The following is a 68,476-nucleotide window of genomic DNA, read 5'->3' as shown; positions in this document are numbered from 1 at the left end:
ACAAGGCAGCAGTGTGGGCACGGCCAGGTACCCACCTGCATGGAGTCCCTGGGCGCCGGGGCAGGGCTGGTGTAGACGTGCCAGAGGGCAGGTGGGCCGGGGGCATTACCAGAGCAAGGCACAGCGGGGTCCTTCAGACAAAGGCTTTGGCTGCCTGGTTCTATGTTCGGGTGCGTTGTGTGTGGTGGTGGTGACCTTATTCTGGGTGTTGGAGGAGGGATGTGGAATCTGTTTTTCCTTCTATTCTCAGCCCCTAGTGTGAGAAGACAGCGGGGAACGTGGCAGCTTCCCACGCAGACCAGGCTTCTCCACCTTGTGCTCCTGTTGCTCCACGTCCTGCTACCTGACCTGTGTGTTCCCCACTCGCGCTCCTCAGGCTCCACGGGGCTGGGCAGGGCCTGGGAGAGGTGGCCAGAGAGGAGCCGCGGGAGGGGAAGGGCTGGTGCCCGGCAGGGGCTGTTCCCTTCCATCTCCGGGTAGGGGAGAGATGACTCAGGCAATGCAGGAGAAGCCAGGGGCCTGGCCTAGGGAATGGGCCATGTTGCTGGATTTGAGGCCCAGAGCCTAGGCCTGGCAGGTGGGAAGGGAAGGTCTGGGGAGGGGCAGCCGGGGGCCATCCCAGGGAAGGAGGAGCGAGGGAGCAGGTTCCTGGCAGGGAGCGCTGGGCAGGGCCCGAGGTGGTGGCTGGGGCGACTCTGACAAAGGGAGCTCCCAGTGCAAAAGGGATCCTGGCGGCTCCGGTCAGCACTGCTGAATGGCCACTGACTGTCCAGTTGGCAGGCTCCCTGCCAGCCTCCAGCCCAATGCAGCTGAGTGGTCGCCCTGCAGAGCCCCTGGCACTGCCCAGCCCTCGCTCCCACCTGTCTGCTGCCTTTGCTCACCCCGTGCTTTAGGGCTCAAGCTATAGCTGCACTGAGCTCTCGGGGCAGGGCTAGTCTTGCCCCGGGGCAGGGCTAGTCTTGCCCCGGGGCACTGCCCAGCCCTGGGAGGCCCCAATCCCAGCAGAGACTGGCTCATGCAGCACAAGGGAGGGGGACAGGAGCTCTCCAGCAAAGTGGCTTTGCTCTAGCTCAGGCTGCCCAGCTGCTCCCGGCGGGTCCCTCCCAGGCCCGGGAGCGGGTCTGCAGAAGCGCAGCAGCGGGTCCCTCTCCGGCCTGGGAGCGGGTCTGCAGGAGCGCGGAGGTGGGTCCCTTCCTGCACTCTGGGCTGCAGTTTCTCCAAGGAGTCAGAATTTTTATATTTTTTTCGTGCAGAAAGCCCTCAGGGGTACGATATGGAAGGTGCAATTTTGTGTTGCTCTCCCAACATCTGCAAACATCTTTGGAACACTCCCTCTGACTCTACCCAAGCGAGGCGATTAATGAGAGAAGACTTGTTCCACCAAGATCCTTGTTGTGGCTAACACAGCAGTTGCCGTAAGGCGAACTGCTGTCACCTATTTGGAGAATGGATCAATAACAAGAAGATACTGATTTCTCCTGATCATAGTGGCTGGACCCATCTACATAAAGCAATATTCATCTATGGTTTTTATTTTGGGAGGTATTAATATGAAAAACTGGGTGAAGGTTTTTCCTTGATCAACATCTGGGCATGCCTGAGGATTCCCAGAAACAACAGGGCCCCAAGCACCAGAGAAAGGGTACATGGGAGTCACTGTTATATCTTCATCATGCAACAACCAAGTCCAATGTGCTAGTCGGGCTTTAGCCGCCCATCCATCCTCGATTCGATTAGAAAGTGAGAACTGGAGAGGGGTGTGTGTGGAATGTAGAGCTATTGGCTTTAATGCTTGGTTGTCCAGCTGGTGACTAATCAATATTTGAGTTCCACTCAGTTCATTCTCCTAGAGCGGGGGCGGGCAAATGTTTTGGCCTGAGAGTCACATGGGGGTTCCACAACTGGATGGAGGGCCGGGTAGGGAAGGCTGTGCCTCCCCAAACAGCCTGGCCCCTGCCCCCTATCCACTGCCTCCCACTTCCCGCCCCTGACTGACCCCCTGACCCATCCAATGATCCCTGCTCCTTGTCCCCTGACTGCCCCCTCCTGGGAACCCCTGCCCCTAACTGCCCCCCTTAGATCCCACCCCCCATCCAACCACTCCCTGTCCCCTGACTGCTCCCCGGGACCCCCTGCGCCTTATCCAACCCTCCCGCTCCCCTCCCCCTTACCATGCCACTCAGAGGACCAAGACTGACAGCTGCACCGCCCGGCCGGAGCCAGCCACACCGCAGCACAGTCTAGAGCACCGGGGCAGGCTGGCTGGTCTCGTGGTGCTGCGCAGTGAGCTGAGGTTGCAGGGGAGAGGTGGGGGGCGAGCTTCCCTGGCTGGGAGCTCAAGGGCCGGCAGGACAGTCCCGTGGGCCGTAGTTTGCCCACCTCTGCCCTACAGCATAGGTTACTGGCCTACATTTTCCATGCCCCTCTAGTAGCTACTGTTGCACTCAGAGAAGCCTCTAAGTGAGACGTTTGCTGGGAGCTGGAGCGATCGGCACAGGTGCTTGCATTGCTGCCTGCTTCAATTTTACAAATGCACTCGCAGGCCCGTCTGCCCTGGCTCAAGCAATCCCTTTTTTCAGACGTTTATACAGTGGACCTGCAATGGAAGCAAAGTTAGGATTGAAGTCTCGATGGTGTCCTGCCAACAGGGCCGGCTGTAGGCTGATTCGCCCAATTCCCCGGAATCAGGCCCCGCACCAGCACCTTTTTAATTTTTACACACCCGGTGGCGCTCCGGGGGGTCTTCGGCAGCAGGTCCTTGAGTGCCACCGAAGACCCGGCGCGCCGCCAGGTGAGTACAAATTGGGCCCCGCACTTGCTAAAGCCGGCCCTGCCTGCCAATCCTAGAAAAGATCATAAAGAAGTTATGTCAGTAGCATGGACAATTCACGGATTGCATCTGCCTTGTGGTCAGGCTGATCTTTGACCTTCTCAAGACAAGGTAATACCTAAAAAAACATGTAAAAGCAGCAAAGAATCCCGTGGCACCTTATAGACTAACAGACGTTTTGGGGTATGAGCTTTCGTGGGTGAATACCCACTTCGTCAGATGCATGCATCTGACGAAGTGGGTATTCACCCACGAAAGCTCATGCCTCAAAACGTCTGTTAGTCTATAAGGTGCCACGGGATTCTTTGCTGCTTTTACAGATCCAGACTAACACGGCTACCCCTCTGATACTAAAAAAACCTGTGGAGGAAAACTTCCTCCTGTGATTGCAGTAGTTACTGTCCTTTCATGCTCAAGTTTGTTTAGCAAAAGCATCTCCATGTTTAGTCACTACTGGCTGCACATTTGCCCTTCTCTTTGCAATGTTTTCCTTTGGGGACATAACTGCCCAGGGCCTGTTGGCTTCACGCTATCGGTCATTACGGGTCCTCATGCTCCCCCCACTTCCGGGCTTTGATCCTGCATAAGCAGAGCTTAAGTCCAGGATAATGTTCCAGTAGCTAACGCAATGGGCTGTGTTATGCAGACAAAACTACACGGGATTGTTTTGGGGGATAAGGCAAAGATGCCACATTTATTATGATAACACAATTTGATTTATGACCAATAACTAATACCTATACACATATCCACACACACACACGTCCATCAGATGTTCTGCAACTGTTGTATAGTTACCAGTCCTGAACCTAGCTTGAGTTCGTGGCTTGATTTTGCAGCTTGTGGCGGCCAACTAGCCAGGAAAGCTGGGCACAAGGACGAGCTGGGTCTCTGTTAGGCCTGCACCGATGCCCTTCCATGTTGGCAGCAGAACGTTACACTCCAAAGTCTTCCATCTCACCCATCCTTTTTGTAGGCTTTAGTTTGAATCCAGAGTCTATAGGTCTTGCTGTGTCAGGCTGTCTCTGGGTTTGGTGACTTATCACCCGTCAATTGCAGGTGTGACTTTCAGGCTGGGACTTGGCTCTGATCTTCCTTCTATTGTACCTTTTCTGTCTAGGGTGGACTCTTCTGACTTTGTTAGGGCTCTTGTCTGCATCTTCAGCCAATGACGTTTGAACTCTATTTCATCAGGACAGGCTGGGGCTGGAGGTTGATTCCATCATCCATCCATACCTCAGTCACACAACTAACCTAAACTAATATGATTACAGCAGGGTTTGCAAAAATGGAGGTGGCAGCAAGCTTACAAAATGGGGTTTGAATTACAATATGGCACACAGTGAACAGAAGTTACAATGTAGAAATGGTGCAAGTCTCAGTGATTTAAGCAGGAATTGGATTGACAGTAAAACGTACAAAGGCAGATGACTGAACAGCTATGGCTCTTAAGAAGCATCTTCATTGCCCAGTAGCCAGTTATTAGGGTAACTGGTTTTATGAATGGATGTTGTTTCATTCATAAAACTTTACTTATGAAGTTACATTAATAAAGTGAACAATTAAAAACAATTTCATTCATCACTTCTACAGCTGAGGTGGGGTGGGCTGGCAATTCACAATCATGGAGTTCATCTGCTGCTGCATTTCCTGCAGGTCTCGCCTCGGAGAATCTAGTGGTGCCCTTGTCTGGCGAAGGTCTTTGACAATCATGTCCATTGTAGGACTAGGGAGTCGAGTGGCTGGGCTTCTCGACCAGGGACGATAACGATTCACGTCAGGTATGAATTGTCTCCCGACTGTTGGTGAAGAGCGTGTAGTGACACGTGCGCCTTCAGTTGGGTTCCTGTGATTGTAATAGCATGGATTTGGGGACATGGTGTGGCCACTGTGATAAATGAAGGGGTGCGGGGGGGGCAGCTCCCGTTTATGGATGCCCAGACAGCCAGTTAGCTGTAAAATCCCTCTTGGTAGCTGTTCTCTGCTTGCTTTACCTGAAAAGGGTTAAAACCCCTCCCTGCATAGGTACCAAAGAAAAAGGCAGGGGGGCTGAACAAAAGAGCCAATGGGGGGGCCTAAAACCTTTTAAAGTTGGGAAAAACTTTCCCCCTTGTTGTCTGTCATTCTCTCAGGGCTGCAGGGACACGGAGCAGCTCTGCTATAAGCAGGAACTGTGTAAGGCCTGAACCAGGTATGAAAAATTATCTTCCAGACCGACAAGGAATCACTGGGACAGGGAGTGTTTAGATAGATGCAATCAGGTTTCTTTCTTTATTTTGGCTTGTGGACTCCTCTGTGCTAACCCCAGGAGCTTTTGTTCGCTTGTAACCTCTCAGCTGAACCCCCAAGAAAGCTAGTTTGGGTCCTTACTTTTTGGAATTGCTCCTTTAAAATCTAGCAAAACTCTAAGTTCCAGATGTATTTTCTTCCTTTTTGTTTGTAATAAAACTTCTGTTTTTAAGAACAGGATTGCATTGTGGTGTGCTAAGAGGTTTCTGCATCTTGTTTAATTAGCTGGTGGCAACAGCTAATTTCCTTTGTTTTCTTTCTCAGCTCGTCCCCAAGGGGGGTGTGCGAAAGCATTCCAGCCTTACATGAATAGCTGGTGGGGAACCGAAATCTGCAGCCTGTATCCAAGATGGTGCGGGTGTTGGGACCCCGCCCTCAGAGCAGACACCGCTCTTGGTCCTGCCTGGCTCAGCCGCTATGTCTACAGGGCTGTCAAACTCCTCTGTGTCCTCCATTGACTCCCTGGGCCCTGTGTGAAAAACACGCTTTGTGATGCATTGTCCTACTTCTGAGTTCCGTTAGTTCCCAGGGACGGGTATGCTCAGCACTTTGCCCAGACAAGGATGGGAACTGGCAGGTTCCACTCCAATATCTGCTGTGTCCTGTGTCCCAGGCAGCAGGGGAGGGTTATTAATATTGGTGTATGCGGCGGTGCTACAGTAATCACACGGGTGGCAGTGATGTTATAGAAGCCCTCAGTGGGTCCAGTCGGGACTTGGCCCCCCGTGTCCTGCATCCAGCCCAAGGACAGAACAAGACAGTCTCTGCACTGAAGAGTTTATGATTGTTACCGAAATATTGAGTTTGCCCAGCGGAGAGCCAATAACAGTCTGACAGGGATAAGGAAAAATGCTTTATTTTGCAGAAGAAAGGAGAGCCTGTACCTTGGTACAAAAGACTTTGTCTTACACAAATTTTACTAACCTTTTATACATATTTAGACAAAGACCCTTGCGTGTTAACACTTGATTGGTAGGTTGGCAAGCCCCGCACTCTGTTATCAGTTTAGTAAAAACTGGTTTGAAGCAAGATTTTTCTGCTTTGAGGCAGAAAGGAAAAGATAGTTTAAAAGTTCAGGCTACTGTGTCTGTGAGCAGTACTGTGTCCTGCTCCCCCCCACTGGCCGCTTGTAAACTATTGTGGGGGGCCAGCTGCTAGTTTTTAAAATCCCCCCTTCGGGCCTGGCAAGCCCAGATTGCCAAGCCTATTACGTAATTTAGGATTAAGCTGAAGAGACAGGTACTGAGCTTATTTAACAATTGTACAGAAAAGGCCAGTAAACCGTGACCCAAGGTTTGGGAGGAGGTTTTTAAAACTAAAGGTGTGATTAAGAAATACAGCATGGAAAACAGCAGCATTTTTAATAGCCTGTAAATTTTGCTTAATTAACCCAGAGTGATTAACATAAAAGCAACATTTTTTTGATGCGAACACAAGCCCCCCCATTTTAGCATTTATAGCATTTAGCACACGTTTATTTTGCAAAGCCACTTTTGCTACTTTATCAATGTTTTTTGTTGTAACTTTTGAAAAGCGTTTATAGATGCATTAGCTGCTTTTTTAAGCTTTGCAGAAATATTTACAACTGCTTTCTTGAGCATAGCCACCCCCAGCTTAGGAATGAGTGCATGGACAAAAGAGTGGAATTTTGTTTGTTTGACAACTAAGGGATTGGGGCACTGACTATAAATTAGTTAGGTATATTAGGTGGTTTAATTTTCCAAATGTCTTGGTGAATAATTTAGTTCCACGTGCATCCTCCCCATGGGACTGACAGGATTTAATATGTGGGAGCCCACACCCCCCTAACCGGTCCAAATGCTTGGAAGGAGCACTGTGAATGGCCACACTTTCACCCAGAAAGTGTCCAAGTATGTTTTTATGACCACAGATTAGATGGTACTTTTGATGTGTTTGTAAGGGCAGTGGGCCAAGTCTGTTGCTTAAGATTACTTTGAATGGCCATTAGTTGGTTATTTAGGAAATTCTGAATTTTCAAACATACTAAATTTCACTGCAATGCCTTTTCAGCCTCAGTGATATTTAATACCATTTTTTCTTGGTGTAGTACTGTATTACATCTGTTATTTAACTATTCTTGATATTTTTAAAAGGCATTAACATTAATAGCCTAGGAGAGGGTGTATTACAGGGTAACGGGGGAGATGGCAGGGGCAACAAGGTGTCTTTGGTACCTATTATTTAAAATTCAATTAGGGAGAGCAATACATGCTGAAGGATTTATTCAGAACACAGGGCGCAGCCTGTAGAACAAACCCCAAAATTCATTTAATACCACATTCCCAAGCACGGGTTTCACAAAATTCTTCCTGCCAGTGTATAATTTTTTGTTTTTTTTCCAGGGTTAGTTTTTAATGTTTTTTTAAGTTAGGAATTTCTGGACTTTGGCAATGTTAGTGGAATGAGTGTTTTGGTTTTTTTTCCTCGAAACAGTCATGGTTTAGCATTGTACAGGGGAGAGGTTACCAGCACATTACCCCGTAATGGTTTTGCTTTTTTTGGAAAAATTTAAAGGCACAGTAGGTTTATTAGTGGACAAGGGAGAGGTTACTAGCACTTAACCTTGTTCTTTTTTCCTGCTGTCCAGAAGGCACAGCAGAGCTAGAAGGAGAAATAGGCTAATTATTGGCAGGAGAATCCTCCTGAGGTGGAGGGGTTTTTTTGCAGTGAGAATTATGGGTTTAAGCAGTTAGTTTTTTGGCACTTTACAGTGGTGTTGATAGTTAGCAGGACTTAATAAGGGCCTTTTTAGCATGGAGTTAAAGCAGTTTTTCATTGGTGGACCTTTCCATAGATTCAGTTTTCTGGTTTTAAGGAGTGGCAGGGCTGATAGGGTTTTTGGGTAGCGCTTCTTTACCTGTGAGAAAAGAAACCTAACACATTTCATTAGTGCCTGGCAGTGTTTTGCAGATTTTATAGCTGCTTGGGCACATTTAAGACCCCCCGTTTCTTGGTTGTTAGCCAAGTTTTAGCTGTGAGGAGTGTTTTTGAATGGAGTTAGTGTTTTATTTTTAGCCTGAGCTTGCTAGCTAGTATTTTTTCTTTCCAGTTAACTTATTTTTTTTTGTGTGGCTTTTTTTAACCTACAAAGGAAACTTTTACTTTTTACTCATACACCTTTTTCCAACAATGAACACTAACAGCAATGCTTTATTACAGTACATTAGTTTTATTATTTAATATATGCCACATATACCCTTCCACTAAAATAACTTTATTACAGAGCTTTGGAGCAACAAGCCAGGACAAGCACACCCACTTTGAGGAGTTCACTTAATACAACCTTTAGTCCAATAGCTTCCCACCATCCCTAGGCCTCTGGCTAGAAATCTGAGGTAGCCAGAAGGATTCCATGTACAATATGGGGAGTGGGTTAACTTTTTATGTCCTTACTTCCAAAGACTGTTGGTATGCAAATTTTAATAACAATTTTTAATTAAAAGATTTGGCCAATTAAGTTTTTTTTTTTACTTAAGGAAATGTATCAGACCTTAGTATATCATATTTTTCTGGTTTATTCAAAAACACTTTGTATTTTAAGTTGAACAAAACAAGTATTTGCATTTCAATCCAACCCCTCTGCCTGATTTCAAACCAGACCATTCCATGAAAACACTAAACACAATGATTTCGGCCACGAGACAAACACCACAACACAGAACATAGAACACAAAATATAATTCCTGTTGTGCCAGTAAATGCATGGTACGTTGAATGCTGTTCAGCTGGCATCAGTTTTCTCTGATTATTTGAAAGACAAAAAAACAGGTTTACCCTCCTGGGCAGTTAATTATTGCTTAAAATATACAAATACCCTTGCTGACTTTAGGCAAAACAGAGGAATTACCCCATATTTTCTTGTATTTGTTTTATAGGCAGCCCAGGTTTTAGTGGTTTTTACCTTATTAGTTAGATAATTTGCATTAATACAGATGCTTTTTGGCTTGCTTTTGGATTTAAAGCTATTTACAGCTTAAAGATTTTTACCTTAAAAGGGACATAAATAACGTTACCAGAATTTTGATTGCTTTTTACTTTTAACTTCTGCTTTTAAACACTGAAAGAAAACATTACTACTTATAGTGCCCCTTAGAGCCTAATAAAATTTTAATTACATAGCACTGTATACATTCTTTAGCTAATTCAGCTAAATTGTTTATAGCCAAATGATTGCAATCTAATAATTTTTTTGCCTGAATTCATTTACAAACATTTTAAAGACACCAAGAACTTTTTTTTAGCATTTTTACAAAGTTTAACTGCTGTTTCCTTCAGCAACTACAGAGTTAACTTTTCTCTTTTCCTTAAATCACCTGCTTGTTTTCCAACAGCCATGTTTATCAACTCAAATCACCATTTTAAGTATTGTTCTGGGTATTTAAAATCCCCATGCTTACACTTACTTACTCCATCCTTCCACTACACCCTCAAAATTTCCAACCTGTTTTTCAATTTTTTTGTTTGTTGCCTGCCCGCCAGGGCTCGATCCTGCTTTTCTCGCTGAACCGTCCCTTCCATGGGCACCAACTTGTTTCACTACCAGTTTAGCTAGGAGGGTGGGCTGTTTAACTAGCCCCCACCCTTCCTGGTCTTTTTCCTTAAACATTCCTACTTACAAGACTACCTGTGTCCTCCCTCGTGAGGCTTGCCACCTGGACAAAAACATATGGCCCATTGGCGTTTAACTATTTAATTTCCTCTTGACATTCCTTTCTGAACACCAGGTAAAGGCCATTTACTTAACATATAATTCAACCCCCTTTAGAGGGTTTACCCAGAGACCCACCCATCTGTCTGCTGACACTCAAACAGAAAAGAGAATTACACAGAGAGCAGAGGGAATTACTGTTTAATTTAGGTTTTTTTACTTCTATACACTGACCGCTACAGGGGACAGGACAAAAGGATCTCAACTCAACCTCAGAGCTTCATCGCACGCAATGGCTTTCACCCTGAGGAATTACAAACGAGAGGTTTAGTTCCACCCACACACCTAACGCCCAAATGTATACAGCAGAAAAACAACAGTAACTGGTTAAACAGAACAGAACCAGACAGTGCACCAGAACCAGATAAGAGGCCGGCCCCCAACCAGAACCAGATAGTATTTTCTTATCCTATTAGGGCTCACCTTATCGGAGCACGAACCCCAGGGGCTGCGGAGAAGTGAAGAAGAGGGGTTAAGCATCCCAGTGGCGCTGCTCCTAGTTCACTGTAGCTGTCCGGAGTCCGATGTTCGAGCTAGGAGAGTCCCGTCTGGGGTGGCCAGAAACTGTTACCGAAATATTGAGTTTGCCGAGCTGAGAGCCAATAACAGCCTGACAGGGATAAGGAAAATTGCTTTATTTCGCAGAAGAAAGGAGAGCCTGTACCTTGGTACAAAAGACTCTGTCTTACACAAATTTCACAAACCTTTTATACACATTCAGACAAAGACCCTTGCGTGTTAACACTTGATTGGTAGGTTGTCAAGCCCCGCACTCTGTTATCAGTTCAGTAAAAACTGGTTTGAAGCAAGATTTTTCTGCTTTGAGGTAGAAAGGAAAAGACAGTTTAAAAGTTCAGGCTACTGTGTCGGTGAGCAGTACGGTGTACTGCCCGCCCCCCGGCCGCTTGTAAACTATTGTGGGGGGGGGGGGGGGAGGCCTGCCGCTAGTTTTTACATGATCCTACAACCCCCCTCAAAGTGCCCAGCCAGCGCTTTGCTGCCTGAATTTAGGACTAGATGGGGCCCAGAAATCACTGTCTGACCTCCTGCCTAGCAGGGCCAGTCTGTCCCCCTGCGCCCAGCTCCCAGCACGGCCCCAGCGGGTGACCCAAGGAGCGGGGGGGGGTGTGAGGCTACAGCCCCGCTGGGTGCAAGGCGGCTGTCTGCAGCCAGCCAGGAAGGGCCGGTGATCCCGGGGGCGCTGTCCCGGGGCGGGGGCGGTGCAGCTCCGGTTGCTTTGCACGGGGGGGGGGCTCTCGTTCCCGTCACTCAGGAGGCCGTTTCCCCGAAGCACTTGGCACGCCCAGCGATGCCCTGCTGGGAAGCAGCCAGCTCTGGGGTGGAGGCACCAGCGCCTCCCTGCGCGGCACACGGGAGGGGGGGATCCAGGCCCGGGCCCTGCCTGCAGGAGCAGGGTCCGGCAGTGCCCGGGGAGGGGGTCTCCCGCCCCCGGTCCCATTGCAGCGAGTTCAGCGGCTCTGAGGCGGCGGGGTCCGACTCCGCTGCCCCTCCCCCGGCCCGGCCCGGCCCGGCCCGGCCCGGCCCGCCTCTTCCTGCCGGAGGAGCCGCCGGGAGCGGCAGATACAAAGCCGCGGCCGGGCAGCGGGCGCGGCCGGCGGGCCCAGGCCCGAGGCCAGGGCGATGGGCGCAGGAGGCTCCGCTCAGGTAGCGCCGGCCCCGGGCAGCCCCAGCCCACGTGTCCCTGGCGGTGACCCAGGCGCCGCGGAGAGCCCCCCGCAGCCCCGGGAAGGGCCATGGCCCGCCCCGCTCAGCCGGGGGTCCCGGGCCGCTCCCCGCCGCCCGCCGCCGCCATCTGCCTGGGGGCAGCCGGTCTCGGGCCTCGGCGCGGCCATCTTAGCTGGGGCAGGAGCGCTGGGGGGCACCGGGGGGGCTGCCCGTCGGTGTGAGGAAAACCCCCGGGGAGTGGAGATGGGGGGGGCTGCCCATCAATGTGAGGAGAACCCCCAGTCCAGGGGAGCGGAGATGGGGGGGGGATCTCGGGGGGGGCTGCCTGTCGGTGTGAGGAGAACCCCCAGTCCAGGGGAGCGGAGATGGGGGGGGGATCTCGGGGGGGGCTGCCTGTCGGTGTGAGGAGAACCCCCAGTCCAGGGGAGCGGAGATGGGGGGGGATCTTGGGGGGGGCCTGCCTGTCGGTGTGAGGAGAACCCCCAGTCCAGGGGAGCGGAGATGGGGGGGGGCTGCCTGTCGGTGTGAGGAAAACCCCCAGGGAGTGGAGATGGGGGGATCTCGGGGGGGGGGGCCTGCCCGTCAGCGTGAGGAGAACCCCCAGTCCAGGGGAGCGGAGATGGGGGGATCCCCTCCCCCCGGGCTGGAGGAGCCCAGTCAGCCCCCAAGGCCAGGCCGGTCTCTGGGTTCCAGGGGCGCTGGCAGTTCTCTCAGCACCTGTCTCAGGACACTCGTGTTTCTCTGAAATCCCCAGCTCCTGGGTCTGTGTCTGGGCAGCCCGGCTTTGGGGAAAGAAGCCTGACCCCAGAGCCCCTTGACAGCTGGGAGGGCGGGCGAGATGCCCCTGGGCAGGGTGGTTTTAATGTCTCCTGGCTTGGGGCCTGCGGCTCTGGCCATGATGTCAGTGGGGGCTTTGCTCCAGCCTTGCCCAGGGGAAGCAGCGGGGGGGGCTGGGACAGGGCGGGAGTGAAATGGACGAGCACCGGATTTCTCCTCTCCTGAGATCAGGGTCCAGCTCTGGGCACAAACAAAATCAATTCAAGAATCTGGCACCAGCCTCTGGTGGACGCTGGTCCACATCCCAAGTGGGAGTTTCCTCTCTCTGCCCGACACAACGCCCTGGCTCCGCTCCTCATTCACCCTGGGGCACATGCCACCTTGTCCACCAAGGAGGAACTTCCCAAGCCGCAGACAAGGCAGGCTAGCATAGTGTGTGACTCCCAGCAGGGTTAGCCAGGCGTGAAAAGGCTCCTCCCTTCCAGCTTTACCCCCCAGAGCTTTGTCCAAGCTCGTCATTCAGAGGACTAATTAGTGAGTGCTAATTATTAATAATTATTAAATGCATTAGATTTACATCCAGAGACCAAGACACCTGGGGCTCAGTGGACCCCTGTGCAGGCAGAGTGAGGATGGGACTTCAAAGGGGTTTGGAACCAGTGCGAGTTCCTGACCTAGGACCCTAATGCGAATTCCTAGCAGCCACCTGGTGGGTTTCCCCGGTAGCTCTCCCAGTGCTTCACGAAGGAGTTTGCAATGTTGCAGGGGCCGGTGGCATTCGAGGACGTTGCGGTCTATTTCTCCCTGGAGGAGTGGGCAGCGTTGGCCAAATGGCAGAGGGAGCTGTACCGGGATGTGATGAAGGAGAATTACGAGCTGGTGGCTTCATTGGGTGAGGCTCCTTTCCCACTCTTCTCTCAGGGCCAGGGGTCTGGGACAGAGCCAGGAGATGTCAGAGCAGGTCAGTGCACATTTCGTTGAGGCTCAGAAGAATCTCAGACCCTGGAAATGCTGTGCTCTCCCCCCTGCCCCATCCCCGAGGGCTCTTGGCCCTGTAGCTAGAAGGGTTTATGTTGGACAGCAGAGATTCTCAGGGGTCTGTGCTTACTTGCTGGACTGTTTGTGGAGTAAAGATACTGCAGAATCAGGCCCATAGACCTGAACACAAACTGCTCTTCATAAGCCAGGGTGAAGCCGCAGCCAGGAACCCTATTCATCCTGAGTTCATCACTCACTAGGCTGCAATTGTCTGCCCCCTGCACAGGGCATCCTGCTGTCAAGCCTGAGATCATCTGCCAGATGGAGCGAGGGGAAGAGCCATGTGTAGGGAATCTCTGGGGCTGGAAAGACAGAAGCACAGCCCAGAACCCCTGCTCAGGTGAGTCATGAAAACGCCAAGAGCTGGGGGAGAGATGGAGGGATGGGCTCAAACCCAGAGAAACCGTTTGGGACAAAGAATGTTTCAAATGGCTGGCTTTCCTGGGCCCTGGAGGCAGCTGTGACCACTCATAGGTGACATTGGAAAAGCCCAGAGAAGGGCAGGGAAGATGGCAAGGGGTCTGAGCAGGTATGGGAGAGCTGTCAAAACTGGGTTATTCCTATGGGAAGAGTTAAAGTGGAGTAAGGCCTTGTCTACAGTACACAATTAAGTCAACTTAAGTTACGTCAATGTACAGCCGCCGCAGGAATTAAACCACTGTTGTGTGTCCACACTACGCTCCTTGTGTCTGCAGTGCGCATCCACACTAGCAGTGCTTGCATCGACACAGAGAGCAGTGCACTGGGGGTGGCTATCCCACTGTGCAACTCACCACTATCTGGTGCGTGGTGTTCTGGGAAGGGTTTGCAGTGCCTCATGGGCAAGAAACAATCACGTAGGGGTGAGATGGAATATGGGTTCAGCATCCCACGGTACAGTTTTCTCCACCCCATCATTCCATGGGTATCCTGTTACATTTCACACACTTCTCTGGCAAGCCTGTGTGTCCACCATCTCTGTGAGAATCATGGATCCTGCGCTGCTCTTCAGTATTGTGCTGAGAGTTATGAACACAACACGTCTGATCCTGCAGTATTTCCAGAGCTGCGAGGAGTATAACCGTTCCTTGCAGGCTGCCTTGCTGAGTGCCATGGAAAGAAACAATTCAAGATTGCTGTTGGCATTTACAGAGCACCTGCACGTGGCAGACTGCTGGTTCTGAACCTGAGAAACAAGCAACGACTGGTGGGATCATATTGTTATGCAGATGTGGGATAACAAGCAGTGGCTGCAGAGCTTTTGGATGCACAAGGCCACATTCCTGGAACTGTGTGCAGAGCTCGCTCCAGCTCAGGGACACCAAAAGAGAGTGGCAATCACAGTGGAAAAGTGAGTGGTGATCACTGTGTGGAAACTTGCAACACCAGATTGCTACCAATCAGTCGGGAATCAATTTGGAATTGGGAAATCCACCATGGGTGTTGCTGTGATGAAAGCGTGCAGGGCCATTAATCGCATCCTTCTACAAAGGACAGTGACTCTGGGCAATGTGCAGGAAATAGTGGATGGTTTTGCAGCAATGGAGTTCCCAAACTGAGGGGGGCCATTGATGGGACACATATCCCTATTTTGGCCCCAGACCACCTTGCGACGGAGTACATCACAGACAGAAAGGGATACTTTTCCATGGTATTGCAAGCGCTGGTGGATCACCAGGGTTGTTTCACCGGCATCAATGCAGGCTGGTTAGGGAAGGTGCATGACGCACACCTCTTTAGGAACACAGATTTGTGCAGAAGGCTTCAAGCAGGGACTTTTTCCCAGACCAGAGGATTACCACTGGGGATGTGGAAATGCCAGTAATGATCCTGGGAGACCCAGCCTACGCCTTTCTACCATGGCTTATGAAGCCATACATTGGCCACCTCGACAGCAGCAAAGAGTGCTTCAACAAGAGGCGTGGCAGGTGCTGAATGACTGTTGAATGTGCCTTTGGCCATTTGAAAGGGTGCTGGTGCTGTTTACTCATGAGATTAAACCTCAGTGAAGACAGTGTCCCCATGGTCATAGCTGCCTGCTGTGCACTTCATAATATCTGTGAAGCAAAGGGGAAGAGTTTCTGCAGCGGTGGAGTGCAGAGGTGCATCGGGTGTCTGCTGATTTTTGAATAGCCAGATACCACAGCTATAAGAAGAGCTCAGTGGGGAGCTGTGTGTCTCAGAGAGGCTTTGAAGGCGCATTTTAACAATGAACCATGGTAATGTGTGGTGCTGTGCTGTGCCTAGCATCGTTTGCTTTTACCCTCATATGAACCTTGTAACGAGTGTCGTGTGTGCTAATATAACATCGCAAATGCACTTACTGCTATTATCTCTGAATGTTAGCTGTAGCCATTGTCATGTTGGAGACAAATAAAGGTGAATTAAGTTTCCATAAATGGACTTTTATTTCACATCCATGCAAACATACCTATTAAAACCCAAAAGAAACAGGGAAAAGTACAGTAGAACCTAAGAGTTACGAACACCAGAGTTATGAATTGACCATTCAACCACACACCTTGTTTGGAACCAGAAGCACACGATCAGGCAGCAGCAGAGACAAAAAGAAAAAGACAATACAGTATAATACAGTAAAAGCTGTATCATCTGGCACTTCACCAACTGGAAAGCTCTAGAAACTGGCATTTCTGAGCTTCATTAAAGTCTGGTTTATAGTCTGGTTGGCGCAGGGCACCACATGGCTCCCCGGCTCCACATGTCTTCCCGGAAGTGGCAAAATGTCCCTGCCACTCCCAGGCAGAGGAACAGCCAGGAGGGGTTCCGAATGCGGGAGCGGGTTCGTGGTGCGAGTGAGAAAGTTTGGATGTGGGAGGGGGCTTGGGGAAGGTGATTGGGGTGTGGAGCGGGATGTTGGATCCAGGCGGCGCTCACCTCAGGTGGCTCCCAACAAGCAGCGACATGTCCCTGCTGCTCCTAAGGGAGGGCGGAGATAGGCACCTCTGCGTGCTGCCCCTGCCTTACCCCGAATGCTGGCTCCGCAGCTCTCATTGGCTGAGAGCTGCCGAAGGTGAGCACCCTCCAGATTCAGCAACACTGACTCCCTCTCACACACCAGCCCCCTGCCTTGATCCCGCTCCTGCACCCAAAGTGCTCATTTTGAGTTGATACTGTTTGGTTACGTGAGGTAGAGCTGTCCTTTGTGTCGTAATATGCTAGAAGTGGGTTAAAGGATAGAAATGTACAAGACTAGCTGTGTTGGCGTCTGCTTCATTGTCCCCCGTGAAGCTACGCAGTGGGACCCTGTGGAACAGCGTTAATGCACACAGAGATTTCATGGGAATCCTCCAGAGAGATCTCTAGGAAACTTTCCCCCACGAATTGGCAATAACTTGTGCAGGGAGCAAAGTGGCACATAGGCAACCAGCATAGGGACCAGTCTGAAGCCACATGCATGCAGGAGATGCATCTTTGCTTGCTCTCAGAAGTGCGACATTGGCGTCAATGACCCCAGCCTATGGAAAATGGTGGGAGAATTTACAGTATTGTCCCTAGTCGTTTGCCGTGATCCCCTTAAACTGCCTAGACCCTTTGCCCCATCTTAACCACTCTATCCCTCTCCCCAGGCCCAACTCACCAGGTTTAGGGCACTTGCTCAGCTGTGTGCTTGCCAAAGGACAGTGAGAAAGTGCTCCAAAGATTCAGTGCTATGAGTGCACTAACAGTCATGCCTCTGTTTATTGTGCTTCTGCAGATGTGGCCGTTAGGGGAACCCCCTACACACTGGGGGAGAAACTCTGCCAGATAAGGAAGCGATCCAGGAGGAGCATGGAGGACATGTTTTTGGAGGTGCTCCAATTCTCTGATACTGCAGATCAAGAATACAGGGCATGGAAGGAGACAGTTAATGAAAATTTAAAAATAGATGGGCAGGACAGGAAGCAGGGCCAAGAGCAAATTTTAGTGGTCCAGGAGCAGATGATAAAAGTGATGGAGGAGCAAACGGAGATGTTGAAGTCCCTAATCATGCAACAGGCAGAACACATGCGTGTTCAGACACACACACCCTGCAACTGTACAGAACTGCTTGCTATGTCCTCCCCAGACTCCTCCCACATATTCCTTACATCTGCCTTCCCTGCCCATCACAGTACCTCTCATTCCACCCTTCACACAGCTTCCCAAATGATAGCTGGAGTTACACAGCTATGAGAGCCTCCATCACAACTGTGCTCCTCTCAGTATTATGTCCTTTTCAACAAAGCATTTTCTCTGTGTTGGTTATTACTGTTTAAGAAAAAAAATACTCTCTGAAAGATAATCCTTCTTTGTGTCTCCTACACACCGTGGTTGCTGCTGGAATTAATACACAGTGGCAGTTGGCACATTTGCAGACTACACATCGTGGTCAGGAAGCAATCATCAACATTTTCATTCAAGGCGGCAAGTTAACCAAGCATGGCAGAATGCTTTCTAGAAAGACACATTACTGGAGCTTATTGGCAAAATGGTGCCTCAAAGCCTCCCTGATTCCAGTAACACCACTCCCCGTTGTGCCCTTTTAATAGCCCTGGTATCTGGCTGCTCAAAATCAGCTACCAGGCAATCCGCCTCCACACTCCACCCCAGGGGGAAATTTTCACCATTAGCCTCAAAATATTATGCAGCGCACAGCAGGCTGCTGTGACCATTGGAATATTTTCCTCTTTTAGGTCTAACCTGTGATTAAGGCAGCGTCAGCGAGCTTTTAATCTGCCAAATGCACATTCAAGAGCCATTCTGCATGTGCTCAGCCTATTCTTGAAGTGCTCCTTGCTGCTGTCTAGGTTTTCTGTGTACGGCTTCATGAGCTCTGGGAGTAAGGGGTACACTGGGTCTCCCAGGATCACTGGGCATTTCAATATCTCCCATTGGAATCTTCTGGTCTGGAAAGAAAGTCCCTGCTTGCAGCTTTCTGTACAAGCCAGTGTTCCTGAACATGCATGCATTGTGCACCTTCCTGGACCACCCCGCATTGATGTCAGTGATCCACAAGCGCCTGCAATACCATAGAGAAGTAGCCCTTTCTATTGATGTACTCCGCCACAAGATGGTCCGGGGCCAAAATTAGGATATGCCTTCCATCTGTCGCCCCGCCACAGTTAGAGAATCCTATTGCTGCAAAGCCATCTATTATTTCATGCACATTTCCAAGAGTCACAGTCCATAGCAGGATACAGTTAATGGCCCTGCACGCTTACGTGAATGGAACGCCCACGGTGGACTTCCTGTCTCAAACTGATTCGCAACTGACCAGTGGCAGTCTGGAGTTGCCAGCTTCCACACAGTGATCGCCACATGCTTCTCCACTGAGAGGGCAGCTCTCTTTTTGGTGTCCTTACGCCATAGGGCTGGGGCGAGCTCTGCACACAATTCCAGGAAGGTGGCTTTGCACATCCGAAAGTTCTGCAGCCACTGCTCATCATCCCAGACCTGCATAATGATACGATCCTACCACACAGTGCTTGTTTCCTGAGCTCAATGGCAACAGTCCCCTGTGTGCCGCTGCTTCGTGAATGCCGAAAGTAATCTGGGGTTGTTTCTTTTCATGGCACACAGCAGGGCAGGTACCATGGATTCCTGTTCAGATTTAAAGCTCATGAGATACTGCAAGATCAGCCACATTGAGTTCATAACCCTGACTGCAAGAGTAAAGAGCAGTGCAGGATCCATGCTTTCAGGCAGAGATGGCAGGCGCACAGCATACAGGGGATGTTAAAAAATGGCATGAAACATAGTCAGAAGCCAGTGGAAGGATGGGACAGAAAAAACTGCATCATGGGATGTTGAGCCCACACCCACGATGCACTGCAATCCACTTCATCTTCCCACAACTCCTAGCTGCAGAAGGGGGCGAGTTGCACAGTGGAATAGCTACCCACAGTGCACTACTTTCACAGTTGGTGCAAGAGCACCAACTGTGGACGTGTTCTGCTGACACAAGGAGCGACGTGAACATGCACAATCAATGTAATTATAGCGGTTTATGATTGTCGTCGTCACTCGCGTCAGCTTAACTCGGTAGTGTAGACATAACCTGAGTACTTACCAGAGGTTCCCTCCCCTGTATCACGCTTACCAGTGCTGGACTCCTGGGAGCGGCTGGAATGCTTAGGAGTCAAAAAGAGATCCTGGCTTGTCATGACACTGGATCCCCCTGTCACCTGTCCTCCATACTTCTCCTGCTCTTCCTCCTCCAAGACCTCATCCTTGGGGTTCAATCAGATGGCCTTTGACTCTAGCTCCCCGGAAGTATCCCCAGAGCATTTGGAGGGGGGGGTCTCCCCTGAGGATGGCATGCAGCTCCTTGTAGAAGCGGCATGTCTGCAACTCTGTACCAGAATGACTATTTGCCTCCCTGGCCTTCTGGTACACCTGCTGCAGCATCTTGATTTTCATGTGGCACTACTGTGTGTCCCTATCGTAGTCCTTCGTGTCCCGAGCAATCTGGCCATAGATGTCGAAGTTCTTACAGCTGGATCGGAGCTGTGCCTGCACAACCACCTCCTCTCTCCACAGACCCAGGAGAGCCACATCGGCCGTTTGCTCCAGGCTGGAGCGTGTTTGCCATGTGAAGTTGGCATGGTCAGCTGGGTAGTTGGTACGTGAACTCTCCAGACTGAGCAAATAGGAAATGGAATTTCAAAAATTCTCAGGGCTTTAAAGGGGAGGGGTATTTACCTGTGTACCTGGCTGCCGGGCGGTGGAGTTCAAAACTGTGACCAGAACGGTCATGGTGGGACACTTCCTGGACACCATTAAAGTCAACATAGGCAACACAGTGTCTACACTGTCACCATGTCAACCTAAGCACTGTGTGTCTCGTGGAGGTGGATTTATTAGGTTGGTGTAGCAGACGAGTTAAAGTAGCAGGAGGAATATTGTAGTGTAGACACTTACACAGTTAGGTCGAAATAAGATTGACGTAAGGCAGCTAACTCTGTAGTGTAGATCAGACCTAAGGCTGACGGGTCTGGTGAAAGCCAGCCAGCCCCTCTGTCCCTACCTAGGTGTTTTCCACCCTCTGGTTCAATCCCTCGTGACTTCCCTGCACTCGGCCCATCCGAGCAATCTCACTGTTTCACAATCAGTCTAAACAGAGAGTCTCGCCAGCACAGAGCAGACACGGTTCACAGACACTGCTAAGTATTCCAGGGGCCTCTGAAATGTGTCTAGAGCCCTCTGCTCTGTAGCGCAGATGGCTGCGTTTTGGAGTCATTAATGCATTGCTGCACAGCTGACACCAGGGGCTGAACCAGGGACCTCCTTAGGCCTGAGAGCTTGAGCTAAAGAGTCAGGCTCTTGGTCCAGTGCTTGTAACAGCCCCACATCCTCTGTGGATCAGGTCCAGGGGTGGGGGTGTAACATATTGGGGCCTGATCCCTTCGTTAGTCTGGTGGAGGAAGCAATGCTAATTTCCACCACTTGGGGCGCTGTGAAGACTGTACTGAGCCCAGCCTCATGGCAGCAGTTCGTGTTCAGTCGAATCCGTCTTTTCCCACTGGCTGTGTCTTTGCCAACAGAAGCTGGAGGGAGCGCTGAGACCTGCTTCTCTGTAGTTAGTGGAACCACTCCCCAAAGGGGGTAGCTTCCCAGGAGCTGAGGGCAGGGAGGTGGTTCTGTAGGCTTCTCCAAGAGACTGGTTCCTTGGGCTGCAGTTGGGAATGGAAGGTTGTGCTGAACTGCAGGAGTTTCCCTTGGTCACTAGCTCAGGAGATAACACCAGGGCTTTTCTCTCTGCAGCAGATGGTGAGATGAAGGATGATGATGAGGAAGGTACTAGAACCCTGGATCTTCCCAAGACATCCCCAGGACAGACCGGAGGGGACCTCCACCAGCACTCCAGGAAAAAGCAAAGATGCAAGAGTCAGAGCAAATCACAAAAGCAGCAGAGAAATGTCATGCAAAAAAAACTCCTGCCCCTCCCCAGGCCCCAGAAAACACTGCTACAGAGACAGGATGCAGAGCAGAAACAGGACAGCCAGCAGGATCAGACACACCTGACTGCCCAGCAGGGAGAGCCCACAGGAAGGAAACCATTCACATGCCCTGAATGCGGAAGGAGCTGTGCGATGAAGGGCAACCTCAAAATGCATCAGCGAGTGCACACGGGGCAGGGGCTGTTTCCCTGCAGCCAGTGCGGGAAATGCTTCACCACCAAGGGCAACCTCAAAATGCACCAGCAGATCCACACGGGGGAGCGGCCCTTCATGTGCACCGAGTGCGGCCAGGGCTTCGTTCAGAACAAATTTCTGAAACTGCACAAGAGGCTGCACACGGGAGAACATCCGTTCCCCTGCCCTGAATGCGGGAAATGCTTCATCAGCAAGGCCATTCTGAAGCTGCATGGCAGGACACACGGCAGGGAGCGGCTGTTCCCGTGCACTGAGTGTGGGAAATGTTTCACTAGGAAAGACATCCTCAAACTGCACCAGAGGGTGCACACGGGGGAGCGGCCTTTCCAGTGTGCAGAGTGTGGGAAGAGCTTCACTCAGAAGGTGAATCTCCTGACGCACCAGCGATGCCACACGGGGGAGCGCCCGTTCGCCTGCTGTCAGTGCGGGAAGAGCTTTGCCCAGAAGGCCACACTCAACACACACCAGAAAAGCCACGTGCGTGAGAGGCGCTTTGCATGTGCTGAATGCAAGGAGAGCTTTGTCTCCAACAGGGACCTCACGATGCACCAGAGGATCCACACCAGGGAGCGCTCATACATGTGCAGCCAGTGTGGGAAATGCTTCACGCAGCCGGGCAACCTCCTGACGCACCAGCGAGTGCACACGGGGGAGCGGCCGTTCACCTGCACCCAGTGTGAGAAAAGCTTCACCACCAACGGCAACCTCAAAATGCACCAGTGGATCCACACAGGGGAGCGGCCTTTCATGTGCACTGAGTGTGGAAAAGGCTTCACCGCCAAGGCCACCCTCAGAATGCACCAGTGCCTGCACAGCGGGGAGCGGCCCTTCATGTGCACCGAGTGCGGCCAGGGCTTCGTTCAGAACGAATTTCTGAAACTGCACAAGAGGCTGCACATGGGAGAACATCCATTCTCCTGCCCCATATGTGGGAAGCGCTTCATCAGCAAGGCCATTCTGAAGGTGCATGGCAGAGTGCATGGCAGGACACACGGCAGGGAGCGGCTGTTCCCGTGCACTGAGTGTGGGAAACGTTTCACCAGGAAAGACAACCTCAAACTGCACCAGAGGGTGCACACGGGGGAGCGGCCTTTCCAGTGTGCAGAGTGTGGGAAGAGCTTCACTCAGAAGGTGAATCTGCTGACACACCAGCGGCGCCACACGGGGGAGCGCCCGTTCGCCTGCTGTCAGTGCGGGAAGAGCTTCGCCAAGAAGGGCACGCTCAGCACGCACCAGAAAAGCCACGTGCGTGAGAGACTCTTTGCATGTGCTGAATGCAAGGAGAGCTTTGTCTCCAACAGGGACCTCACGATGCACCAGAGAATCCACACCAGGGAGCGCTCATACATGTGCAACCAGTGTGGGAAATGCTTCACGCAGCCGGGCAACCTCCTGACGCACCAGCGAGTGCACACGGGAGAGCGGCCGTTCACCTGCACCCAGTGCGAGAAAAGCTTCACCACCAACGGCAACCTCAAAATGCACCAGCGGATCCACACGGGGGAGAGGCCCTTCACATGCACCGTGTGTGGAAAGGGCTTCACCACCAAGGGGACGCTGCAAAAACACCAGAGAGTTCACACGAGGTGGAAGCAGCTCGCGTGTGCCAGCCCGAATCTGGAAGGGCTTTCCCAGCCCATACTCCAGCAAGACTCCCACTGACGCAGGAATGACCACACTGGATCAGACCCAAGGTCCCACCAGCCCAGCTGCTCTGACAGTGAGCAGCATCAGATGCATCGGAGGAAGGTGTAAGAATTGCATACTAGGCAAATGTAGGATAATCTGCCCCCCCACTCCTGGCCAATATTAGGTCTCCTCCTAATCATTAGAAAGTTGCTTAAACCCTGAAGTACAAGGTTTAATATCCCTTCAAAATATCTGTTAGCATTAATTATAACTCTGGATATCTTTGTTCAATAAATGTTTTTAACCTTTTCTAAATTCTTGCCCTTAACAGCGTCCTGCGGTAATGAGTTCCACAGTTTAATTGCACCCTGTGTGAAAGTCTTTCCTTTTTATCAGTTTTCAATTTGCCACTTTTTAATTCCTTTGAATGTCCCTTTTTATGTTATGACAAAGGGAGAACAGAACAGGGTGCAGCTAGCGACCCAGCACATCACCATGGAACTGCCCACAAAGAGCACAAGACTCGCTTTGTAGCAAAGGCACCTAGCCAGGTTTATTGTCGACGAAGCATGATCCTAGCTCCCCGGATCAGTGTCTACAGGTACACTAGCACATGTATGCCCATAACAGTGGACCAGCTCAGTGAGCGGCAGGACTTTCCATTCCCCCCTCGGCTGGCCAAAGACACCCCTTCTGTGACCCTTCTTTTATACACTGATACAAACCAGTTACGTATTGCCCCTCCGACGTGATTAGTGACTATGCTTTACCTTGTACATCAGACATTTCTGCCCATCACCCTGTCATCCTGTCCTTCTCTTTAGAAGGGGATCAGTGTGTCCTTGTATCATCTTAAGGGAGTGCGTTTACACCACAACCCTGTTGTGATGAACTAGGAATGTTCTTAATATTTTCTCTGAATACTGTGTTGGTGCCTCAGTGTCCCCATGGCAGTTCTTAAGTATCTGGCAGAGCAAAGGGCCAGTGCACCTAAATGCCTGGCACTCTGTCTCCTAGCAGCTGATGGCCTGGACCCCTCCCTCTGCAAAGGTGCCAGCTGAAGGTGTTGGAGACAAAGAGATCAGGTGACCTCCTGGCCCGGGAAAGGAACTGAGCAGAGGAGGAGGGGCTGGAGGGGGTTGTTAGTCTGGAGTTGACTGGGGATGAGGAGGAGTGAAGTGCAGACGTGGGGTCTGGCTCACTGCCCCCCAGAATGGACCCGGCCGAGGGGCCCGGTTCACTGTGTCTACAAGCTCTGTTTTAGACCCTGTTCCTGTCATCGAATAAACCTCTGTGTCACTGGCTGGCTGAGAGTCACGTCTGACTGCGCAGTGGGGGGGCAGGACCCTGTGGCTTCCCCAGGACCCCGCTGGGGCGGGCTCGCTGTGGGAAGCGCACGGAGGGGCAGAGGATGTCTGCGTGTGTCACTCTGAAGAAGCTTGGCCTTCTGTCCCAGTGCAATGAGGCTTTAGGTGAGATATGTGTAGGCTCCTTATTGCTTTAAAATCCTTTATCTGTTATGTTGTTCTTTGTTCTTTGGATCAAATTGTTGGGGAGAGTTGAGAATCATCTTCCCCTCTTGTGTGATGGCCCAGCCCAAGTGGCTGATATTATACAGTACTTTGGTTTAAGAAGGTGAGTTTGGGTCACCCATCTAATTTCCCATTTACGCTCTACAAGTAGTAGTCATAAGTGGTTCAGGGGCTGGAAAAAATCCCTTAAGAGCTCAATCTGTGCAGTTTAACAAAAAGATTAAGCTGTAGGCTTGAACGTAAAGATCTACACAGAGACAAAATCTCACATACTGCTGAAGGGCTCTTTCATCTAGCACAGAAAGGCAGAACAAGAACCAATTACAGGAATGTATAGCCAGGCAAATTCAACTTCGAACTAAAGCACAAATTTAACAGTGAGGGTGACTAACCACTGGAACAAACTACCAACGAAAGTGATGGATTCTACATCTCGCTGTCATCAAATCCAGACTGGATTCCTTCTGGAGGATAGTGTAGCCAAACACCAACTATTGGGCTCAGCATGGGGTTGAGTGAGTGAAATTCTATTGCATGTGCTATACAGGTCAAACTAGATGATCTAACGGTCAGGTGTTGCCTCCGACTGACCTTTTTATTGCAGTCTCTTTCTAAAGTTTAGTGTCACCCTGTCATTTTTAGGTAGCTTAGCGCCACAGGATGTTGAACCTAATTATACTGGGGTCACTGTTACTTAGTTGCTCAGCTACTGTCCCTTGTACAGACATAGATTGGGGCTTTAGCCAGGCAGCTGGGTTGGGAGATCCATGGATGAGGGGGTGGGGTTTGAGCTGCGGCCTGGGCTTCTGCAGGTGCATCACACACCCCTACCCCACATAGTGCCTAAGATGGCTGGGACTGGGACCTGCTGGTCTCTCTGCCCCCCTCCCCTGCACAGAACCCAAGCCTGCTGAGCCCAGGGCACTAGGCGTTGAGCTGACCCTGCTCTGTGGCAGGTGCTGGTGCCCTTGGAGGACACTGCAGTCTCATTCTACCCGTCTGAGCAGATGTAAGTGGCAGAATGACTGCAAGAGACTCACCGAGACGGGGGAGAGCGACGTGTCGGTGCCTCTGCAGGGTGAGGACGGGATTCGGATATTTGCAGAAGAGTGGGTGTGAGCTGTGCTGTTATTGATGTTCCAAAGAGGGGCAGCTCTTCTGGGATGGTGACTATTACTAATTTCCATTGCTGTAGTGTCTAGGAGCCTTGGTCCCGGCCCAGGACCCCGATTGCTGCTGGGTCCCTCCCTCCAGTAACTCCCAATCTGGTATTTCCAGCTCTTGTCCCTCGAGCTATGCCCCGTTCTGTGCGGTGAGAGCCTGTCTGGCAGGGCCCCGCGGAGGTGGAGGGTGCAGGGCAGCAGCAGGGGGGGCAGTGGGGTAACTGGTGCCCTCACACGCTGCCTTGGTCCCTGTGTGGTGCAGACACAGCCCCCCCGCCACTCCCCCGTTCTTTGCTGATAAACTAGGAAAGTACAATTTAGATGGGTCTACTGTAAGGTGGGTTCATAACTGGCTGGATAACCGTACTCAGAGAGTAGTTATTAATGGCTCCCAATCCTGCTGGAAGGGTATAACAAGTGGGGTTCCGCAGGGCTCTGTTTTGGGACCGGCTCTGTTCAATATCTTCATCAACGATTTAGATGTTGGCATAGAAAGTACACTTATTAAGTTTGCGGACGATACCAAACTGGGAGGGATTGCAACTGCTTTGGAGGACAGGGTCAAAATTCAAAATGATCTGAACAAATTGGAGAAATGGTCTGAGGTAAACAGGATGAAGTTCAATAAAGATAAATGCAAAGTGCTCCACTTAGGAAGGAACAATCAGTTTCACACATACAGAATGGGAAGAGACTGTCTAGGAAGGAGTATGGCAGAAAGAGATCTAGGGGTCATAGTGGACCACAAGCTTAATATGAGTCAACAGTGTGATACTGTTGCAAAAAAAGCAAACGTGATTCTGGGATGCATTAACAGGTGTGTTGTAAACAAGACACGAGAAGTCATTCTTCCGCTTTACTCTGCGCTGGTTAGGCTTCAACTGGAGTATTGTGTCCAGTTCTGGGCACCGCATTTCAAGAAAGATGTGGAGAAATTGGAGAGGGTCCAGAGAAGAGCAACAAGAATGATTAAAGGTCTTGAGAACATGACCTATGAAAGAAGGCTGAAGGAATTGGGTTTGTTTAGTTTGGAAAAGAGAAGACTGAGAGGGGACATGATAGCAGTTTTCAGATATCTAAAAGGGTGTCATCAGGAGGAGGGAGAAAACTTGTTCACCTTAGCCTCCAATGATAGAACAAGAAGCAATGGGCTTAAACTGCAGCAAGGGAGATTTAGGTTGGACATTAGGAAAAAGTTTCTAACTGTCAGGGTGGTTAAACACTGGAGTAAATTGCCTAGGGAAGTTGTGGAATCTCCATCTCTGGAGATATTTAAGAGTAGGTTAGATAAATGTCTATTAGGGATGGTCTAGACAGTATTTGGTCCTGCCATGATGGCAGGGGACTGGACTCGATGACCTCTCGAGGTCCCTTCCAGTCCTAGAGTTTATAAGTCTATGAGAGCCCGTCTGGCAGGGCCCTGCGGGGTGGGGGCTCGGGGGGTGCAGGACACCAGCAGGGGGGCAGTGGGGTAACTCTGGTGCCCTCACACGCTGCCTTGGTCCCTGCGTGGTGCAGACGCAGCCCCCGCCCCCGGCCGGTTTCCGGTGTCTGTAACTTCGCACACACCGACACCCGCCTTCACAAGGGAGTCGAGGGAGAGGCTGAGCTGGACCCCCCCAGGGACCGCCCCGGGCAGCGGGACTCGGTAGGGGCAGCGCTGGGCCCTGGGCCCACGTGCCCCACCATGTCTCCGTGCCTCGTTCCCAAGGGGGCGGGCCCGTGGCGCTGCCCTCCCTCCGCAGGGACCTGCCATAGAGCAGAGCGGCCCTGGGCGGGCTAGAGGGCCCGACGCTGAACCATAGAGCGGGGCTCTGCGGGCTAGAGGGGCCGCCTCGGATCACAGAGCGGAGCTCCTCCGGCGGGCAGAGTAGCCACGGGTCATAGAGCAGAGCAGCCCTGGGCGGGCTAGAGGGGCCGAGGGTGAACCATAGAGCGCGGCGTCCGCCGCGGAGCAGAGCGGCTCCACACCATAGAGCGGGGCTGTGAGGGCTAGAGGGGCCGCCTCGGATCACGGAGCTGAGCGCCCCGGCGGGTGGAGAGGCCCGAGCTCTCCGCTGGCCGCGGGGGATCCGAGCGGGCGGCGGGGAGAGGTTGGTTTGCGGGGCGGAGCCCCCCACGGCCCCGCTGCATCTCGCGGGGATGGCAGGCAGCGCGAGACCCTGCGCATGCGCTGGGGAACCCTGAGGGAGAGCGCTGCCCCGCGGCGTTGCCATGGGGACGGGGAGGCGCTCAGGTGAGGGGACGCCCGGGGCGTTGCCATGGGGACGGGGAGGCGCTCAGGTGAGGGGACGCCCGGGGCGTTGCCATGGGGACGGGGAGGCGCTCAGGTGAGGGGACGCCCGGGGCGTTGCCATGGGGACGGGGAGGCGCTCAGGTGAGGGGACGCCCGGGGCGTTGCCATGGGGACGGGGAAGCGCTCAGGTGAGGGGACGCCCGGGGCGTTGCCATGGGGACGGGGAGGCGCTCAGGTGAGGGGACGCCCGGGGCGTTGCCATGGGGACGGGGAGGCGCTCAGGTGAGGGGACGCCCGGGGCGTTGCCATGGGGACGGGGAGGCGCTCAGGTGAGGGGACGCCCGGGGAGTTGCCATGGGGACGGGGAAGCGCTCAGGTGAGGAGAAGCCCGGGGCGTTGCCATGGGGACGGTGCAGGCGGGGCAGGGCTCCAGCTGGTCACTCCCCACAAGGCGCTGTCCTGGAGCCAGCCAGCCGCTCCCCCCCGTGCAATGTCTCCCCGGGCGCTGGCCTGGCGGCTGCCTGGCCCACTTCTGTGTCCCCCCCAGGGCCCCACCACTTGGTCAGCTTGGCGATTCCACCCTCGCCGGCCCAGCTCCAGGGGCACCAAGGGCGACAGGTGCAGGGGTTGAGCCCCCGCCTGCTCCACAGGGAGCCCTGAGATAGGCACCCTGGGCGTGTGCGGTGAAACCCCACGACGGGGCAGGCGGGAGAGCCAGCCTGCAGCGTAAGTGCCATGTGGCTGCAGAGACCTGGCTCAGTGCAGGCCCTGCAAAATGGGGATCGTCCAGAGCAAATACTGGCTATGGGGAAAGAACTGTATTTTGCTTGGAGCTAAAGTTCGGAACAATTTTGGTTAAATTGGAAGGCAGCCTGTTATGTTCAGGTAAAGTCAGTGTGGTCACTGCAGATGGCAAACAGCAATTCAGGGAATACACCTGACACTTCTCATAGACTTTAAAGCCAGAAGGGACCATCATGCTCATCTACTCTGACCTGAACATTGCACCCCCCCACTCCTGTAATAGACCCCTCACCTCTGGCTGAGTTACTGACATCCTCACATCATGATTTAAAGACTTCAAGTTACAGAGAATCCACCACGTACACAAGTTTAAACCTGCAAGTGACCTGAGTCCCATGCTGCAGAGGAAGGTGAAATCCCCCCAGGGTTTCTGCTAATCTGACCTGGGGGGAAATTCTTTCCTGACCCTAAATACTGTTAGGCCCTGAGCATGTGAGCAAGACCTACCAGCTGGACACCTGGGAGAGAATTCTCTATTGTAACTCAGCCTTCCCCATCTCGTGTCCCATCACCGGCTGTTGGAGATATTCGCTGCTAGCAGTTGCAGATCGGCTCCATGCCATTGTAGGCAGCTCATCATACCATCCCCCCTGTCATAAACAGATAGCTAAGGGTTAATGTCTCTTTCACCTGAAGCACCTGACCAGAGGACCAATCAGGAAACCGGATTTTTTCAACTCTGGGTGGAGGGAAGTTTGTGTCTAGGTCTTTGTTTTCTGTCTGCCTGCTTTCTCTGAGCTTTGGAGAAGTAGTTTCTGTTTTCTAGTCTTCTGTTTCTAAGTGTAAGGACAAAGAGATCAGATAGTAAGTTATATGGTTTCTTTTCTTTGGTATTTGCATGAATATAAGTGCTGGAGTGCTTTGATTTGTATCTTTTTTGAATAAGGCTGTTTATTCAATATTCTTTTAAGCAATCGACCCTGTATTTTATCACCTTAATACAGAGAGACCATTTGTATGTATTTTTCCTTTCTTTTTTATATAAAGCTTTCTTTTAAGACCTGTTGAAGTTTTCTTTACTGGGAAATTTCAGGGAAATTGAGTCTGTACTCACCAGAGAATTGGTGGGAGGAAGAAATCAGGGGAGATCTGTGTGTTGGATTTGCTAGCCTGATTTTGCATTCCCTCTGGGGGAATAGGAAAGTACTTTTTGTTTCCAGGACTGGGAACAGAGAGGGGGGAGTCACTCTGTGTAGTTTCACAGAGCTTGTGTCTGTGTATCTCTCCAGGAGCACCTGGAGGGGGGAAGGGAAAAAGGATTATTTCCCTTTGTTGTGAGACTCAAGGGATTTGGGTCTTGGGGTCCCCAGGGAAGGATTTTCAGGGGGACCAGAGTGCCCCAAAACACTCTAATTTTTGGGTGGTGGCAGCAAGTACCAGGTCCAAGCTGGTAACTAAGCTTGGAGGTTTTCATGCTAACCCCCATATTTTGGACGCTAAGGTCCAAATCTGGGACTAAGGTTATGACACCCCCTATAAACTTGAAGGCAGTTCTGGTTTTTGCCCTCACTGCTCCCCCTGGGAGGCTGTTCCGAGGACCAGAACTTACTTCACTCTTCTGATGGTTTGAAACCTTTGCCTAATTTCAAGTCTAAACTTACTGATGGCCAGTTAGTGTCCATTTATTCTTGTATCCACATTGGTGCCTAATTTAAATAACTCCTCTCCCTCCCTGGTCTTTCAGTATTGTTAGTGAAATATTCTGTGCCTTTAACTCCCCCGTGTTACGGGTTCAAGTAGCACTGTTGTGGGTATGTGTAACTGGCCAAGATGGTGCTCTGCAGCAGGCTGTGAGTATCCTATATAACTCTTCAGTACAGATCAGAGCCTCCCCAGGATACAGGGTGTCTGATTCCAAGTACCCCACACCTGCTGTAGAGAGTTTGCCACCAGTGGGAGGCAACACAAAGCAGCTTGTAACATCTTTACACAGGGGGGAAATGTTGTTGGACTAGTAGAGGGTGTCTTGTTATTGGAGGAAGATGGAGAATCCCCTTCACACAAAACCCATCGCAGTTTGCTGCGCTAGGAGAATGCCGGAGTCCTTTCAAAACCCTGCCTGAGTGCCACAAAGTCCACAGCCCCTGGAGCCAGTAAGGCAGCAACCATGCACTTAGGTCCCTTAGTCCTCGCCACCCTGATTGACATTTCCACACCGATGGGGCTGGCTTAAGGCACTCTGGGGCCCTCAGTCCATCTCCTCCTGGGAGCCCCTCATATACAAGAAGCCCTGGTCCAAGCCCATCAGCAGGAATCTGATCAGCCCTGGTGGTGGTGGTGAGGCCCATGGGTCCCTCCCCAGCACGTGTCAGCAACTCCTCCCCCAATGGAGGCTGTCTGCAGGCGCAGGCAGATGTTCGGACCACTTACTCGCTTCCTGTTTTCAAGCTTTTCTTCACAACAGTGAAGGCTAGGAACACAATTTAAAAAAACAGCCAAACACACAAACCACCAGCCATGATTCTGATGCCAGCGTGACACTCCAGGAACCAGGCCGGTACTGCCTATGCCTTAGCCCAGCCCTGCCCGCAGAGTGTAGGTGTGCGACACAACCCAGGCCTCCTCCCCCCTTCCTGTACTAGGAAGGCACAGACTGTGGAGATTTTAGGGGTGGGTGAGCCAGCAGCCATCACACACACTGTGGGGTGTGGAGGAGGCCGGCAGCTGAGACCCTTCAGAAGCAAGGGAGAGCCAGGGCTGCTGGATCCAAGCTTCCGAAGGAAGCAACTCAAAGCAGGCCTGCCCAGCCACAGTCCTTGCTCCCAGTAACTCGTTCCCCTGCTACACCAGCCAGGCGGAGCAGACTGCAGCGGTTAGCTCCCCATCCTCGGAGCCTGTCGTATGCTGAAGGGGGGCCAGTTCATGGCTGCTTGTCTCTGGCGTAAGAGATCATTGGGAATGTTTGGTTCGTTTACAGGATGCTCAGCGACGCCGAAAGCTGCCCTGGACCCACAGGCTGCCCCAGCCTGCCATGTCAGGGAGTCTTCTAGCTGCTGCTCGGGGGCTGGGGCGCTCTGCTTTCTGCTGATCCCACGCTGCAATGTAACGTCCAGCTGCAGTCATGCGACAGAGAGGCCATGTCAGTGCTTGCAAGAAACGCGCAGCGCAGCACCACTACTACGAGCTGTCCAATCAGAGAGTGAGAGCAGTCAAGGCTCTGGCAGGTATGGCTGGTCCGTCGCGCAGAGCTGGGCATGGGGCAGGGTGCAGGAGAAGCACCTGCCTGCTGCTTCGGAAAAAGGGATACCCCCCAGTGCAGAGGGATCACATGGGGCCTCATCCTGCTTGTCCCTTGTGGGCTTCATTGGGAGTTGGGGTACTTGGCACCCCAGAGGGCCAGGCTGTGCCCAGTTAGTGGCAATGCATCAGAGAACATGGGTTTCTTGTGCTCTGTGTGATTTCTGCTGGATATGACGTGCCATGACCTACCTCTGTCTGTGCATGTGCAGGCACTCCTCCGACACCAGTGTGTCCCGGGACTGGCTCCGCTGGAGCCGTCACGTGCAGGGTGTGTCCCAGAGCTCTCAGTGCAGGCATGGAAAATGCTGTTACATCCCCAGACAAAAACCTGCATTAAGCTGGAGCTCAGCTCGAGAGCATGTGTCTGTAATGCAGGGTGAAATCCACCCCCGGCATGGCGCCGTTCTCCCGACACCAGGTACTACAAACCCAGAAAACTGTCTTAAGTTTAACCTGAAATCCGAGCATGCTAATGTAGGGGCACTCAGAGAGCCTTAACTCTGCCCCAGAGTGGAGCTGTGCAGTAATCATGGGCTATGATTAACACGTTCCACTTGGTGCTCTAGACTAGATGAAACTAACCTGGGTGAGACCTAGCAGCCAGAGCACTGGACTGGGACTTGAGAGATGTAGCGTCTGTTCCCAGCTCTGCCTTGGACAAGTCATCTCCCTCTGCCTTCATTTCCAGTCTGAGAAAGGGGCTACGGGTACAGCTTTGTAGAAGGCTTTGAGCTCTGGGTTGGAAAGTGCCAATGAGAACTAGGTAGGATCAGGAATTTTTCTCCTGGGGTCTCTCTGTGCATGCACACACGTGCGTACGGTTATTCCTGCACAGAGGGTGCCAGGATCCGTGGGACTCGGGTGACTCAGCCCCAGCAGTTGGGGAGCTGGCGTCCCAGGAGCTCATTCCTGACTCTGTCCCCACAGCTGCTGCAGAGCAGCCAGTCAAAGAGGAGCCGTCGGAGGCGTTCACGTTCGACATGTGTTGGCTCCCTCTGCCTGGGGAGGTGAAGGCGGAGCAGGACCACGAGTGCACAAAGTGTGGAGAGAGCTTCCACCAGCAGGCCGAGCTGCTGGCCCACAGAAGACCCATGAGCAGAAAGTGCTGCTGATTTGCACAGAGTGCGGCCAGAGCTTCTCCTGCCCCAGCAGCTTCATGCTGCACCAGCACGTGCACAGTAGGGAGACGCTGCAGAAGCCCTACGTCTGCCCGCAGTGTGGACGCACCTTCAGCTACAAGACCAGCCTGGGAGTGCACCTGCTTGCCCACAGGAGCGAGCGCCCCTTCATGTGCCCCTCCTGCAGGAAGAGCTTCAAGAACAAGACCTACCTGGTGGTGCACCAACGCGTGCACACCCGCGTGCGGCCCTACGCATGTGCCGAGTGCAGCAAGAGTTTCCTGCAGAAGCGAGACCTGATGGTGCACCAGCGCGTGCACAGCAAGGAGAGCCCCTTCCCCTGTTCCGAGTGCGGCCGGCGCTTCCGCTACAAGTCAAGCCTGGCCATCCATCAGTGCACACACACGGGCGAGCGCCCCTTCCCCTGCCCCGACTGCAGCCGGCATTTCAAGTACAAGACCAACCTACTGATCCACCAGCGCATGCACACTGGCGAGCACCCCTACCCCTGCCCGCAGTGCAGCAAGAGCTTCACCTGCAGCACCAACCTTATCATGCACCAGATCACCCACGACAGGCAGCAGGAGGGGCCACGGGGGCCGCCAGCAGCCAGGCGGCGGGAGAGGAAGAGAGCCCACACGGCTGACCAGCCCTTCGTTTGTGCCGAGTGTGGCAAAGGATTCAAGAAGCATGGCTTCCTTATCATCCACCAGCGGAGCCATTGCCCAGCACCTGCCGGAGTTAGTGCAGAGCAGGCAGCTGGGCCAGGGAAAGCCCCGTGCTCCTCTCTGGAGCTAGCGCAGAGCAGGCAGCTGGGCCAGGGAAGGCCCCGTGCTCCCCACCGGAGCTAGTGCAGAGCAGGCAGCTGGGCCAGGGAAAGCCCCGTGCTCCCCACCGGAGCTAGCGCAGAGCAGGCAGCTGGGCCAGGGAAAGCCCCGTGCTCCCCTCCGCACCCAGTCCTCGCTCTCGCCAGGGAGTGGCTTGGAGCACAGGGCACCGAGGGAGCATCTGGCAACGGGATGTGCTAGCCACAGGTTGGGCATGCCTGCTGTGTGCTCTACTGCAGGCTGGTGTGACTGGACCCAGCCCCTCCCCAAGCCTTGGGCATTGTGCCCCAGACTAACTTCATTGTGCTCTGAAATAAACCGTCCCCACACCCTGGCCTGCCTGGCTTTGTGTGTTAGCCTCTGGCCGCCAGAGGACGTGACAGCAGCCCAGAGGCTGCCCAGGGCCCGGCCCGGCGCATGCCCCACACCAACTCTGGCTGACAGCTGACCCTGCGTAAGTACTCAGTAGGGTTTCCAGGCATCCGGTTTTCGACCAGAACGCTGGGTTGAAAAGGGACCCTGCTGACTAGGCTGTTAAACATTCGGCTGGCGGTGGAGTGGGGCTAAGGCAGGTCCCTGTCTGCCCTGGCTCTGCGTGGCTCCCGGAAGCAGCCAGCACGTTCCTGTGGCCCCTAGGCACAAGGGTAGCCAGGGAGGCTCTGCGCACTGCCCCAACCGCAAACACTGGCTCTGCAGCTCCCATTGGCCAGCTGCTTCCAGGAGCCACACAGAGCCAGGGCAGGCAGGGAGCCTACTTTAGCCCCACTGCACCGCTGACTGGGAGCCTGTAACAATGCTGGTTCTGGTGGGACCCAACTGAGAGTGCCAATTCAGGACCAATTGCTTAAACAGGGCAGTTACAGCCCAAGGCCGGGGTTTTTCCACCTCTAAGGCAAACCAAACCAGGCAGCCAGAGAGGACTTTGGTCTCACCCCACTGGCTAACCACAAGTCACACAAGCAATTCCCTTAGACACTCCAGCTTTCCAGTATCACCACCAGTGCCACTCGTCCTGGGGATGAATGGTTATGAAAACAAATACCCCAGTAAAAGAAAAAAGGTTCTCCTGATCCCAAAGGACCAAACCCCAGAGCCATATACAAGTCAGATCTTACCCACAAATCACGCTGTTGCCAATCCTTTAGAATCTAAAGATTTATTCATAAAAGGAAAAAGATAGAGATGAGGGCTAGAATTGGTTACATGGAATCAATTACATACAGTAATGGCAAAGTTCTTAGTGCAGGCTTGCAGCAGTGATGGAGTAAACTGCAGGTTCGAATCAAGTCTCTGGAACATCCCCCATTGGGATGGGTCATCAGTCCTTTGTTCAGAGCTTCAGTTTGTAGCAAAGTCCCTCCAGAGGTAAGAATCAGGATTGAAGACAAGATGGAGATGAGGCATCAGCCTTTTATAGGCTTTTCCAGGTGTAAGAACACTCCTTTGTTCTTACTGTGGAAAATTACAGCAGAATGGAGTCTGGAGTCACATGGGCAAGTCCCTGCATTTTACTGAGTTACAAGGCATATCTGCCTCCTCTCAATGGGTCAGTTGTGTAGCTGATGGTCCTTAATGGGCCATCAAGCAGGCTAGGCAAAACTAACACCAACTTATCTGGGGTGTCACCCAGAAGCACAGCACAAGTTTGAAATACAGACAGGATAGAGCCAATATTCATAACTTCAACTACAAAATTGATACACACATACAGACAGCATAACTATAACCAGCAAACCAGAGCCTGGTCTTAGACACCTCATTTGACCCCCTTTATACAAGATTTGGTGCCACTACAGCACTTTGGTTGCAACCATGTTCTATGTGCTCCCAGTTCAAATCAATAACTTGACAGAGCCGCCTGAGATAAGCACCACATAGCTGGAGCCTGCACTCTGAACCCCCTTCCACATCCTAACTCCCTCCCAGAGTCCACACCCCAAGCCTCTGCCCCAGCCCTGAGCCCCCTCCCGCATCCAAACTCCCTCCTGGAGCCCGCACCCCCTCCCACACCTCAACCCCCTGCAATGAGTCTGCTTCCACACTTGGAACCCCTCGGCTCCAGCCCAGAGCCCCCTCCTGCACCCCAAACCTCTCATCCCCAGCCCCACCACAGAGCCTGCACCCCAGCCCCCTGCCCCAGCCCAGTGAAAGTGAGTGAGAGTGAGCAACGGAGGGGGGATGGAGTGAGTGGGGGCAGGGGCGGGGCCTTGGAGAAGCAACGGGGGTGGGGCCTCGAAGAAGGGTCAGGGGATGGAGCAAGGGTGTTGGGCTTTGTGTGATTAGAAAGTTGGCAGCCCCTGAGCCCCTCCTCCACAGGGCGAGCTACTGCCTCAGTGGCTCCTGGTTGAAGATCTCTGCTTGCCCCTTCCCGAGGGCCTGGGGGGGAGAGTGCCAGTGGGTGCTGGCAGCAGCTCGTTGGCGCAGGCGGCGTTCGGCGGTGGGGTTAATCGAGAAGCAAGAAGCCCATGAGTGGGAGCCGAGAAAAAACATACTGGGGGTGGGCTCCAGCTCTCAGTATCGCCCTGGTGGTCCTGCCCATGTGCTCCCCCATCCGCCACCCCAACTTTCCAATGGCAGAAAACCGAAGAACCTTTCCCTGCCCCCTGCCCTGCCCCTGCTGACTCCTCTCCCGGGAGGGGACTGAGCTGCTGCCTGCAGAGCCGGGCTGGGAGGAGCTGCCAACAGGGCACAGCAGGGGTTGGTTCCCAGAACGAGGGGCCAGGGCTGGGGCAATCAGGGCTCAGTGGTGGAGGGACAGGATCCCACCTCTGGAAGCCAGGTCCAGAAGCCAGCCACTGCTGCTGCTCTTCCTACCCCCCGGCAGAGGCTGGTTACTGCTGCCAGCTTCCCTTTTCAATGAGACGTGTAGTCAAAAACCAGACACCTGGCAACCTGAACCTGGCCCCACTCTTAAAGGGGGGCAGGGAGGGCTTTGCCAGGAACCTGTATCTGTCCTGCCAGAGGGTGAGGGTCCTAGGGGCCAGGGGTGCTGCCCAGAGCTGTGCTCCAGCAAAGGGGATAGAGCTGTGCCCACCATCAGCCCTGTGCTACGGGGACTAGCCCTGGCTGTGGGGTGAGAGGTGCAGCGCTCGCCTGTCCTGAGCCCCCGCCCATGGCAGCATTCCCCCTGCCCTCCTCCCCCACAGCGTAATCTCTGCTGCTTGGTGGGGCTGGTGCAGCCTGGCTGGGCAGAGGACTGTGGAGCCAGCCAGGGAAACCCCAGGAAATAACTGGGCAGCCAGGAGCCAGCGAGTCTCTCTGCCAAGCCCTGCCCCGGGGCTGCACTCGCCAGCCAGCGGGGGCTGCGGTGGTGCCATCCCCAGCATGCAGCAGGCTGGAGCTTGGTTCCCAGGAGCCACAGCCCCATCCTCGCTCTGAGCCCAGACCGCAGGAGCCCTCCCTGGGACAAGCCTGCTCTGGGCACCCCCCTGCCCCTGCACAGGGGAGCTGTGTCTGCCTGGGCCCCTCACCATGCCCCGGAGGTTGTCCTGGGGACCCTGGGAGGCTCCCATGGCAGCAGGGGAATGAGGGAGCCTGGTCCCGGTGCTGGGCCGGGTCACGGGAGATGCAGAAAACTCCCAGCAAGGGGCTGCAGCTGCCCCCACCTCCATCTGTGTCTGGCTGGGGCTGGGGCTGGGGCTGGGGCTGGCCCCGGCTGCATGGGGGTCAGCACAGGGAGGAGCTGGAGCTGGCCAGATGTGCGTGTTTTGGGGACAATTTGTGCTGCATTTGCTTCCAGTCTGGTTCCAGTGATGGGGGTGGTGTCTCCCCGGCTGGGGCTGCAGGGCCATCACCACCCAGCCAGCTGGGAGCAGGGCACTGAGCCGGAGAGGAGCCGGGCTGAGGGGAAGCAGTTCTTCTTGGGCCAAGCCAGCTGCTCTGTGGGGCCTGGCGCAGGAATTCCACAAGGCAGTTTCATCAAACTGAGGTGGCACAGCCAGACCCCCGTCCATCACAGTCCCGTTCCCGGCTCAGCCTGCCCTTAGCGCCTGGGGGTCGGGCAGACCTGCAGGCTCTATGGACAGGGAGAGATGGGTGGGATTCCTGGGACTGCGGCATGGGGAGATTGGCTCTGAGGCTGCGGGACATGCAGCCCTGGGGTGAGGTGACACCACTTCCTCAGGTATCAGCCCTACCCACCCAGCTTTGGCTGGGTCGGTTCCCCATGGGCAGGGCCAGACCTCCAGTCCAGGCAGGGAGCAGGAGTCTCGAAGCTGGGTGGTTGCCCAGGCCCTGGTGCAGAATCTGATTTCCCAGGGGCTGGGCCAGGGAGAGCTCTGGAGTGAGCAGTGCCAGGGGAGGAGGGGGGGTGTATCTAGCCGTCAAGCAGGCGGTGGGGTTTATTGCACGCTTACCCTAATGAATAGTGGAACTGGTATTTGCTTTGCAGCCCATGTCCCCTTCGCCCTGCCGGGAGCCACGGTGACCATCACGCTGCCGGAGAATGAGAACTCCCAGCTGGCCACGGTGGGGCAGGGTGGCTTATGGCTGCAGCAGAGTGTCACGGACCCACAGGGTCTGCACCCCCAGCTTTGGAACCATCTCCAGTCACTTGTCACTGTGCCAGACCCCCAGGGGGTCTCGCTAGCTCTTCCCCCAGTGTGGGTCATGTCTCCTCACTGGCCCTGTGGGCCTGCAGCCCCCCCCGCTCCACCCCATGGGCTCCGGGCAGCGACTCCCACGGACACAGCCGGAGGGAGACTTGTGCAATCTTGAGGAGCAACGCCCCTGTGCCAGTGTCCGCAGGGGTACGCAGCCAGCGTGGGCACAGCTGGGTTGTTAGTACCTGGTGCCCGGCCTAGGGGCCCGTCGGGCAGCCCGGGACAATGAAGGGTGAAGCAGGGTCCATCCTGGCCAGCCCCGAGCCCAGCCCGGCTCTGGGGAACCCTCGGGTCCAGTTCTGTTACCCGCACACTCTAGGGCCCCCATCTACCCTTCTGTGGGTCAAGGTGTGACTCAGTTCATTTAGGCAGCCCCACCCTTTCCCAGCTCCTAGGGCTCAGGCAGGGCCGGTGCAAGGATATTTTGCGCCCTAGGCGAAACTTCCATCTTGCGCCCCCCCGCCCCCCAATCACATACATTATACACAATACACGGTCAGGAAATTGTGCCCCAGACCCTTTTTTTTTTATCTGCCATGAGGCTGCATCAACTGTAAACGAAAAAAAATGAAATTTTATTCCTATCAGTCCTTTTTCTTGTTCACTATTACAAGTAAAGGATAGAGAATGCATGTCACTTACTATAATTAACTATTTGAATTTCATCAGCTGTTTGACGTAAATATTGATTAAGAGATCAAGATGACTTTCCCTTAAAATTAAGCAATGTTGATTGTAATCAGAAATACACCTTTTTTAGTCACGTATATGTCCTTCCTTCATATCAAAATCTGACTGGGAGTGCTGCGGAACCCATTCTACCTAACTCGCCATGCACCTCCAAATGATTAAAAACATCAAATGGTACAAACTCAATTTGAATGAAAAATTTCATTTTCTAACTAAATAGGTCACACACACTCAAATGGTTGCCAAGTGCTCTCTGTGGTGGTATGTTCATCTGCTCTAAATGCCTACGAACTTCCCTGTGAAAATAATCTTTGACTTTGATCCAATGAAAGCAGGATGGAAAAGCTCTCCCCCCAGAAGACCTAAGACACGATGGCTGGATGACATAAACAGACACCTGTCCCTCACAGGCACTACCTCATAACATGCCAATTGTGCTCAGGACAGAACATCACAGAGGAATATTATGCATTCAGTGGTCTCTACACTGGCCAAGCAACAGCATGACAACTAACCTAACCAGTCCATCCAACTTTTTTGACTGCTTCTTGGGCACTGGTGAGGGGTAGCGGTGCCAGACTGAGCCCGGTGATGGGTGCACTACAAGTCCACAAACTGAGGCAAGGTGCTGGGCCTAGAGTCCTGCTGAGACTGCTGTCCTGCACCAAGTGGAGCACAGCCTCCATGAGGAGAGAACTCAAATAAATATCACGCTCCTTCTGCATGATTCCCCCAAGCACTTCTTCAGGCAGCTGCTGTGGGGGTCACTCACAGGCTTAGGCCTGCCTGTTGCAGGCAAAACACAGCAGCAGGGCTTAAAACTCAGACAGCTGCCCAGAGGACTCAGGGGGCCTTGGGCAAAGCAAAATTGGGGGCCCCTTCCATAAAACATTTGCAATACTATAGTAACATGTATTAGGAAATGTAAAAAAATAACTAGTGAAATACATTCAAAAATTAACTTGTAATAATTTGAAAATACACTAAATACATTATTTAAAAACATTAAAAGCTGTAATGGTCTGTATACATTTGCAATTACATAATGGGCAGATGATGGGTGATTGTGATGGTTGGTACCAATGGGCTGTCGCTGCCTGGGGGTGGTGCTGTTGTTGCCCAGGGCTTGGTGGGGAGCTGGGCTCTGGGTTCAGGGGTGCCCAGCTCACAGGGGCTGGGCTCAGGGATGTGGGGAGATGGGGTCAGGGTGGTGTCCAGCTCAGAGGGGCTGGGCTCGGAGCTGGGGGTCAGGGCTGTGGGGGGGATGGGGTCAAGGTTGGTGCCTGGGGGCACTGGGGCAGCTCAGCTCTGCAGGCTGCTGTTCTCTCGAGCCGCCCACATACAAGGGGAGCAGGAGCAGGGACCAGCCAAGGACCAAGGGGGCAGGAGCACAGGCGCCTGAGGCCGAGCTGTGGGGAAGCACTTGCTTACCTTGCCCAGCACATGAGCATCAGGATCTTCTTTCTTCCTCCACTCCACCAGACCACCGCTGAGGCTCTTTTCTTCTCCTGCCCCTCGCTGGGGCTGATGTGGAGGCTGAGCCAGGGGGCAGCCCCCGCTTTCCTCCAGAAGCCCTTGTGTCACGCCGTCGCAGGGCTCCTGCCACATGCGCTAAGCAGAGCTGCGCAGTTCTGCCCAGCCGCTGCCGCCCCCCCCCCCACTGAGAAAAATTGCATAGGCTGGAGCCCCTGCTCTGAGAGGGAGAGGGATTTTGATGTCTGAGCCTCTGCTAGCAGCCCAGGGATTCCCCTGGGTCAGCGCGCCGCCGGCAGCCTGAACCTCTGGGCAGTCGCAGCGGCGCCCTGACCCGGGGGACCCCCTGGCCTGCCGGCTGCCGCGGCGGCGCCCTGACCTGGGGCACACCCTGGGCTGCTGGCTGCCATGGTGGCGCCCTGACCCGGGGGACACCCTGGCCTGCTGGCTGTCGCGGCGGCGCCCTGACCCGGGGCACACCCTGGCCTGCCGGCTGCCGTGGCAGCGCCCTGACCCGGGGCACACCTTGGGCTGCCGGCTGCCGCGGCGGTGTGCGCTGACCCGGGGGACGCCTTGGGCTGCCGGCTGCCGCCGGCAGCTCAGACTCCCTCTCTGTCCCAGCAGCAGCGGCCGGTCAACCATTTAAAAAAAGATTGGGGGCGCTTTTTGGCTCCCCCAAATCTCAGCGCCCTAGGCAACCACCTAGTTCGCCTAAATGGTTGCACCGGCCCTGGGCTCAGGGCATCATTTTCTGCGGGTCTGCAGGGCCTTTTCCCAGTGAAAGAGCCTCACACAGTAATACCCTGATCCTCTCTTTATTAACAGTCACCAAACCAGCCTGCACCCGCTGAGCCTACAGTGCTCACCGCTCCCAGGAACGCAGAGGAGCTTCTCTTGATGGCCAGTCAGGATATCCAGCGTCTGCACGGTGTCACTGGCAGGGTGCTGAGGTCTGGCCGCTCTGATCTTCAGGGCTGGGGCCTGGAGCTGGTTCCCAAGAACTTCGTTTTAGACCCCAGCTGATACAGTGACACTTGAGTCCTGCTTAGCTGCCCCTTAACCAGCCATTTCCCTAAATGATTCCTGACCAGTTCTGTAACCAGTCCTGACATATTGTCAAACAATCCTTTAGCCAATGGTTCTCCGCACCTTCATTGATTTACACCTAGCAAAATTAGTTATGTAACAGACACACTCACAAACCAGACAGAGACCAGACGGATAAACCATAGAGAAATGGGGATCATAAAGTCACAATACACATCAAGATTTCACACCCACAACTGCTGCTGAGTGATTTCCTGCCAGACAGATTCAATCAGACCCGGGTTTCTTTAGCCACTGAAGCGGTTTCTCTCTCTGGTGGCGGCGGGTGCTGTGAGGATGGGATGTCTGCTGTGACACAGCTTTAATGCAGTTTAGGTGGTGTGTGAGGCTGTGAGTGATTCATGGTGCTGCTGTCTTAGTGTGGCTGCAGAAAAAGGCCTCAGACCTTACAGTTCTGTCTGTCCGGCCATCTGCTCTTTTGTCAGATTCCTAGGTGAGCACCGACTGCTTCCAGCAGCCCCCACTTAACCCCCACCTCACCCCTCCCAGTCCTTTGTTCCCGAGGGGGGGAGATGCAGCTCCATCCCCCAGCAGAGCAGGGGAGTAGGTGGGTCCCGATCAATGGTTGCTGGGTGTGAAAGTCCCATTGTCTCAAGAGCTCCATCGATGAGGGACCTAAGGTCCCAGGCAGGTAGGCACCGTTCCCACTTGTGTCTCAGCCTGCCCCAAGAGCGGACAGACCTTTCCCACCATGTGACGGTGCTGCCCGGGAGAGCCAGCTGAGGTCACTCAATCAGAGTGAACTGCAAACAAAACAGGGCAGACAAACCCCAAACGCTGGTGGTTATTTCAATACTTAGATTTACCAAGCCAGCACAAAACAGCTTCTGTAGTACCTCACTGGTTACTTAGAAGTTTAAACCACGCAGTTCCCTTAAAATACCCAGCCTCAGGCCTCCGTCCAGACACACCTGTCAGATATGATGATGATTCCTGAAAATCTTACTTCATCATATAAAAGAAAAGGTTCTTCCAATCCCAAAGGATCAGCCACATATCCAGGTCCAATTATAACCTAGATCTTACCCACAATACACGCTACAGCCAATTCTTATTAACTAAGCTAAAATTTATTAAAAAAGAAAAGAGAGAGTGTGTTGGTTAAAAGATTAATACACATACAGACTTGAATTCAATTCTTGAGGTTCAGATACATAGCAGAGGTGAGCTTGTAGTTGCCAAACGTCCTTTTAGAAATAGTCCAGAGGTTATAGTCCAATGTCCATATTCAGGGTGGCTCCAGTCAGTGACGGGGGATCTCAATCCTTACGGCTTAAGGTTTCCCCCTCTTGAAACCCAAAGCAGATCTGAGATGAAGAAGGATCGTGTCCCAGGTTCTTATACATTTCCAGCAGCCTCTCTGCCTGAGAAAACAATAGGCTTAACTCCTTCTCCCAAACATCCTGGCAGTTAGCACAGCGTAATTTATCCATCAAACAGTTCAGATACAGGTCACCACAATCTTCAACGAGACACAGAGACAATAATACTAGTTCACTCAAGTATCATCTTAAATGCTAATATTCCTTTTTTGATCTTTGAATCAAAGCTATAGCAATAGACAAGACTTGTTTGCTTACATCACAAGCCCTGAGCAAACACCTCCCCTTCTACCCCTAACAATGCAGACTTGCATTTCAAAGCTCTGTTCATTTACATATCTTGCTAACCAGTCCTTAAGGTTCACCCATGAGTCAGGTCAGTCGGTGAGGTGAGTTAATTAACTCTTTCTGGCCCCCTCACCTTTCAGTGAGATTTTTATATTGTACTTATAACGTCACAGAGCCCTGTGTGACCAGCCCCCTTCCCCACCCCAGGGGGCAGATCTCAGCGCTGGGGGAGGAGCCCTGTGTAACCAGCCCCACCCCCACCCCAGGGGGCAGATCTCAGCGCTGGGGTGGAGCCCTGTGTGACCAGCCCCCCACCCCAAGGGGCAGATCTCAGCCCTGGCGGGGAGCTCTGTGTAACCAGTCCCCCACCCCACCCCGGGGCAGATCTCAGCGCTGGGGGAGGAGCCCTGTGTAACCAGCCCCACCCCCCACCCCAGGGGGCAGATCTCAGCGTTGGGGTGGAGCCCTGTGTGACCAGCCCCCCACCCCAAGGGGCAGATCTCAGCCCTGGGGGGGAGCCCTGTGTAACCAGCCCCCCACCCCACCCCGGGGCAGATCTCAGCGCTGGGGGAGCCTCTGTCGGCAGCCTGGCCAGCAGGGGACCAGCTGTTCTGTTGCTGCTCAGCTCCGGGCAGCCCCTGGTGCGGGCCCAGCTCCCAGCTCCCAGCTCCCCGCTGTGCTTTGCACTTTGTCCTCCCTTGGCCAGAGCTGCTGAGTGGGGGTAGCCTGGGGGGGCAGAGCTGCCTGGGCCAGGCCCTGCCTGGGTTGATGAGCGCCAGCTGGGCACTCAGAGCCAGCCGCACAGGGGCTCCCTCAGTGGCTGCCTGGACCCTTGACAGCTGCCCCCACCCAGGAATCATTAACAAGCCCCTGGATCGCTCTTAACCCAGCGCAGGGGGGCCTGGCTCCCCTCTCTGCCCCGTGGAGGCTGAGAGCAGCTGGGGCCCAGGCCTGTCAGGATGGGGAGGGGCAGCCCATTTCTCCTCCTCGGGCTCCTGCTGCAGCTCCAGGCTCCCTGTGCCGGGCAGGCTGGGGGGGCAGGTGAGTTCCCGGCTGCCCCTGGCCCACGCTCCCAGCCACTGCTCTGGGCTCCCCCCTGCCCCGCCTAGGAGCAAACAAAGGGGGAAATGCAGATGTCCCCTGGCCTGGCCCGGCCTGGGAGGTGTCTGCAGCTCAGCCTGGGGCAGCCCCAGCAGAGGTGCTGTCTGTAGCAAAGGGGGGCTCTGCCCCTCCCCCAACTGGCTCCAGCGCTGCTGGGTGGTGACCTTGCTGGGGTGGTGCCAGGTGGAGGTGGGCACTGCCCTGATGCTGTGTGCCAGGCTGAGCTGGGGGCTCCTCTCTTAGCCACACAGCGGTAAAAGCCCAGCTGCACGCTGGGAAGATGAGGCACCAGGGGCCAGCACTGCCAGGGACATGCCCAGGGACTCCTGCACCTGGCCAGCGGAGGGCCCCCCCCCATCACGCCAATGGGGGTGACCCTCCGGCTGCCCAACCCCCTTGTATTCCAGGGTCCAGCACACCCCCCTGGTCAGCAGCATCTAGCCCCACACCTCAGACCTGGGCTAAAAGCACCGAGACGCCCGCAGGGACTGGCACCTCCACCGTGGGGGCCACAGCACCAGGTATGGCCCAACTCCACTGCAGGGCCCGGTTTGGCCCTGGCCCCTCGATCACTCTTCCAGCCCAGCCCTGCTCTGCTGGTGCCCCCCTGCCTGTCCAGCCCAGCCCAGCCCTGCCCTGCCGGTGCCCCTCAACCCTGCGCCGCAGCCCCCTGCCCGTCCAGCCCTGCCCTGCCGGTGCCTCCCAACCCTGCGCCACAGCCCCCTGCCCGTCCAGCCCTGCCCTGCCGGTGCCTCCCAACCCGGTGCCCCTCAACCCTGCGCCGCAGCCCCCTGCCCGCCCTGCCGGTGCCCCTCAACCCTGCGCCACAGCCCCCTGCCCATCCAGCCCTGCCCTGCCGGTGCCTCTCAACCCTGCGCCACAGCCCCCTGCCCGTCCAGCCCTGCCCTGCCGGTGCCTCCCAACCCGGTGCCCCTCAACCCTGCGCCGCAGCCCCCTGCCCGCCCTGCCGGTGCCCCTCAACCCTGCGCCACAGCCCCCTGCCCATCCAGCCCTGCCCTGCCGGTGCCTCTCAACCCTGCGCCACAGCCCCCTGCCCGTCCAGCCCTGCCCTGCCGGTGCCTCCCAACCCGGTGCCCCTCAACCCTGCGCCGCAGCCCCCTGCCCGCCCTGCCGGTGCCCCTCAACCCTGCGCCGCAGCTCCCTGCCAGTGCTTCCCAACCCTGTGCTGCAGCCCATTGCCTGCCCTGCTGGTGCCCCTCAACCCTGCGCCGCAGCCCCCTGCCTGTCCAGCCCAGTCCCGCCCTGCTGGTGCCCCCCAACCCTGCGTCGCAGCTCCCTGCCGGTGCCCCTCACTTCTAACCCGCAGCCCATACTATGCCAGTGCTGTGTTGTTCCACCTGCCCTGGGTACCTGCTGTCCAGGCTCCTCCCGGGTCTGAGTGTCAGCTCAGGTTTGTTCACTCTTGGGGTGGGGGGCTGTTCCCCCAGATGAGCCCAGCTGTGGCAGTGGGCAGCCCTGCCCCCCTTGGAGCACCTGCGTGTCCTGGGCTGGGCACTTCTCCTGCCGCTGCGTCCTGGGCTTCTATCTCAGCCGGACCATGGGCTGTGTGCCAGGTAAGGGGGCTGCTCCCCTGGGCCTGGGGGGAGGGTCCCATGCCTCTGCCCCCTGCCATTGCTGCATGGGGCTACCTGCCGTGTCACACCGAGTGGGTGCCCCTAGGGGCTCTGTCTCCCTTTACTTTGCCCCCAGATCTGCCTGGCCCTGGTGATGCCCAGTGTGGGGGAGGGGCCCAGGTCTGGCGCTGGCTCCCTGTGTCCTTCTCACCCCATAGCCAGGATGCTCCCGCTGGGGCCCTGGTCTCTGTTCTGCCTGTGACTCCCCCATATCCTGCTCTGACCCCCATGGTGCACCTGCTGGCAGAGGGGGGCTCTGGGACAAGGGAGCAGCTGCCTGACCAGAGCCCTATGGGCTGGGCTGGGGCAGTGGGGGGTGGCTGGGCTGAAGGGGGGAGCATATAGTGTGGGGGGGGAGGGAGGGGCCCTCGTACCCGGGCTCTGTTCAGGGCAGGGAGGGAGTCTGGCTGGGGGTCCCCTGTGGGCAGCCTGTGGCCCTGCTGGCTCTGAGACCACTTGTCCCGTCTCCCCCCTGCCTTCTGCGTGTTTGAAGCCAGGACGTTCCCAGGGCGCCTCTCCCTGCGGGCCACCGGCCCGGCACCCCCAAGCCCGCTGCCACCTGCCGACCTGCGCAGGGTCGTCACCCAGCTGGAGAGCCTGGTAAGGGGGGGGGGTCTGACTGACACCCGCTGGTGGGCAGTGGGTGCTGGGAGTGAGGCCCTGCTGATGCCCTGGGGGGGCACTGGGGGTGGGGGATGGGCTGGGGTGGGAAGGGTAACTCCTTGGGGAACAGCTTGTGCCCCCTCCCCTCGGCCTGACCAAACTGCATCACAACCCCCTGCCCATCTCTAGAGCCCTCACACCCCCTCTGCACCCCAACCTCAGAGCCCTCACCCCCTCCTGCACCCTGAACCCCCCCACCCTACACCCTGAACTTCTCACCCCCTCCTGCACCCCAAACTCATCCCTGGCCCCACCCCGGAGCCCTCACCCCTTTCTGCACTCCGAACTCATCCCCAGCCCCATCCTAGAGCCCTCACCCCCAGCCAGAGCCATCACCCCCTCTCCCCAGCCCAGCCCTGCCCTGCCGGTGCCCCTCAACCCTGCGCTGCAGCCCCCTGCCCGCCCTGCCGGTGCCCCTCAACCCTGCGCCGCAGCCCCCTGCACCCCAACTTCAGAGCCCTGGAGCCCTCATACCCCTGCACCCCAACTTCAGAGCCCTCACCCCCTCCCGCACCCTGAACACTCCACCCTGAACCCCCCCACCCTGGAGCCTTCACCCCCTCTCCCTGGCCCCACCCCGGAGCCCTCACCCCCTCCCGCACCCTGAACACTCCACCCTGAACCCCCCCACCCTGGAGCCTTCACCCCCTCTCCCTGGCCCCACCCCGGAGCCCTCACCCCCTCCCGCACCCTGAACTCCCTACCCCTCACCCCCTCCCACACCCCCATCCCTGAGCCAGGGACTGGGGGGGGGCATGGCAGCAACAGAGGGAGGGGGCAGGGCCTTGGGGAAGGGGAAGAGTGTTGGGTTTTGTGCAAGTAGAGAGTTGGCAACCCTCCCCTGAGGGCTCCCCGCCCCTCACCTGGGCACCTCTGCCAGGCCCCAGGCATATGCATGGAGGGGGTCCAGGGCAGGGCTGGCCCAGAAGCCCCCTCTCTGCCCGGGGGGGCCATGCTCTATGCAGCCCCAGGCTCTGGTTTCTCTCCTCAGCTGGCTGGCCAGGGCTGGGGGGGCCCTGCACACCAGCCCCTCACCCAGCCCTCTGTGTCTGCCCCCAGTTCCAGCCTATCCTGGGGCAACTGGACGCTTATCTGTCCTCCTCTGTCCTGGACCTGCAGTGAGTGTGGGGCTGGCCCAGGGGCGCTGGCTGCCATGGGAGGGTGGAAGGGAGCTGGTGGAAGGGGACTGGAGCTTGCTGGGTAACCTGGGAAGGGCTGTCGGGGGGCGGTGGGAACAGGGCGCTGGCCGGGGGGGGTTAACGGGTAACCTGGGAAGGGCTGTCGAGGGGGTGGTGGGAACGAGGCGCTGGCTGGGGGGGGCATTACGGGTAACCTGGGAAGGGCAGTTGGGAGGCGGTGGGAACGAGGCGCTGGCCGGGGGGGGCATTACGGGTAACCTGGGAAGGGCAGTCGGGGGGGCGGTGGGAACGAGGCGCTGGCTTTGCATGCGGTTGACCCGGGGGGCCCTGCTTAGCCAGGGTGCTGCCTGGCCCTGGGCGCTGACTGGAGGCGTGGGCCCCCCCAGGCCGCACAGCCAGGCAGTGACCGTCCTGCACAGCTTCTCGGCGCTCTCGTCCGTCACGGCCCGGCAGGTGGATGGGGCCATCGCGGGGTTCTGGGAGCGGTGCCAGGCCAGTGACCCGGCCTGCAGTTTCCTGCGGGACACCGTCTCCTACCAGAGTGAGCGGGGGGGGGGGGGGGGGCTCTCCTGGGTGGGGCCCCGGGCAAGAAGGGGGGACAGACCCCTGCCCCCAAAAGAGACATGCCCGGGGAGCATGGCCCCCATATCCCTACTCCGCTCCCTCCTCTCCCTGCAGCCTGGGGCAGGAGGCACCCAGCTGTGCCCCCCCACGGCCCTAGTGGGGTTCAGGCTGGTTGGGGGGCTCTGACGGAATGGAGAGGGAGCGGTTGCTCTGTCATGGATTTCCAGGCCCCATCTCTCGGCTCCATACAGTCTTGGGGAGGAACCTCCCTCAGAGCGACAGCCCTTCTCGGGGGGCCGCTCTCCTGGGGGTCAGGCCCTCATGCTCCACCGCCTCCTGGGACCGCACCTCCCTGAGCCTCCAGCAGCCTGGCTCTGCCAGGGACCCCTGATCTCCCTGCCCCCTCGAGGGAGCGATGCCCCCCGATCTCTAGCCTGCAGTGACTCTCAGCCAGTGTAACCCAGGGGGTTTACTGAGCGTCTGAACCCAGCCCAGGCAGTTCTCAGGACCTCGGCCTGGCCAGTCTCAGCCCTGGGCAGCTGGGTTTGGCCCCGTTCCCATGGGCTCAGGCTGCTCCCTGTCCCAGTCCAGCCCCCTCCTTCCAGCCAAGCCTCTCTCCCCTCCTCCGCCCTTTGTCTCTTGCCCCAGGGCCCGCTCTCCCTTCCGTCCTTTGTCCCCCTTGGCTCCTCGGCCTTTTGTTCCCCCCTGGCTGGAACTGGCTGCTCAGGTCACTGGCCTCTCTCACCTCGGCCCTTTGTCCCTCACTGGCCACAACCAGCTGCTCCTGAGCTGGGGGGGCCTCCCTGTCACCAGTCGCTGGGGCCCCATCTCCTGGACCCCTGCAACAGCAACCCCTCCTCACACATGCAGCACACGGGGAAACTGAGGCACACACAGCTCTCATGGAAAGTCTCAAGAAAATTCCCCACTTTATGGCAGACTGGGTTGGGAGTGGCTGGCACGGAGCTGGGCAGGGTGTCTCTGGAGGGGCTCAGGCCAAGTTGGGCATGTCTCAGGCTGGGCATGGGAGGGAGGTGGCTCTGGGGGTAGCTGTGACAGGGTTGGGAGGCCTCTGAGGGGGACTCCAACCAGGCTGTGTTCTCTCCCACCCGCCCCTAGGCCTGAGTCTCTGTGAACTGCAGCCCTGCGACCCCGTCTCCACAGCCTGCGTGTTCCAGGATGGGCTGGCCCAGTGCCCCTGCCGGCCGGGATACCACCCCGTCCCTGCCAACGGCCGTGCCTGCGCAGGTTGGGCAGGGGGCTCCATGAGGCTGGGGGGAGGGGAAGGCTCTCAGCAGGGTGGGAAAGTGGCGCTTCTCCCCCCTCCCCCAGGGGCCCAACCGCCTGCCAAGGGCCGGAGTACCAGGGGTTGGGCAGGGAGAGGCTTTCAGAGCTCGGCACCTGGGAAACTCTCCCACGACCGCAGCTTCCCTGCCCGGGCTCAGCGGCTCCAGGCTGACCTGCTGCGGGAGTTGCAGCATGAGCCAGGCTGCCCCCAGAGCGGAGCCCCATTGACCTGGGCAGCCACACGCCCAGCCAGTGTCCCTAGTGCCGGGATGGGGTACGGGCAGGGGGTGCTGCACTGACACTGCCATCTCAGTCCCCGTGCCAGGCTGGGGGGATGACAAGCAGTTCTGCAGAAAAGGACCTGGGGGTTAAAGTGGATGAGAAGCTGGATATGAGTCAGCAGTGTGCCCTTGTTGCCAAGAAGGCCAACAGCATTTTGGGCTCTATAAGTAGGGGCATTGCCAGCAGATCGAGGGACGTGATCATTCCCCTCTATTCGACATTGGTGAGGTCTCATCTGGAGTACAGTGTCCAGTTTTGGGCCCCCCGCTACAAGAAGAATGTGAAGAAATTGGAAAGAGTTGAGTGGAGGGCAACAAAAATGATTAGGGGGATGGAGCCCATGACTTATGAGGAGAGGCTGAGAGAACTGGGCTTATTTAGTCTGCAGAAGAGAAGAATGAGGGGGGATTTGATAGCAGCCCTCAGCTACCTGAAAGGGGGTTCCAGAGAGGATGGATCTAGACTGTTCTCAGTGGTGGCAGATGACAGAACAAGGAGCAATGGTCTCAAGTTGCAGTGGGGGAGGTCTAGGTTGGATATTAGGAAACACTATTTCACTAGGAGGGTGGTGAAGCACTGGAATGGGTTCCCTAGGGAGGTGGTGGGATCTCCTTTCTTAGAGGTTTTTAAGGCCCAGCTTGACAAAGCCCTGGCTGGGATGGTTTAGTTGGGGTTGGTCCTGCTTTGAGCAGGAAGTTTGACGAGATACCTCCTGAGGTCCCTTCCAACCCTCATATTCTATGATGGGGCCTGGGCAGGGGTGCTGCCCTGGCACTGTGGTCTTGGTCCCAATGCCAGGCTGTCCCCAGCTGTGTCTGGAAAGCAACCAGGGCCTTGCCCAGCCTGTGGGCATCTCACTGTATCTCTCCCCCTGCAGCCTGTGGCAGCGGTTTCTGGCTGCGGGATGGCGTCTGTGCCAGGTGAGCTCTGGCATCCCACGGGAGGCTGCTCACAGCCAGGGAAGCGCCCATGCCCTGGGAGCAGCCACTGTGCATTGGCTGGTGCCGTGCAGCTGGGGGCACTGGCTTCTGGCTGGTCCCGTCATCGGGGACCTGGTGCCGCCCCGGGGCCTCAGATCCCCCATGGCTCCACCAGCGGCTGCTTGCGTGGCAGGGGCAGGCGGCCTAGTGGCTGGAGCCACACAGGCTTTGCAGACACTCCCTGTTACCCTTGGGTTTGGGAGGCCCCCTGGCAGGCAGCCTGGTCTATAGGGCTGGGGGGATGGAGGGCAGGTGAGGCTGAGCAGGGTTTGCTGCTGGGACACACACTGAACCCTGGTCTCGGTCTCTGCAGGTGCCCGTTTGGCTTTGGTGGCTTCCAGTGTGAGGAGCGTGAGTGTCTGTGTGGGGCGGGGCCCGTGTGGAGCTGGGGCTGGGGATGCTCAGCCTGGCCAGTCCCCCTGCCAGCAGAGCCCCAGAGCAGCAGCTGGGGGGTGCGGGGGAGGATGTGGCACTGATTCCAGCTGGCAAGGCCCTGGGACAGCAGGGGGATGGGGGCTGTGCTGGGCCCGGTGCAGCGTGTGGTGCTGGGGAGCAGCCCCATGGCGGGCACCGGCCCTGCTGATGGATCTCTCCTTGTAGCCTTCCTGCTGGTGCTGGTTGGGGTGTCCTGCGCTGGGGGCGTCGTCCTGCTGCTGCTGCTGACGGCGCTGCTGCTCCTGGGGTAAGACGGCTGCCATGCGAACGCTCCCTGGTGTCCCTCCCTCCTCACCCAGGGCGAGGGGATCCGAGGCTGCGGGGAGAGCCTGGGGCTGGGATATGGGCTGTGGGTTGGGAGTGAGGGGCTCTGGCAGAGCTATGGGGAGAGCCTGGGGCTGGGATATGGGCTGCGGGTCGGGAGTGGGGAGAGCCTGGGGCTGGGATATGGGCTGCGGGTCGGGAGTGAGGGGCGCTGGCAGAGCTATGGGGAGAGCCTGGGGCTGGGATATGGGCTGTGGGTTGGGAGTGAGGGGCGCTGGCAGAGCTATGGGGAGAGCCTGGGGCTGGGATATGGGCTGTGGGTTGGGAGTGAGGGGCGCTGGCAGAGCTATGGGGAGAGCCTGGGGCTGGGATATGGGCTGCGGGCGGGAGTGGGGAGAGCCTGGGGCTGGGATATGGGCTGTGGGTTGGGAGTGAGGGGCGCTGGCAGAGCTATGGGGAGAGCCTGGGGCTGGGATATGGGCTGCGGGTTGGGAGTGAGGGGCACTGGCAGAGCTATGAGGAGAGCCTGGGGCTGGGATATGGGCTGCGGGTTGGGAGTGGGGGGCGCTGGCAGAGCTATGGGGAGAGCCTGGGGCTGGGATATGGGCTGTGGGTTGGGAGTGAGGGGCGCTGGCAGAGCTATGGGGAGAGCCTGGGGCTGGGATATGGGCTGCGGGTCGGGAGTGGGGAGAGCCTGGGGCTGGGATATGGGCTGTGGGTTGGGAGTGAGGGGCACTGGCAGAGCTGTGGGGAGAGCCTGGGGCTGGGATATGGGCTGCGGGTTGGGAGTGAGGGGCACTGGCAGAGCTATGGGGAGAGCCTGGGGCTGGGATATGGGCTGCGGGTTGGGAGTGGGGGGCGCTGGCAGAGCTGTGGGGAGAGCCTGGGGCTGGGATATAGGCTGTGGGTTGGGAGTGAGGGGCGCTGGCAGAGCTGCTGGCTCTGGTGTGGAGCAACCACTAGAGGGCACCAGCCCCACTCCTGTTTGGGGGTGAGGCTTATCCCCTCCCCCCTGCCACCTTGCTCAAAGCATGGGGGTGTGGGAGTCATGGGGGTGCAGGGTGATGGGGGAGATTAGGGGGGATTTGGGGGCTGTCCTTGGGGGTTATGGGGGGCAGTGCATGAGGGAGCAGGGCAATGGGGGACAGGGCATGTGGGGGGGGGCAGTGTTCCTGTGGGGTGCAGGGCCCTGGGACCCAGCCAGCCACGACCTGGCACTTTGGAGTGACTGGTGCAGTTGCTCTGGGGGTGCAGGGCTTGTGATGACACAGCCGCCGGCCCGGGGCCATCAGCTGGGGCAGATTCTCCTGCCCTTCCCACCTCGCCCTAGGGCTGCTAGGCCGGAAGCCCCCCTCCCCCCCCTGCACAACTTGTCCTCCCTATGGGTGCCAGCCCCAGTGCCTCAGGGCTGGGCCCACCCTCTCCCCATGACCCTGGGGTGGTTGAGTGCAATGGGGGGCCCCATAGATGGCAGTGAGGCTGGGGAAGGGGCAGTGCAAACCCTGCAGTGCCCTGCTCTGTGCTGGGAGGGCACCTGGAGCTGGCTGGGGTCTCTGGCCTGGGCAGGGCCGCCCAGAGGATTCAGGGGAGCTGTGGCGCTTATACCCACCGGCGGCGATCCGGGTCTTCGGCTGCGGGGGGCCCTTTGGTCGCTCCGTGTCTTTGGCAGCACTGAAGGTCCCCTCCCCTGCAGCCGAAATGCTGCCGAAGACCCAGACCGCCCCTGGGCCAGAGCTTGTGGGGCCCCTGCGGTGCCTGGGGCAAATTGCCCCACTTGCCCCCCCTCTGGGCGACCCTGGGCCTGGGCCTGGGAGGGGGATGAGGTTCCTGGGGCTCACGAGGGGGCAGCTGGCCTGGTAACTCCCCTCTCTTCTCAGGAGAGCCAAGGCACTGGCACAGGGCCCCAGCCTGGCAGAGCCGGTAGTGCCGCCCTTCCAGCCCCAGCAGCTGAGCCTGCCCCGGGTGCGCCCTCCGCGGCCCCTGGAGGAGGTGGAGATCCAGGAGCTTGGCCGCGGGGACAGGCTGAGCCTGGTGAGTGCAGGTTGGGGGAGCCCTGGGGGGCCTGGCACAGCTCTGGCACTGGGGAGCCCCGGGTGAGTCAGCACCAACCCCCTGGGGCAGGCGTGGGGGGAAGCTCCCTTGCCCTAGAGCCCTGGCTGTCTTTTTGCTGTGTCCCCCTCAGATGGCACCTGGGGGCCATCTCTCCCCTGCCCCAGCGCCCTGGCATGGCAGTGGGCCCTGGCTGGCAGCTTGGCCCTGGGGCAGCTGCTCTCGGAGGGGCAGGGCCGGGACCAGCTTCCCCTCGTGCTGGGGGGCAGGGTGGGGGCAGAGGCCAGGGCATATGATGCCCAGTGTTTGGGGCAATGGGGCAGGGGCCCACTCAGGGCAGGGCCTGACGCCTCCTTCTGTCATGGCTACAGGGTGCTGGGCGGGTGCTGGCTGCCGGGCCCCGCATGAAGACGTTCCGGGGCTCCCAGAGCTCGCCCAGCTCAGCCCCCCGGCCAGGGGGTGGCCAGAGCAACCTGGTGTTTGTCAGCGATGAGGAGTGGGGCCACCGGAACTGCTGAGGGGAAGGCGGGGCACTGCCCCATACCTAGCCCCGTGCCCAGCCTGGGAGGAGACGGTGCCATTCGAACTCAGATCCTCAGCCCTGCCCTGAGCTGGGAGGGGCTGCCACATAGGTGTGCTGATTGGCTGGCATGGTGTGATGTATTGTGGGGGTGTCACAGCCAGTAGTCAGGGTAGGCCCCATAGCAGCTGCCCCACAAGGCATCCCAGCCCCTTGGCCATGAGGGCTGGAGCTTGATGGGATGGGGCCGTGGACTGGGCCCCCCCAGTGTGGGGCACTCTGAGGGGGGCTGGTGGGGACAGGGCCATGGGCTGAGCCCCTCAGCATGGGGCATGCTGGTGGGGGAGGGATGGGGTTGTGGGCTGGGCCCCCCCCCCCAAGCCAGGGGCATCCTGCAGGGGGGCTGGTGGAGATGGGACTGTGGGCTGGGCCACTCCACTCTGCTGGGGCATGGGGCGGGTCCTGAATTTTGTTTTAATTTCTAAATAAAAGGAGTGGAGGCTGTGCTGTGGGAGCTGTGCCCTGGTGGGGGCACCTGTACTGAGTGCAGAGTGGGGTGCTGGCCTGGCCCCATAACACGGGCTTGGGGCAGGGCTGTGGCTGCCTGGAGCCTGTGCTGGCAGCGGTGGGATCGCTGAGAGCCGGGGTGTTCCCGGGCCAGGCACCCCCTGGGACTGGCAGCTGGGGCTGAGCAGAGGCCACTGATTACTGGTGCCCAGCTCTGGGGCTGGCTAGGCCTGGGGCTGCCGTGTCCCTAGGTGGCCATCTCTGAGCTTGGGGGCAGGGCTCCTTGTTCCCTGGGGCTGAATCCTCCAGGCCTCTCTGGAGGCAGGGCAGCCATGTGGGCCTGTGCTCCATTAGCACTTCGGGGGGGCAGCAGGCTCCTGCTGAGAGGGGCTGTGGGGCCAGGCCCCAGGGCCCCTGCTTTCCCCGGCTGGGACACGGCAGAGCCAAGCACTGGGAGGGGCCTGGCTGGCTCTGCTGCGGGCTTCCTGGAGCTCAGAGTCCTGTCTGCTCCTACCAGCCATCATGGCTGTAGTCCAGGGGAAGGGCCTCCTGGCTGGGCTGAGGACAAGCTGCCCCAGGGTCCTGCCCTGGTCCCCAGGCATTCAGGGATGTCCAGCCCTGCCCCACAGTGCATTATCATTGGAGCTGGGACCCCTGGCTTGGCTGCAGGAGGCACCTGGCCGAGAGCAGCTCACAGCAGAGCATCGGGCCCAGGCGCAGAGGGTGGCAGGGCCGTCCCAGGTAGCCAGGGCCAGCTGCTGGGGCCGTGGGGCTGGAGGTTGAACCAGCCCTGTTGCAATGGGAGCTGAGGCCCTACGTGTTCCTGGGGAGGGGACAACCAGGGCCAACATGTTGGGGCTGTGGGGGATTCTAGGCTGGTGCCCCCTCTCAAAGAGTGTGGGGGACTCAGGGCCCTGCACCCCCACTTCCTGCGACTCATCGGGACTCTCACCCAGCCAGTAACACAAAAGGGTTATTAGACGACAGGACACAGTGCCAAGCAGGGCTTGTAGGTACAACTAGGGCCTCTCAGCCAGGTCCCTCTGGGGGGCAGGGAACTTAGACCCCAGATGTGGGGTTCCCTCCACTTCCGTAGACAGCGCCCGCCCCCCAGCCATCTCCCCCAGCTCCTCCCCCAGCCTTTGTCCAGTTTCCTGGGCAGAAAGTGTCACCTGGCTGAACCCCCTCCCCACCCCCGGTGCAGGTTACAGGCTCAGATATTGTCCCTCAAGTCACTCCCTGCTTTCCCTTCCCCCATGAAGACAGTCCCAGTAAAACTAAACAACGTTCCCAGGTCATCCACCCTGCTACCTACTCCATCACATCTCTCCCCCCTTCGAGACTGAACTGAGCAGGGTCACTCTGCCCAGTGACCTGGGGAAGTTCAGGGCCCCCTCTCCGGGACAACGCGTCCGCTATCAGGTTGGCACTTCCCTTCACATGGACCACGTCCATGTCATAGTCCTGCAGGAGCAGGCTCCACCTCAGGAGCTTGGCGTTGGCTCCTTTCATCTGGTGCAGCCAGGTCAGGGGAGAGTGGTCGGTGTACACGGTGAAGTGTCGCCCGAAGAGATATGGCTCTAGCTTCTTAAGGGCCCACACCACGGCCAGGCATTCCTTCTCGATAGCCGCGTAGTTCTGCTCGTGGGGTAGCAACTTCTTGCTCAGGTACACGATGGGGTGTCTCTCCCCCTTTTCATCCTCCTGCATTAACACCGCCCCCAGTCCCGTGTCTGAGGCGTCGGTGAACACCATAAAGGGTTTGTCAAAGTCTGAGCTTGCCAGAACTGGGCCACTAACCAGAGCCTCCTTGTGATGCAATAGGGACTGTCTGCATGGGGGAGTGCAGAGCAGGGGGTGACTTTAGGTGAGGGACAGGACCTGAGCCAGGAAGGGGGTGGGGGGAGTCAACACCTTTGTCCGGGAAGCCCAGAAAGGGAGGGAGCCTGCTGGAGAGGTTTTAGTTTCAGTTTTGCGCTGGCTGGGAAGAGGCAGGAACCCCAGGACTGGAGTCTAAGCTCCTTGCCCCCCAGAGGGACCTGGCTGAGGGGTCCTGGTTGTACCTACAAGCCCTGTTGGGTTCCTGTCATCTAATAAACTACCTGTGTTACTGGCTGGCTGAGAGTCCCGGTGAATCGCAGGAAGTGGGAGTTGTAGGGCCCGGACTCCCTCACCCTCCACGACACTCCCTCAGCGCCCGGAGAGCCTGCTGGGACTGCTCGTCCAGGCCACCTTGTCTGGCTTCCCCTTCTTGCACAGCTCAGTGATGGGGGGCGGTTATGGCGCTAAAGTGGGGCACGAACCTTCGATAGTACCCTGCCATCCCAATAAAGGCCTGGACCTGCTTTTTGATTTGGGGAGCGGGACAGTCTCTTATCACCTCCACCTTGGCTGGTTCTGGCTTCAGGCAGCCGCTCCCCACCCGATGGCCCAGGTAAGATACTTCAGCCATCCCCACCTTGCACTTCTCAGCCTTTACTGTTAACCCAGCCTTTCGGAGTCGGTCCAGGACTTGTTTAACCTGGGACACGTGGTCCTCCCAGGTCTGGCTGAAGACACAGATGTCGTCAATATACGCCACGGCAAAACTCTCCATCCCCCTCAGTAGCTGATCTACCAGGCGCTGGAAGGTGGCCGGCGCTCCCTTGAGGCCGAAGGGCAGGGTCAGAAACTCGTAGAGCCCCAGAGGGATGATAAAGGCCGATTTCAGCCTGGCATCTGCGTCCAGCGGCACTTGCCAGTAGCCTTTGGTAAGATCCATGGTGGTGAGGTACCGAGCACCTCCCAGCTTGTCTAGGAGCTCGTCAGGCCTGGGCATAGGGTAGGCATCAGATACGGTGATGGCATTGAGCTTTCGATAGTCCACACAGAACTGGATCGACCCGTCCCTTTTGGGGACCAGCACCACTGGCGAGGCCCAAGGGCTGGCAGACGGCTGGATCACCCCCAAAGCCAGCATGTCCCTGACCTCTCTTTCAAGATCCTGGGCAGTTTTCCCAGTGACCCAAAAAGGGGAGCATCTTATAGGGGGGTGTGACCCGGTCTTCACCCTGTGGACAGTCAAATTAGTGCGTCCAGGCTGGTTGGAAAACAGCTATCGGTACAGATGCAGCACCCCTCTGATCTCAGCGTGCTGGCCCGGGGTCAGCTGATCAGAGAGGGGAATTATTTCCAGCTCCTGTCCCAGGCAATAGATCCACTAAGGGGTCATCTCCCAGCTCCTCCCAATGTCCATACACGGCCAACACCACATTCCCCCTGTCATAGTATGGCTTCATCATGTTCACATGGTACACCCGACGGTGATGCGCCCGGTTTGACAGCTCCACCACATAGTTTACCTCATTTAGTTGCTTGACAACCTTGAAGGGCCCTTCCCAGGCAGCCTGGAGTTTGTTTCTCCTCACAGGGATGAGAACCATCACCTGATCCCCGGTGGCGAAGGCACGGGCCTGTGCCGTGCGGTCATACCAGACCTTCTGCCTCCTCTGGGCTCAGGCCAGATTCTCCCTGGCCAGGCCCATGAGCTCGGCCAGTCTTTCCCAGACGGTCAGGACTTACTCCACCACTGACTCTCCATTGGGAGTGGCCTTCCCCTCCCATTCGTCCCTCATCAGGTCTAGGGGCCCCCTTACCCCCCTTCCATACAACAGTTCGAAAGGTGAAAACCCAGTAGATTCCTGGGGTACCTCCCTGTATGCGAATAGCAGGTGAGGTAAGTACTTGTCCCAATCCTGCGGGTGCTGGTTCATAAATGTTTTCAGCATCATCTTTAGCATCCTTTCCACCAGCCCGTTGGACGGGGGGTGATACGCTGAGGCCCAGTTGTGCCGGACCCCACATTTTTCCTACAAGCCCCGGAGCAGGGCCGACATCAAGTTGGACCCCTGGTCAGTCAAGACTTCCTTGGGGAACCCCACCCGGCTGAAAATTGTCATCATCGGATCTGCCATGGTGTCTGCTTCAATAGAGGACAAGGCTACCGCCTCGGGGTAGCGAGTGGTGAAATCTACCACCACCAGGATGTATTTCTTCCCCGACGGAGTCGCCTTGCTGAGAGGTCCCACTATGTCCATGGCCACCTTCTGGAAAGGCTCCTCTATGATGGATAAAGGCCTCAAAGCGTCTTTCCCCTTGTCCCGGGCCTTCCCCACCCTCTGGCAGGGGTAACAGGATTGGCAGTACTGTTGGACATGGGTAAAGACCCCAGGCCAGTAAAAGTTCTGTAGCAGCCTCTGCCTGGTGCGCCGGATTCCCTGGTGCCCTGCGAGAGGGATGTCATGGGCCAGGTACAGGCCCAGTACAAGGATGTTTCGCGCCGTAGGCGAAACTTCCACCTTGTGCCTCCCCCGTGCCCCCAACCTGAGGCACCTCCCTCATGGCAGTTTCCCCTCCCCGAGACCCCCCCCGCCCCAGCTCACCCCTGCCCCGCCTCCTTCCCGAGCACGCCATGGCTGCTTCACTTCTCCCGCCTCCCAGACTTGCGGTGCCAATCAGCTTAGGTGCTGCAAGCCTGGGAGGTGGGAGAAGTGAAGCGGCGATGACGTGTTTGGGGAGGAGGCGGGGCAGGGGTGAGCTGGGGCGGGGAGTTCCCCTGCGTGCAGCCCCCCCACTTGCTGCAGGTGGCCCTCCCCACGCCCCCCTGCCCCAGCTCCCTCTGCCTAAATGCCGGTGGCGACTGGGGCAGCCGAAGATCCAGCCATCGCGGCCGCTGCCGAAGAAAATGGCGCCCCCCAAATCCTGGCGCCGTAGGCGGCCGCCTAGGTCACCTACATGGTTGCACCGGCCCTGGCCAGGTACAGTAGCTTGGTAAAGTTCTGCATCTCCTGCCTTTGTTTCTGAGAAGCTCACTTGGGACCGTATCAAAACCCTTCCTGGAGTCAGCGCTGCCTGCCAGGGTCGTTAGAGCCTGTCATGGAGTGAGGGGGAGTCAGGGCCCTGTACCCCACATCCTGCGATTCCCAGGACTCTCTGCCAGCCAGTAACACAGAAGGGTTATTAGACGACAGGACACAGTCCCAACAGGGCTTGTAGGTACAACCAGGGCCCCTCAGCCAGGTCCCTCTGGGGGGCAGGGAGCTTAGACCCCAGACTTGGGGTTCCCTCTGCTTCCCCAGACCCCCCTCCAGCTGTCTCATCCAGCCTCCCCCCCCCCCGGCTCCTCCTCCAGCCTTTGTCCCTTTCCCAGGCAAAGGAGTCACCTGGCCCTAGCCCCCTTCCGGCTCCGGTTAAAGGCTCAGGTCCTGTCCCCCTCCCCCAGGCAGACAGCCCTAGTGAAACCAGACATTCCCAGGTCAGTCGCCCGGCTCCCTGCTGCGTCACACCTGCCTCGCTAGCTGGAGACACTCTCGGGCTTGGTGCACTGGGGGAGACCTAGTCTGTCCTGCCCAGTGCCGTGTGCGAACTGTTCCTACCGGGCACTGCTCCCTGCTCATGGACTGGCACCGAAGGAGCTTCCCCTGCTCGTGCCCACCCCGGCGCCAGAGGCCATTTCTGCCCTTTCGAAGGGCGCAGCAGTTCTCGGGGACAGGCCTGGCACCACCGCTGCAGGTCCCCCCTGCGGACTGGCCAAAGCACCCACTGCTGGGCTCACCTGGGCCCCCAGGCACTCCAGAGCACCAGCAGGAGGCAGCAGACCAGGTGGGAGCAGTGTGGGGCCGGAGAACGTGCAGGAGGGAGGCTTTGCGGCTCCAGAGTGCGTCATGGGGGCTACCGGGACGCTGGCTGCCCCACACTGGTACCGTGCCAGGGCTGACCAGGTGGGTGCCAGGCAGTCAGCTGGGCACTGCCACTTGTGAGTCCATCAGGACTGTGGGGCACCCAGGGGTGATGGGCACAGACAATGGTCCCACAAGACTGGGCTGCCCCAGGGCATTAGGGACAATGCCATGTGTGTGCCCATTAGTGCCCGCTCCAGGAGAAGGGCCTGTCAGCTGCGATGGGCACGGCCCTTGGGTGCCCAGGCAGGCAAGGTTTAAGCCCCAGCATGGGCGTTGCTGGCAAGGTGCAGGCACCAGGGCTTGGCACAGCTCAGGGCTTACCTGTGGGGACAAGCAGGGGCCCTCATCCCTCCAAGCAACACAGGGATCAGGGGGTCTTGGGGCCCCTGGTATTTGGGGACCCCCGCTATCCTCTCTTGCTCTGGCTCATGCATCCCTATCTGGCCAGGGGCGCAGGCTGGAGATGGTTCAGGGTCACCCCGAGCAGCTGCTGGGTGGCAGTGGAGAGGGTCTGGCAGGCTCAAGGGACGCTGGTGCTGCCTGCAGCCCTGTCCGGGTGGCACCAGGTGTGGGTTCCGACCGCTGCTGGCTTGCAAGCCTGGTACAGGCGACCAGAACACACCCCTCTGCTCAGTGGGGCCGGGGCCAGGCAGCTCGGTGCCCTCCCGCCCCCACTAAGTCCCCAGTGGGTGGCAACAGCCAGGTTGCTGCAGGGAACCCTGGAAAGCCAGTGCAGGCGCCCAGCAGCCACCCAGCAAACACCTGGCATGTGTCAGACCTGGTGCCCGACATCCAGAGCCACCAGGCCAGGCTCCCTGGCCAGGGAACACAGCGACCTCGGGCACTAGGTTGCCTTGCCCGTGGGATCCCAACGGCTGTGCCCTGGGGCAGGGGGAGCAGGACCCCAGGCTCTGGAAGGGGGCAGGGGCCACAGCAGGGGAAGGCGTTTTGTGCTGTTATCACCTGAGGGGGGGCTGGGGCTGGCATGAGCCCAGGCCCCGGACAGGATTGGCCCCTCTGGCCAGCCATCCTGGCGGCTCTGGGCCTGTTCCCAGCGGCACTGGGTGGCCCTGGAGTTTGATCGAGGGGTCAGAGCAGCTGGGGCAGTGGATTGTTGGCAGGGACCTGCTTATCACTGTCCCCATGGGGTGAGGACAACGGCCATGGGGCCAGAGCCTCCCGGGGGACAGGATTCGCAGATCCTAGCACAGGGCCCGCGTCACTGCTTGGCTCCAGTGGGTTACCCATTAACTCGGGTAGGGGAGGGGGAATGACCCCTGCAGGTGCCCATGCCCCCCTCCCTGCCCATCCCGGCCCATCACCCATGGCACTGCCTGAAGGGGGCCTGGCCGTGGGGGCTGGGCAGGGCCTGTGGTGCACGCTGGCCTCCCTGGCAGGGGCCGGTGCCCTTCCCCCAGAGCCCCCACCACACAGCGGGCAATGGAGACCCTGGGGTGGCCCTGGCTGCGGGGCCCGGGGACAGCAGCTCTTGGCAGGGTGCAGCATGCCAGGCTGTGGCAGAGGCATGGGGCTTGGGGGGCTCTCAGAAGCCCAGGGTGGGTATTTTCCTCCACTCCACATCATCACCTCCTCTTCCCTTGGGGGGGCCTGGACCCCCCCCCCAGCCTAGGCCCTGGGCCAGGTGCTGCTGCACCCCCCCCAAGCCAGCCAATGGCATCCCTCGGACCCACTTGGGGGGGGCGGTGGGTGGAGCCGGGCATGGGGCAGAGCCAGTGCCACAGCCACAGAGCCAGAGCGGAGCAGGGGCTGCAGGTGAGCGACACTGGCTGGGCTGGGGGGGTCCCAGGGGGATGAGGGAGGTGCATGGGAGGGTACATGGGGGGTGAGATGGGAGGTGCACAGGGGGGAGATGGGGTGCACAGGGGGGAGATGGGGGTGCATGGGAGGGTGCATGGGGGGTGAGATGGAGGTGCACAGGGTACAAGATGCACATGGGCTGGGGGTGCATCAAGGTTGATGGGAGGGACACGGGGAGCTGCAGTGGCTGGGGGGCTGGAGCCCAGACGGGGCAGGCAGAGGGTCCCCCTGCAGGTGCCCCCAGGCTAGGCAGCTCTGGGCATTTACCTGGGGAGTCTCAGAGCTGAGCCGGGGTAGGGGTGGGGGCAGGGGGTGGCTAGTGCTGCCAGCAGCCCCACAGAGGCCAGTCTGGAGGCTGTGGGGAGCCAGCTGGGGGGCATGGGAGCCCTGCTGCCCAGAACCCTGCAGGGTACTGAGCACAGCTGCCCCATGCAGCCCCAAGCTCTGCTGGTGCCCCTCTTTCCTGACCTGCAACCCTTGCTAGTCCAGCTCTGTGCCCCCCACCAGCTCTGCTGGTGCCACTCACTCCCGACTTGCAGCCCCTGCTAGCACAGCTCTGTGCCCCTGTGACGGCGCTACCCGTGGGAGCCAGCTGAGGTCACTCAATCAGGGTGAACTGCAAACAAAACAGGGCAGACAAATCCCAGATGCTGGTGGTTATTCCAATACTTAGATTTACCAACCAGCCCCAAACAGCTTCTATAGGACCTCACTGGTTATTCAGAGTCCAAACAACGCAGTTCCCTTAAAGTGCCCAGCCTCAGGCCTCCGTCCAGACACACCTGTCAGATACGATGATGATTCCTGAAAATCTTATCTCATCATATAAAGAAAAGGTTCTTCCAATCCCAAGGGATCAGCCACATACTCAGGTCCAATTATAACTTAGATCTTACCCAAAATACACACTATAGTCAATTCTTATTAATGAAGCTAAAATTTATTTAAAAAGAAAAGAGAGAGAGTGTTGGTTAAAAGATCAATCTACAGACAGACTTGAATTCAATTCTTGAGATTCAGACACAGCAGAGATGAGCTTGTAGTTACCAAAAGTCCTTTTAGAAATAGTCCATAGGTTACAGTCCAATGTCCATATTCAGGGGGGCTCCAGTCAATGACTGGGGATCTCAATCCTTACGGTTTAAGGTTTCCCCCTCTTGAAACCCAAAGCAGTTCTGAGATGAAGTACGATCATGTCCCAGGCTTCTTATACATTTCCAGCAGCCTTTTGGCCTGAGAAAATAATCGGCTTAACTCCTTCTCCCAAACATCCTGGCAATTAGCCCAGGGTAATTTATCCATTAAACCGGGGTAGGCAACCTATGGCACGGGTGCTGAAGGCAGCACGCAAGCTGATTTTCAGTTTCACTCACACTGCCCGGGTCCTGGCCTTCAGTCCGGGGGGCTCTGAATTTTAATTTAATTTTAAATGAAGCTTCTTAAGCATTTTAAAAGCCTTATTTACTTTACATACAACAATAGTTTAGTTCTATATTATAGACTTATAGAAAGAGACCTTCTGAAAAATGTTAAAATGTATGACTGGCACGTGAAACCTTAAATCAGAGTGAATAAATGAAGACTCGGCACAGCACTGCTGAACGGTTGCCGACTGCTGCATTAAACAGTTCTGATACCGGTTACCACAACCTTCAGAGAGACACAGAGACAATAATACTATTTCACTCAAGTGTCTTCCTAAATGTTAATCTTCCTTTTTTGACCTTTGAATCAAAGCTATAGCAATGGACAAGACTTGTTTGCTGACATCCCAAGCCCTGAGTAAACACCTCCCCTTCTACCTCTACCAACGCCAGCTGCATCTCAAAGCTCTGTTCATTTACAGATCTTCCTAACCAGTCTCTGAAGTTGGGCCCTGGGTCAGGTCAGTCTGGGAGTGAATTAACTCTTTCTGCTGTCACCTTCCAATGAGATATTAGATCAGACTCATGTCACACCCCCAATGCAAAATTGCTGCAGGAAGGGATGACGTAAACATCACTGACTGCATCCCAAGGGCTCCCCATTCTGGGTTCTGTCTCACTACAGCTAGCGCTGGGTTAGAAGCCGTACCAGTGTATAACAGAAATGGTTTACCAAACTTGTGTTCAATAACATGATTAGACTAACAGATGTTTTGGAGCATGAGCTTTCGTGGGTGAATACCCACTTCCTCAGATGCATGTCAGTGAAGTGGGTATTCACCCACGAAAGCTCATGCTCCAAAACGTCTGTTAGTCTATAAGGTGCCACAGGATTCTTTGCTGCTTTTACAGATCCAGACTAACACGGCTACCCCTCTGATACTATAACATGATTGAATCTCTTTACAAACTCAAGGTAAAACCTGGTGAGAACAACAGTGGATTGGATCTGCTTTTGCAGCATGGTTACTGTATGTCTCATGTGATCTTGCCACGGGCTAAAGAAAACAGCTACTTTATCCATACAAGCTCTGGCAAATGGTTGGAACCCAATTAACATCAAGTTAATGCAGATATTAACATTGTTCATAGTACAGGAATCTTGGCATTTAGCTGTGAAAGCAATTTGATAGAGTGCCTCAGTTTCCATTTTCATACAGCACATCAGGTCTGGAATGTCTTTTCTCCTATGAAAAGTCCCAATACTGTTTACGGGCAGTAGCAGTGAAACATCAGTATAACAAGGCCTTTTAACATAAAGTGTGTCTTCATGCAGTACTCTTAACATGTTCAAGGGATTTTCCAAAGGATTGGGCACATTGCACATTCTTACAGTTCTTGGTAATAGCAGCACATTAGTTACAAAAATCACCATTAGCAATAACAACAAATTCATTGCAAGTGTCCATTTACAATTATGTTGGTTATGCCACACCTTTGGCTCAATACCATTGGAGTTTGGGCGTTTTAGGGTTACCTCGTGGCTTCCCTTTGCAAAATTCAGTTTTCTCTTTCCTCCTTGTTCTGCAGGATCACACCCTGATTTCTCTTGCTTTACAGAATTCACGGGCTGATGGGGTGGGCTCTCTGTGCTAACAGCTATTAGCAAGTCTGTCTTCTCCCTGCCAGCCAGGTAATTTGTATCAACACAAACACCAGCTTTTAACTTCTTAGCTGCTACCAATTCCAAGGCTGGACTCTGTCTTACAGAGATACCACACAAATCCAAAGAGTCTGAGGGTGAGAGTTTGCTTTCTCTCCCCTGCATCCTCAAGCATTCGGCCATAAAACTGTTCTGCTCTGACACACCAGTAACCCAATCTGTCCTCAGACCCTGAAGCACAGACTGCTCACTCACAGAATCAGCATGGAGACAGTCCTGTTCCAACACCATTGTCTTCCCAACAAGCTGGCCAAACCCAGCCACACGGTTATGGGGCTGCTCAACTTTCTTAACAGCTTCTACTCCATCTGAGAGCTTCTCTAAGCTACCCACACAGGATCTTTCAAAAGGAAAGTCAGTGGATCCATTCACAACAGAAAATTTCTGGCTGTTAGGAACTGAAACTTCCTTGATTGAATCACTTTCACACCCTTTAGCTGTAACAAGCTACTTGCACAGGTTCCCATGAGGATCCCTTTCATAGATTCATAGACTCTAGGACTGGAAGGGACCTCGAGAGGTCATCAAGTCCAGTCCCCTGCCCTCATGGCAGGACCAAATACTGTCTAGACCATCCCTGACAGACATTTATCTAACCTACTCTTAAATATCTCCAGAGATGGAGATTCCACAACTTCCCTAGGCAATTTACTCCAGTGTTTAACTACCCTGACAGCTGCAGCGGCACAGGAGCCAGCAAACAGAGCTGCCAACGGGAGTTTCAGAGGGAGTTCTCTTGGAGGAGCAGGTTTTTGTAGTTCGTAGTGTGTGCGTGTGTGTGTGTGTGCGGGTGGGTGGGTGGGTGGGCTGCTAGGGTCCTATAAAAGTAGCCAGCCAGTCAGGCAGCGGCACAGCAGCCAGCAAACAGAGCTGGAAACAGGGGAGTTTCAGAGGGAGTTCTCTTGGAGGAGGTTGCGGGGGAGACTAAGACAGAGGAACTGACAGGCTAGTTAAGGGAGAGGGCGGTGGTCTGCCAGTGTTCTGGTGCCTGTTGGGGGTTTGTGTTGTGTTGTGTTTCGTGTACTACCAGGCTTTAGGTGGGAAGGCCATGACTGATACAGAGGTAGCAGTGGAGGACACAATGAGGATGACTGGATGTGGAAGCTGCGGCATGTACATGATCCTGGAGGGGGCACCTGAAAAGAGCTTTGTCTGCATGAAGTGCCGCCTGATAGAGCTGATGGAAGAGAAGATCCGAGGACTGGAGATGCAGGTGCAAACTCTGGTCGAGTTTAGAAGGGGGTTTGAGCAGACGATGGAGCACAGACACGAGGGGGCTGAAGGGATAAGCTCAGATGTGCAGATGGAAGCAGGACCAAAGAGCTCAGAGGAGAGACTGCTGGGGGAGGAAAGTGGACAGTGGAAGCATGTGACTAGGAGAACCAGGCAGAGGAAAAGATGGGCCAGCGAAGGAGAAACAGAACTCAGGAACAGGTTTGCAGAGTTGGAAAATGAAGAAGGGGCACAGCAGGTGATCACTGAAGGAGAGAGGGCAAGGAAAAAGAGAAGAACTGATAGTCCTACAGGAGGAGGGGAGGAGTCAATGGAGGCAACACCAAATATGAGCCCCAGGAGGATTGCAAGGGTGAACAGCAATCGAGAGGACTTCCAGCCGGTGGGAGCAGGGGATAGACCGGAGAATCACACTGTCACCAGGAAAAGGCAGGTCTACGTGATTGGAGACTCCTTACTGAGAAGAATAGACAGGCCTGTAACTAGAGCTGATCGGGAGAACAGAAGGGTGTGCTGTCTGCCAGGGGCTAAGATACAGGATGTGGACCTGAGGCTGAAAAGGATCCTAGCGGGAGCGGGGCGGGAGAGAATCCGTTGATTGTCTTTCATGCGGGAACGAATGATACGGCTCGATTCTCGCTGGAATGTATCAAGGGAGACTATGCCAGACTGGGGAAGACGCTTAAGGGAATCGAGGCTCAGGTGATCTTCAGTGGGATTCTGCCAGTTCCTAGAGAAGGGCAACAAAGGTGTGACAAGATTATGGCGATCAACAGATGTCTCAGGCTGTGGTGCTATAAGGAGGGCTTTGGGATGTACAGCCATTGGGAAGCATTCATGGACAGAGAACTGTTCTCTCAGGATGGACTTCACCTGAGTAAGGAGGGAAATAGACTTCTAGGATGGAGGCTCACCCAACTGATCAAGAGAGCTTTAAACTAGGAATTCAGTGGAAATGGTTGGGAGATGTCCAGGAGATCTCCACACCGGAATTTAACCTTGAGAGGGAAGTAAACAAAGTAAGAGAGGATACAGCCGTGGACAGAAGAATTGGCATAAGGAGGAAGGGTAGTGTAGATAGCAGACTATCAGGTGATGCTGGTGGTAGAATGTCTGTGCCTAACAGGGTAAAGAATGTCAGTGAAGCCAACGGCAAAAATTAAGATGTCTGTACACTAATGCGAGGAGCCTAGGGAACAAAATGGAGGAACTAGAGCTACTGGTGCAGGAAGTGAAACCGGATATTATAGGGATAACAGAAACATGGTGGAATAGTAGTCATGACTGGAGTACAGGTATTGAAGGCTATGTGCTGTTTAGGAAAGACAGAAATAAAGGCAAAGATGGTGGAGTAGCATTGTACATCAATGAGGAGGTTAACTGTAAAGAAATATGAAGTGATGGAATGGACAAGACAGAGTCTGTCTGGGCAAAAATCACACTGGGAAAGAAAGCTACTAGAGCCTCCCCTGAGATAGTGCTTGGGGTGTGCTACAGACCGCCGGGATCTGATTTGGAGATGGATAGAGACCTCTTTAATGTTTTTAATGAAGCAAACACTAATAGGAAATGTGTGATCATGGGAGACTTTAACTTCCCAGATACAGACTGGAGGACAAGTGCTACTAACAATAATAGGGCTCAGATTTTTCTGGATGCAATAGCTGATGGATTTCTTCACCAAGTAGTTGAAGAACCAA

General features: G+C 56.0%; 2 protein-coding genes and 1 long non-coding RNA gene across 12 annotated transcripts; 2 read left to right on the top strand and 1 right to left on the bottom strand.

Moving 5' to 3' along the window:
- Positions 1-9,973: 9,973 nt before the first annotated feature.
- LOC127045961 (uncharacterized) lies at positions 9,974-10,740 on the bottom strand. Its single transcript, XR_007772877.1, has 2 exons — positions 10,272-10,740; positions 9,974-10,092 (listed from the first exon to the last, which is right to left on the bottom strand). It is a non-coding gene; the product is annotated as an uncharacterized LOC127045961 (long non-coding RNA).
- A 512-nt stretch (positions 10,741-11,252) lies between these two features.
- Positions 11,253-23,401, top strand: LOC127045831 (oocyte zinc finger protein XlCOF6-like). Of its 5 annotated transcripts, none has more exons than XM_050942513.1 (4): positions 11,283-11,513; positions 13,077-13,203; positions 13,576-13,689; positions 21,072-23,401. In XM_050942513.1, the coding sequence occupies exons 1-4, from the start codon at positions 11,490-11,492 to the stop codon at positions 23,123-23,125; spliced, it is 2,319 nt and encodes a 772-aa protein (XP_050798470.1). In that variant the 5' UTR covers positions 11,283-11,489; the 3' UTR covers positions 23,126-23,401. The 5 variants fall into 5 exon arrangements, with proteins under 5 accessions (XP_050798471.1, XP_050798470.1, XP_050798469.1 ...); XM_050942512.1 differs by lacking the exon at positions 11,283-11,513 and adding an exon at positions 12,139-12,619 and having other exon boundaries at positions 21,075-23,401; XM_050942511.1 differs by lacking the exon at positions 11,283-11,513 and adding an exon at positions 12,139-12,619.
- A 4,256-nt stretch (positions 23,402-27,657) lies between these two features.
- Positions 27,658-54,689, top strand: LOC127045888 (zinc finger protein 169-like). 6 transcript variants are annotated; one of them, XM_050942705.1, is made up of 13 exons: positions 27,658-27,880; positions 31,745-31,991; positions 45,002-45,115; positions 46,043-46,168; positions 46,722-46,828; positions 47,951-48,009; positions 48,417-48,571; positions 49,714-49,842; positions 51,041-51,083; positions 51,457-51,494; positions 51,744-51,825; positions 53,720-53,873; positions 54,263-54,689. In XM_050942705.1, the coding sequence occupies exons 2-13, from the start codon at positions 31,889-31,891 to the stop codon at positions 54,407-54,409; spliced, it is 1,257 nt and encodes a 418-aa protein (XP_050798662.1). In that variant the 5' UTR covers positions 27,658-27,880; positions 31,745-31,888; the 3' UTR covers positions 54,410-54,689. The 6 variants fall into 6 exon arrangements, with proteins under 6 accessions (XP_050798662.1, XP_050798664.1, XP_050798658.1 ...); XM_050942707.1 differs by lacking the exons at positions 51,041-51,083; positions 51,457-51,494; XM_050942701.1 differs by lacking the exons at positions 45,002-45,115; positions 46,043-46,168; positions 46,722-46,828; ... (6 more) ...; positions 53,720-53,873; positions 54,263-54,689 and adding an exon at positions 32,995-35,195 and having other exon boundaries at positions 27,673-28,023.
- The last annotated feature ends 13,787 nt before the right edge of the window (positions 54,690-68,476 follow it).

This window comes from Gopherus flavomarginatus, chromosome 2 (assembly GCF_025201925.1).
Source record: "Gopherus flavomarginatus isolate rGopFla2 chromosome 2, rGopFla2.mat.asm, whole genome shotgun sequence".
Classification (NCBI taxonomy): Eukaryota; Metazoa; Chordata; order Testudines; family Testudinidae; genus Gopherus; species Gopherus flavomarginatus.
This window is presented reverse-complemented; position numbering and strand designations above follow the sequence as displayed.

What these genes read in the sequence shown, in the direction of transcription:
- LOC127045831 (XM_050942511.1), top strand. Translation starts at nt 12,506, where the DNA reads ATGGACGAGCACCGGATTTCTCCTCTCCTGAGATCAGGGTCCAGCTCT. An exon ending in GACGCTGGTCCACATCCCAA is followed by an intron (nt 12,620 to 13,076) that starts GTGGGAGTTTCC and finishes GCAATGTTGCAG; the next exon opens with GGGCCGGTGGCATTCGAGGA. An exon ending in CGAGCTGGTGGCTTCATTGG is followed by an intron (nt 13,204 to 13,575) that starts GTGAGGCTCCTT and finishes CCCCCTGCACAG; the next exon opens with GGCATCCTGCTGTCAAGCCT.
- LOC127045888 (XM_050942703.1), top strand. Translation starts at nt 28,049, where the DNA reads ATGGGGACGGGGAGGCGCTCAG. An exon ending in GGGGACGGGGAGGCGCTCAG is followed by an intron (nt 28,071 to 31,744) that starts GTGAGGGGACGC and finishes GTTCGTTTACAG; the next exon opens with GATGCTCAGCGACGCCGAAA. An exon ending in AGCAGTCAAGGCTCTGGCAG is followed by an intron (nt 31,992 to 32,994) that starts GTATGGCTGGTC and finishes CTGTCCCCACAG; the next exon opens with CTGCTGCAGAGCAGCCAGTC.